This window comes from Kogia breviceps, chromosome 10 (genome assembly GCF_026419965.1).
Source record: "Kogia breviceps isolate mKogBre1 chromosome 10, mKogBre1 haplotype 1, whole genome shotgun sequence".
Taxonomy (NCBI): domain Eukaryota; kingdom Metazoa; phylum Chordata; class Mammalia; order Artiodactyla; family Physeteridae; genus Kogia; species Kogia breviceps.
Genome location: NC_081319.1, coordinates 60,694,952 through 60,766,705, shown reverse-complemented (window position 1 = coordinate 60,766,705; position 71,754 = coordinate 60,694,952). Strand labels below are relative to the sequence as shown.

The window sequence follows — 71,754 nt, the reverse complement described above, 5'->3', positions numbered from 1 at the left end:
CCTTGATTTCTTTCCTCAGTGTCTTATAGTTCGTTGAGTAAACATCTTTTGTCTCCTTAGGTAAGTTTATTACTAGGTATTTTATTCTTTTTTTGTGTGTGTGTGGTACTCGGGCCTCTCACTGCCATGTCCCCTCCCGTTGTGGAGCACAGGCTCCGGACACGCAGGCTCAGTGGCCATGGCTCACGGGCCCAGCCACTCCGCGGCATGTGGGATCTTCCTGGACCAGGGCACGAACCTGTGTCCCCTGCATCGGCAGGCGGATTCTCAACCACTGCGCCACCAGGGAAACCCTATTTTATTCTTTTTGTTGCAGTGGTAAATGGGAGTGTTTCCTTAATTTCTCTTTCAGATTTTTCATCTTTAGTGTGTTGGAATGAAAGAGATATGTGTACATTAATTTTGTATGCTGCCACGTTACCAGATTCATTGATTCACTCTAGTAGGTTTCTGGTAGCATCTTTAGGATTCTGTATGTATAGTATCATGTCATCTGCAAACAGTGAGAGCTCAACGTCTTATTTTCCGATTTGGATTCCTTTTATTTCTTTTTCTTCTCTGGTTGCTGTAGCTAAAAATTCCAGAAGTGTGTTGAATAATAGTGGTGAGAGTGGGCAACCTTGTCTTGCTCCTGATATTGGTGGAAATGGTTTCACTTTTTCACCATTGAGAATGATGTTGGCTGTGGGTTTCTCATATATGACCTTTATTATGTTGAGGAAAGTTACCTCTATGCCTACTTTCTTGGGTTTTTTCAAATCATAAATGGTTGTTTAATATTGTCAGAAGAATTTTCTGCCTCTATGGAGATGATCATATGGTTTTTATCCTTCAGTTTTTTAGTATGGTGTATCACATTGATTTGCATGTATTGAAGAATCCTTGCATCCCTGGGATAGACCCCACTTGATCTTGGTGTATGATCCTTTGAATGAGCTGTTGGATTCTGTTTGCTAGTATTTTGGTGTGGATTTTCCCGTCTATGTTAATCAGTGATATTGGCCTGTAGTTTTCTTTGTTTGTGACGTCTTTGTCTGGTTTTGGTATCAGGGAGATGGTGGTCTCATAGAATAAGTTTGGGAGAGTTCCTCCCTCTTCTCTGTTTTGGAAGAGTTTGAGAAGGATAGGTGTTAACTCCTCTCTAAATGTTTGATAGAATTTGCCTGTGAAGCCATCTGGTACTGGGTTTTTGTTTGTTGGAATATTTATAATCACAGTCTCAATTTCAGTGCTTGGGATTGGTTTGTTTATAGTTTCTATTTCTTCCTGGTTCAGTCTTGGAAGGCTGTGCTTTTCTAAGAATTTGTCCATTTCTTCCAGGTTGTCCATTTTATTGGCATATAGTTGCTTGCAGTAATCTCTCATGATCCTTTGTAGTTCTGCAGTGTCAGTTGTTACTTCTCCTTTTTCATTTGCAATTCTATTGATTTGAGTCTTCTCCCTTCTTTTCTTGATGAGTCTGGCTAATGGTTTATCAATTTTGTCTATCTTCTCAGAGAACCAGCTTTTAGTTTGTTTGATCTTTGCTGTTGTTTCCTTCATTTCTTTTTCATTTATTTCTGATCTGATCTTTATGATTTCTTTGCTCTGCTGACTTTGTTTTTTTTTCTTTCTTTCCCGAATTGTATTAGGTGTAAGGTTAGCTTGTTTATTTGAGATGTGTCTTTTTTCTTGAGGTAGGATTGTATTGCTATGAACTTCCCTGTTAGAACTGCTTTTGCTGCATCCCATAGGTTTTGGGTCTTCATGTTTTCATTGCCAGTTGTTTCTAGGTATTTTAAAATTTCCTGTTTGATTTCATCAGTGTTGTCCTGGTTATTAAGTAGAGTGTTGTTTAGTGTGCATGTGTTTGTAATTTTTTACAGATTTTTTTTCCTGTAATTGACATCTAGTCTGATAGCATTGTGGTTGGAAAAGATGCTTGATAATGATTTCAATGTTCAGAAATTTACCAAGGCTTGATTTGTGACCCAAGATATGATCTATCCTGGAGAATGTTCCACGAGCCCTTGAGAAAACGTGTATTCTGTTGTTTTTGGATGGAATGTCCTGTGAATATCAAGTAAGTCCATCTTGTTTAATGTATCATTTAAAACTTGTGTTTCCTTATTTATTTTCATTTTGGGTGATCTGTTCATTGGTGACAGAGGGGTGCTAAAGTCCCCTACTATGATTGTGTTACTGTCAATTTCCCCTTTTATGGCTGTTAGCATTTGCCTTATGTATTGAGTTGCTCCTGTGTTGGGTGCATAAGTATATAGAATTGTTATATCTTTTTCTTGGATTGATCCGTTGATCATTATGTAGTGTCCTTCTTTGTTTTCTGGAATAGTCTTTATTTTAAATTCTTTTTTGTCTGATATGAGAATTGCTACCCTAGCTTTCTTTTGATTGCCATTTGCATGGATTATCTTATTGCATCCCCTAACTCTCAGTCTGCATGTGTCCCTAGGTCTAAAGTCGGTCTCTTGTACACCACATATATACCAGTCATGTTTTCGGTTCCACTCAGCCAGTCTATGTCTTTTGGTTGGAGCATTTAATCCACTTACATTTAAGGTAATTATTGATATGTATGTTCTTTTTACCATTTTCTCAATTGTTTTGGGTTTGTTATTGTAGGTCTTTTCCTTCTCTTGTTTTTCCTGCCTAGAGAAGTTCCTTTAGCATTTGTTGTAAAGGTGGTTTGGTAGTGCTAAATTCTCTTAGCTTTTGCTTGTCTGTAAAGATTTTAATTTCTCTGTCAAATCTGAATGAGATCTTTGCTGGGTCGAGTAATCTTGTTTGTAGCTTTTCCCCTTTCATCACTTTAAATATGTCCTGCCACTCCCTTCTGGCTTGCAGAGTTTCTGCTGAAAGATCATCTGTTCACCTTTTAGGGATTCCCTTGTATGTTATGTGTTGTTTTTCCCTTGCTGCTTTTAATATATTTTCTTTGTATTTAATTTTGATAGTTTGATTAATATATATTTTGGCATGTTTCTCCTTGGGTTTATCTTGTATGGGACTCTCTGGCACTTCCTGGACTTGATTAATGATTTCCTTTCCCATATTAGGGAACTTTTCAACTATAATCTCGTGAAATATTTTCTCAGTCTCTTTCTATTTCTCTTCTACTTCCGGGAGCCTGATATTCGAATGTTGGTGTGTTTAATGTTGTCCCAGAAGTGTCTCAGATTGTCCTCAATTCTTTTCATCCTTTTTCCTTTATTCTGCTCTGCAGTAGTTATTTCCACTATTTCATCTTCCAGGTCATTTATCCATTCTTCTGCCTCAGTTATTCTGCTATTGTTTCCTTCTAGAGAATTTTAAATTCCATTTATTGTGTTGTTCATCATTGTTTGTTTGCTCTTTAGTTCTTCTAGATCCTTGTTAAACGTTTCTTGTATATTCTTCATTCCAGGTCCAAGATTTGGGATCTTTACTATCATTACTCTGAATTCTTTTTCAGGTAGACTGCCTGTTTTCTGTACACTTGTTTGGTCCAGTGGGTTTTTACCTTGCTCCTTCATCTGCTGTGTTTTCTTTGTCTTCTCATTTGGCTTTGGGGACTGTGTTTGGGGTCACCGTTTTGCAGACTGCAGATTCGTAATTCCCATTGTTTTGGTGTCTGCCCCCAGTGGCTAAGGTTGGTTCAGTGGGTTGTGTAGGCTTTCTGGTGGAGGGGACTGGTGCCTGTGTTCTGGTGGGTGTGTCTGGATCTTGTCTTTCTGGTGGACAGGTCCGCATCTGGTGGTGTGTTTTGGGGGTGTCTGTGGCCTTATTATGATTTTAGGCAGCCCCTCTGCTAATGGGTGGGCCTGCATTCCTGTCTTGCTAGTTGTTTGGCACGGGATGTCCAGCACTGTATCTTGCTGGTCTCTGACTGGAGCTGGGTCTTAGCATTGAGACGGATATCTCTGGGAGAGTTTTCATCATTTGATATTATAAGGTGCTGGAGGTCTCTGGTAGACAGATGTCCTGAACTTGGCTCTCTCACCTCAGAGGCACAGGCCTGACACCTGGCCGGAGCAGCAAGATGGCTGCTGTCAGCCACACGGCTGGGGGTGAGAGCAAGAGGTAGCTTTGGTACATCTCAAAGACCACCAATGGGATTCACCGACCATTTTCTCTCCAGAAGTGAAGAAAACAAAATGCAGTCTTCGGCTAGTCAGCCAGTTTGGTAGCCAGCCTCCAAGATGGCCCTAATTATCCCCTAATTATCTCCCAGTCTTCATCTACCTGTGTGGCTCCTCGCAGTTGAAAAGGGCTCACTGTTTAACTAATAAGAAATTGCAGAAATGACAAAGTGCAGCTTCCAAGGTTATCAAAGATATTGCAGCTTCTGCTTTGGTTTCTGCTAGATCACTCATCCTGGGGTAAGCCAGCTTCCATGTCATGAGGACACTCAAGCAGCCCTAAGGAGAGATCCATGTGTCAAGGGACTGAGGCCTCTTACCTACAGCCATGTGAGTGAGTCATCTCAGAATTCAAAAGATTTAATTTTATGTATTTTTCTTTGTTGCTGCACAGGGTTTCTCTAGTTGTGTCAAACAGGGATTATTCATCATTGCGGTGCACGGGCTTCTCCTTGTGGTGGTTTCTCTTGTTGTGGAGTATGGGCTGTAGGTGCATGGGCTTCAGTAGTTGCATCTTGCAGGCTCCATAGTTATTGCTTGCAGGCTCTAGAGTGCAGGCTCAGTAGTTGTGGCACATGGGCTTAGTTGCTCTGCGGCATGTGGGATCTTCCCAGACCAGGGATTGAACCCGTGTCCCCTGCATTGGCAGGCAAATTCTTACCCACTGTGCCACCAGGGAATTCCAGTGTGCTCTTTTGTAAACCTAGTCTGTTTTCATTATTTTTCTATCTTAATGATTCTGTAGTAAATAGAAAAAATAATAGTCCTTTCTACCCCTCCTCTTTGAGGATTATATATGAAGAAGTATGTCTTATTTATTAATCTCAAATTTTCAGCTTACTTTTAAGAAGTAATCACAATGTCAAGTATTTAATACCTTTCACTTCTGCCTTGAAAAGCATGGATATTAATGTGCTAATATAATTAGCTTCCCTAGTCTATCTTTTTTACTTTTTGTTATGTATAAAAAACATGCACGGTTTGTAAGGAAATGACAAATTTCAGAAAATTCAGAATCTGAATACACTCTATACATAGCTTCTAGATAAAGACACAGAAAATTGCCAGATACTCAGAGGCCCCCGGTCCCATGCTAGTGACTCCCCTTAAGGTTTAATATTGTTCTTGTATCTAACAAAAAGATCACGTTACCTGTATTTTGTATTTTACATAAATGTTATGGCACAGTGAAATCACTTTTGGATTGGGCTTTTTTCTTTTATGTTGCTTGTGAATATGCCTATATGGTTGCCTGTTGTAGTGATCATGCATTGCCACTGTTGCAAAGGATGCCATAGAGTAAATATTTAACTATTAATGAATTTATTCCAATGTGTATTACAATATGAGTGATTTTCAGGTTGTGTCTATTGAGAATAGCACTGGTATATAAATTCTAGAACTTGAGCTTTGGTGGTGGGTGTATAAATTATTGTTCAGTATGCATGTAGTAGTAAAATTTTAGAGTCATAGCTTTCATGTGTTTATCTTTTTAGGTATTTCTAAATATTTTCAAAACACTTGTATGATTTTTCATCCTCAGCAACAGTGAATGAGATTCAAGGATTATACACATTCTTGTCAAACTTGATAATACCTGTCGTTTTCATCTGGACTTTCTGGTTGGTGAGTGATAATATCAGGTATCAGTTTTTTGCATTTAATTGACTACTAAAAAGCCAAGCATCTTTTGATATGTTTACTTAACATTCTGTACTCTCTTATTTGAAATACCTTTTGGTATATTTTCTGCATTTTTGCTATTGCACTGTCTTCTTATTGAAGACTTCTTTTTTTTAACATCTGAAGACTTCTTATTTAGGAGTTTTTAATATATGCTTGCTATGAGTTCTTCTCCCTTTCTGTCTCTCCTTCTCTTTCTTTAGATGAGTGTCAGTTTTTAATGTTAATAACATGTAATTTGTTATTTTCCTCTTTATTTATTTAGTCTTATTTCTATTTTTATGTAGTCTTCTTATCTGTAACAGAAGACATTATTCATTCTAAACCACAAAGATGTTTTCATTTCTTCAGTAAATCTAATTATTAAGCTTTAAAATTACGTTAACTTTCTAAGCTAAATATGTTGTATCATAGTATTAATTTTTCTATGACAGCTGAAAGGTTACATTTATTCAGAAAATGTTGTATTCAGCTTTCTTTTCATTTGCTCCTACTTCTTATTGATTCACAGATGTAAACATCTCTTCATCCATGGATCTGACTTTTCTCTGATTTCTCATGGCCATTCTCACGCATTAGTCTTGCCTCCTGAAATCTTTAGCAATCCCATTATTCCACAGAAGCAAAAATCTTCCTTGGGCCTTTTTCCTCAGAAGATTGATTATCCCACATGTTAAATGGGAGATTGCAATAACTTAGGAGTAAATGCCACAAGGGTCTGTCTTTTTTTTCACATCTTGTATCAGCCTCTGCTTGCACTCTGTGTTCAAAGATTTTTGTCCAACACATTGATGGAAGATGCCAGTTGTTTGTCTCCTTGGGGCAAAAGACAGATTAATTCCCTGACCAATAAAATAAAGACAGTGTCTTGCTCTGTTCAAATATTGGACAGGATTGCTTGCATCTCAATTTAAAAGTTTCAGGTGACTGAAGCTTAAGATTCCTAAGCTTTAATGCATACTTGCACCATGCACAGCACCGAACAGGACTGCTTTACATAACCCCATGAGACTTTTGTGCACAAGTGGAACAGATAAAAATATAAAATTATTGCTGTCATTTTGTGTCATAAAAATGATTTTTTGTCTCATTAAAAATTTTTTTTCTAAAATCCAAAAACGTGTCAGGCTAAAATATTGGAATTTCAAATATGGTAAAATCTAAGACCCTTCAAATTTCTTTCCAGTTTTGTTGATGATGGGATCCCATCAGAGATATGAGTTCTTTAAACACAATAGGTAAGATTCCTTCATAGGCCTGATTGGGGAATATGAAAATAATCCCCGGAAAAATCTGGACATTTTCTAGTTCTCAGGTATTGGTTAAGATGGTAGAAATTGCCCTTCATTGTGCTATATGTGCATGCAGATCAGTTGTGAGAGGTGGGGATAAAACAAGCAGCCTAAATATCCTTTCTGTTTGTTGTACTGCTAGTAGAAAGAGGAAGGGTCAACATGTCACCATGGTTGATATAGCAAACAATCTGCTTGAAACTATACAGAAATGTACCTGCTTGTATTTTCTGTGCAGTTACCCTCTCTTTTGGTGTGCCCTGATACCTCCCACAACTTATGTACCACCTCCAGAAGCATTAAGCAGAAATCCAAAGAAATGTATTCTTTGGAATTATGAGGAAGGGAAGAGTCGAAAATTTTATAGCATGCTCTATACAAGTATACACGTCACTATCCTTACCTGTGTCATGCCATGCATGGAGGGTCAGTAGGTTCAGGGGATTCTGGAAGCACCAAGGTCTGTGGGGTTAATCACAGCTGCATTCATGGGCAGTAAAAGCGAAGGGCCTTATCTTGGTCACGTTCTCAATGCTAGTAACCACAAAAAGAAGAGGACAGCAGACAGCTTAGGGAGAAGAGCCAACATTAAATGAAATGTCCTAGTTACTCTAGGCAAGCTCTCATGATAGCCTCCCATATAGCTCCTTGAATCCCTACATACTGGCACAAGGGATAGTGTAATATTCCTGGAGCATGTGACTGCAGATTGACATGATTTTTGTTGAAAAAAATAAAAGTTGGGTCAAGTGATAGCATTTGCAAAGGGTTCACAGTGCGAGGAAAACTACTGTAACAATGTGGACAGAACCCTTTGGATGGATTCATTGTGTGTGTGTGTGTGTGTGTGTGTGTGTGTGTGTGTGTGTGTGCTGCTTCTGAATCTGTGATAGAGATTGGTGTGTTCCATGATGCATTCCCGCTTCTTATAAGTTTTAGATGGAATACCCCATTAGGAGGAAGTGCACGTAAACAGATGAGTGAGTCAATCTCCTCTGCCCTCTGTCAGCAGTGGGTGCAGAGGTATTTAGACCAAGTACTTTGATCCTTTGATGTGCAAAGTTTTCACTATATGAATGATGTTTTGTTTGTTTGCAGGTCAGGACCCTTGGTCTCAATATCCCTGTTTAAAAAGTGTTATCACATGTCTGCCAGAAAGAATTGCTGATGGTACTGGAAAAAATTGAGAGTTATCCTTAACAATTAAGGGTTTTGTAGCAACATGGATGAACCTAGAGATTGTTATACTGAGTGAAGAAATTCAGACACAGAAAGACAGATATATGATATTGCTTATATCAGGAATCTAAAAAAGAAAAAAGATACAAATGAACTTATTCACAGAACAGAAATAGAGTCATGGAGATAGAAAACCAACTTATGGTTACCAGGGGATAAGTGGGGAAGGGATACACTGGGAGATTGGGACTGACATATACACACTAGTATATACAAAATACATAAGTATTGATAAGGACCTGCTTTATAGCACAGGGAACTCTACTCAATGATGTGTACTGGCGTATATGGGAAAAGAATCTTTTAAAAAACCAAGGGTTTTGGGATTATATAATAAATATAAATGTGCAAACCTTTAATATGAAAGGAAAAATCAGTTAACTCTGGTCCCTGTTATGGTGTAAACATTTTATACCTCTAATTTAAAAATTTTGAAACCCAGCTCCCATATTGATGGTATTAGGGGGTGAGGCTTTTGGGAGGTGCTTAGGTCATGAGGCCAGAGACCCCAAACATGGGAGTAATGACCTAATAAATGTAGCACACAGAAGATCTCATGCCCGTTACATGATTTCATTGCCGAGCAAGAAGACCCAAATTATGAACCAGATATTTGTCCCTCACCAGACAGTAAGTCAGCTGTCAACTTGTTCTTTTTTTAAAAATAATTAATTAATTTTTTGGCTGTGTTGGCTCTTTGTTGCGGTGCGCCGGCTTCTCACTGGGTGGCCTCTCTTGTTGCGGAGCATGGTCTCTAGCCGTGCGGGTTTCAGTTGTTGTGGCACACGGGCTCAGTAGTTCTGGCCTGTGGGCTCTAGAGCACAGGCTCAGTATTTGTGGTGCACGGGCTTAGTTGTTCCATGGCATGTGGGATCTTCCCAGACCAGGGCTCAAACCTGTGTCCCCTTTATTGGTAGGCAGATTCTTAACCACTGTGCCACCAGGGAAGCCCCTGGTAACTTGTTCTTGAGCTTTTCAGCCTCAGCAATTATGAGAAAACAGAAATATTCTGTTGTTTATAAAATACCAAGTCTCTTGTATTTTGTTTTAGCAGTCAAAGAGCCGGCTGAGGAGAAATATCTGTGAGCTTGAAGACATATCAAGAGAAACCTTTAAATCTCAAAAGAAAAGAGAAAATGGGCAGGAAAGAAATCAACAGAACAGAGTAGTCCATAATTGTGGAACAATGAAAATGCTGTGAACTCTACATAATGGGTATAGCAGGAGGAAAATAAAGATAACAGAACAGAAAGTATTGTTTTAAATGACTGAGAATCTCCCCAAATGAATGTCTCACACTAAATCCATAACATCGAAACTTAGAGGAACATATGAATAGTAAAGAAAGCTGACCAATAACTCTCAGGAACATCAATGCAAAAATCGTCAACAAAATATTAAGTCAAATCCAACAATATTTTGAGAGAATTTTATATCATGAATGAGAGGGAATAATCCCACTTATGCAAGGCTGGTTCCACATTCTAAAATCAAATAATTATATCCATCATATCAACACCCTAAGACAACCATTAGCATATCACTAGATTCAGAAGACCTTTGAAAAAACCTAAAACCCATTTTTCATAAAAACTCTCAGTTAAAGAAATAGACTGGAGGTTTCTCAAGTTGATAATAAAGATCTACAGGAAACTTTTATCTTACATCATGATTAATGGTGAGAAACATGAAGCTTTTTCACTAAGTTCAGGTAAAAGCAAGGATGTCCCCTTTCATGACTCCTTTTCCATATTTTACTCCAAGTCCTTACTAATGCAATAAGGTATGAAAATAAATAAAACAATACAGATTGGTTAGAAAAAAATGAAGGCAGCCTAAATAAAATGTAGACCAATATACTTTATGGGCACCTCACCAAAGAAAATAGACACTATGCATATAAGTATACAGAAGAGTAATCCAGGTTACATGCTGCCATAAAAAAGCAAATTAAAAATACAATTACATACCACTATGTAACACTTAGAATGGCTAAAATGTGAACAATGACAAGAACAAATTCCATAGGGGATGTGGATCATTAGGAAATGTCATTTGTTATTGGTGGAAATGAAAAATAATATAGCTAGTTTGATAGTCTGATTGACACTTGCTATAATATTGAACATTCCCTTACTGTACACTCCAGCAAGTGTTCTCATGGATATGAACTGAAAGTCGTTTGAAGCATACTTCCAGATGAAAACCTGCATATGGATATTTATAGCACCTAATTCAATATTGCCAAAATGTGAATGAAACTGAGGTGTCCTCCAATAGGTGAGTGAAATGATATAGTATTAGTATATTCTGGGAGTGGGATAATATTGAGCACGAAGAAAGTAAGCTATCAAGCCATAAAAATACATGGGAATTCTTTTTTTCTTTTGAAATATAGGTGATTTTCTTTATTTTGTAATTTAAATTTTATTGGAGTATAGTTGATTTACAATGTTGTGTTCATTCCAGCTGCACAGCAAGTGATTTAGTTACACATATGCATATATTCATTCTTTTTCAGTCTTTTCTGATAAAGATATTCCCAGAATATTGAATAGAGTTCCCTGTGCTATACAGTAGGTCCTTGTTGCTTATCTATATTATATATAGTAGTATTCATATGTTTACCCCAAGTTCCTGATTTATCCCTACCCCCCACCTTTCCCCTTTGGTAACCATAAGTCTGTTTTCCAAGTCTGTGCGTCTGCCTCTGTTTCGTAAGTTAGTTCACTTGCATCAATTTTTAGTTTCCACCTAGAAGTGATATCATACAATATTTGTCTTACTCTGTCTGACTGACTTCACTTAGTACAGTCATATCGAGGTCCATCCATGTTACTGTAATTGGCATTGTTTTCTTCTGTTTATTTTTTCTTTTGCAGTACGCAGGCCTCTCACTGTCGTGGCCTCTCCCATTGTGGAGCACAGGCTCAGGATGCGCGGGCTCCGGACGCGCAGGTTCAGTGGCCATGGCTCACAGGCCTAATCGCTCCATGGCATGTGGGATCTTCCGGGACCCGGGCACGAACCCGTATCCCCTGCATCGGCAGGCAGACTCTCAACCACTGCGCCACCAGGGAAGCCCCTATTTTCTTCTATTTTATGGCTGAGTCATATGCCATTATATATATATGTATCACGTATTCTTTACCTATATTCGTATGTTGATGGACATTTTGGTTGCTTCCATGTCTTCGCTTTTGTAAAGAGTGTTGCAGTGAACATTGGGGAAGATGTGTCTTTTCGATTTATGCTTCCCTCCAGATATGCGCACAGGAGTGAACTTGCTGGATCATCTGGTAGCTCTATTTTATTTTATTTTATTTCAATTTCAATTTTCTTGGAGTATAGTTGATTTTACAATGTTGTGTTACTTTCTGCTGCACAGCAGAGTGAAGCAGTTATACATATATCCAATCCTTTTTGGATTCCTTTCCCATACAAGTCATTACAGAGTATTGAGTAGAGTTCCTCAAGTGCTATACAGTAGGTCCTTATTTGTTGTCTTTTTTTAATATATAGTGGTGTGTATATGTCAATCCCGATTTATCCCTCCCACCTCCCCTTACTCTGGTAACCTCCATTCTGTGCTCCATAGTGGCTGTTACCAATTGGCATTGCCACCAATAGTGTGTAGTATTGGTTGCGCAGTGGTTAAGAATCTGCCGGCCAGTGCAGGGGACACAGGTTCGAGCCCTGGCCCAGGAGGATCCCACACTCCTCAGAGCAACTAAGCCTGTGCGCCACCACTACTGAGTCTGCACTCTAGAGCCCACGAGCCACAACTACTGAGCTCACGTGCCACAACTACTGAAGCCTGTGTGCCTAGAGCCTGTGCTCCACAACAAGAGAAGCCACTGCAAAGAGAAAGCTGCGTACCACAACGATGAGTAGCGCCCACTTGCTGCAACTATAGAAAAGCTGCATGCAGCAACGGGGACCCAAAGCAGGTTAAAAAATAAGAATAATAAGTAGTAGATTTCTCTTTTTTCCACACCTTCTGAAAAATTTCTTGTTTCTAGACATTGTGAGGATGGGTATTCAGAGTGGTTCTAGGTGATACTTCTTTGTACATCTGATTTGCATTTGTCTAACATAAAGCAATGGTGAGCATCTTCATATGTGCTTTTTGTTTGAACAGTGTGAGTAAAATTTACCCCTTGAAAAAGGGTTATTGTAAGGTTGCCTTGTTTTGAAGTCTATTTCGATGACCTACCCCAAGACTTTTTTTTTTTTTTTTGCGGTACACGTGCCTCTCACTGCCATGGCCTATCCCATTGCAGAGCACAGGCTCTGGACGCGCAGGCTCAGCGGCCATGGCCCACAGGCCCAGCCGCTCCACGGCATGTGGGATCCTCCCGGACCGGGGCACGAACCCATGTCCGCTGCATTGGCAGGCGTACTCTCAACCACTGCGCCACCAGGGAAGCCCCCCAAGACATTTTTTGAGGGCTGTTGTCACAGCTCCCCAGGCATTGTGAATATGAAGTGCCTGTAGGGTCCAGTTTCAGAGTTTCTGTTATGGGAAAGAGAAGGTGGCAGGATTTCTCCTGTCCCTCTCTGGTTACTGACACAAACTTAGCTGTAGGGAAAGTCCTGTTCCTGGGTTTTAACTTAGAGTGGGATGTGCCTGACCAAACACGTAAGGGCTTCCGTCCCATTCCTCCTTCCCCCTTACCCTTCATCCCCCAGACAAGCATAAACCCCTGCAAAGTCACCTGTTGAGGGAGCTGTCTTGTAGAGTGCGATGACCCTAACAAAGGAGTCGGGAGGTCGGAACCCAAACACCAGGATATGTTGAGACCAGGTGCATTTCCAAATGTCATCCAGCCCAGAACGTTCCACCATGCTTTGGGTGTCAGAGGGTTGGTTTAGTAGTATGAGGGCACACTTAGGTCTGGAGATTGTGATCCCAGGCAGAGGGGACCAGGTACTACATTTTCAAGGGGGGTGAATTAGCTGGCATATCCTCCCGAGGTCCTCAGGCCCACAGCAGTCCAGCCTTGGGACCAAATTGGGTCTGTGTCCAGGGATGTGACACTAGCACTTTCACCGTGACTAAACGAATTTAGTGATCATTTCTCTTTTCTATAATTTTAAATTTAGAATGGAGTATAGTGGATTTACCATGTTGTGTTCGTTTTTGCTATACACCAACATGATTCATTTATACAGAGATGACTATATATTCTTTTTGGAATTATTTTCCCATTGAGGTTACTAAAGGGTGTTGAGAAGAGTTCCAAGTGCTCTACAGCATGTCCAGTTTGATTACAAGTTTCCTGTCTGTAAATATGTATATACTAACTCCAACCTCATGATTTATGCCTCCAACACACCTTTCCAGCTTGGTAAGCATAAGTTTGTGTTCTAAGTCTGGGACTCTGTTTCTGTGTTGTAAGATAGTACCTTTGTATCAATTTTTAGATTCCACCGATAAGTAATATCATATGATAGTTATCATTGTCTGATTTATGCCACTTAGTATGAATGTATCTAGGTCTTTCCGAGTGGCTGCAAGTGGCCTTATTTCATTCATTGTATGGCTGAGTAATATTCCATTGTACATATCTACCATAATTTCTTTATCCAGTCTTCTTTCCAAGGATGTTTAGGTACCTTCCAAGTAGAGGCTCTTGTAAACAGGGCTGCATAAATTTCGGAGTGCCCGGGTACTGTCAATTTACCTTTTTTTTTTCCAAGATACAGGCCCAGGAGTGGAAGCACAATATGCTCTGAAGCTGTTGTTTAGATTTGTAAGGAATCCCCACCCACTTCTCCAGAGTGCCTATTAGCAATTTACATTCCCACCATCAGCTTGTCAGGGTTCCCTTTTATCCACGCCCTGTCCTGCCTTTCAGGTTTTACACTTTGTGAGGTTGGCCATTCTGACTGGTGCGAAGCGATACCTCTTCCAAACTCTTCCCGAACAGACGGTGTACCATCCTCTGGATGTCCCATTCATGTTTTAGCTGTAGGAAGGGTCCTCTGCACCTGGAGGTATGGGACCCATGGAACGGGGGCCAGGCAGTGTTACTCTAAAAGTGCTGCATTTGCTGTCCCATCCTCAGCAAGCCTCTCAGACCCACGAGTGTAGAGCCTTAGGTCCCATCCAGCTGTGTGTCTAGATGTGATCAGCCCAGGTTGCATCACAGCCCTTGAACACATGTGGTAAGAATTTCTCTCCCTCTCACTGTCTTTTTTTTGGTTCTTGTTATTTAATTTTATAATGGGGTATAGCTGATTTTCAATGCTATGATTCTTCCTGCACTACATCTATCCACTTGATTCACTTAAGGAGAGACATCAATAAATTCTTTTACAGATTCTTACAGTCTTATATACGCTTTTCCGGTGACAGCAGTGTGCTGAGTCCAGCTGTTTGAGCTATACAGCAAGTCCTGTTGATTACGTATTTTGTTTATGGAACCGTATCTATGCTAATTCCAACCTCCTGGTTTATGCATCACCCCACCCCACCTTTCTCTTTTAGCAGTCATAAGTGTGTTTTCTAAATGTGTGACTGTGTTCCTGTTTTGTAATTGAGTTCATGTGTAGTCATTTTTACATACCACCTATAAGTGATACCTTATGATAAGTCTCTAGAATGTCTGACTTATGTCACTTAGAATGATCGTACCTCAGTCTCCACGAGTTGCTGCAACTGGCCTTATTTCACTGATTTAATTGCTCAGGAATATTCCAGTGTACATAAGTACCACATCTTCTTTATCCATTTCTTCCTTCCAAGGACATGTATGTTGTACCCAAGTCGAGGCATTTCTAAGCAGAGCAGCACTAAACGTAGGGGTGCCTGTGTCCTGTAGATTTTTGGTTTTACCAAGATATACGCCCAAGATTGGAAGTGCCGTATGGTCTGTAGCTCTAGTTTTTAGAACTTTTAGGAAACACCACACACTTCTCCAGAGTGGCCGTTGGCTATTTACATCCCCCCCCCATCAGGGTAACAAGGCTTTCTTTTCTCCATGCCCTGAGCTGCATTTCTGGTTTTACACTTTTCCAAGATGGCCCTTTGGACGAATGCGAAGTCAGAATTCTTTGTAGCACTGATTTTCATTTCGCAGTTGTTTGGTTCGCCAAAGGGCCTATGTGTTTTTCCTCAATATATTTATTTTTATAATGGGGTTTAGCTGATTTTAACTGCTGTGGTTATGTCGCTTTACACTAACGTGATTCACTTCCACAGGGATATCAATAAATACTTTTTACTATTCGTACTACTCAGATATATTCTTCTGCAGTGAATAGGGTGCGTTGAGTCCAGATCATTGACCAATGAGTAGGTCTTGACGATTCCATATTTGGTTTATGGAACGGCATCTGTGCTAATTTGAAACTCTTGTTTTATGCATCATCCCACCTCACCTTTCCCCTTAAGCAAGCATCAGTGTGTTTTCTAAATGTGTGACTCTCTTCTGTTTTGTAATTCAGTTGATCTGTAGCGATTTTTACAGCGATGTTTCCTGCAATTGTGCCTTGCTTTCAAATCCTCTTCGTTGCCTAACATCAATATATTTTTGGACGATAGTTATCATTTAGAACGCTGCAGGTATGTGAAGTGCAGGCTCTGACGCTGCCCCTACCTGAAGCCCTGACACAGGTCCTAAATTAGGCCCTGATTCTCTAAGTAACTAAGGATTTGACACTAATCCTAGGTCATTACTTGACACTAGCACTAGACCTTAACCTAAGGTTTCGTGGTATTCTTAGGTCTGCTTAGGAAATGGAGCCGTTTTCAGCTGACAGGGCATTTGCACTTAGAAATGTGAAGATATAAAAGTATCTCTTGGGCAGCTCTGTGCCCAACTCTGGAGCTCCTTTAAGCAGCGCACTTAATCCCCTCTCCTGGCGCACCCCAAAGCAATGGTCTCTTGCCTCTTCCAGGGCTACAGACTTCTCCCAGACTCCCTCCCAGCTAGCCGTGGTGCACTCACCCCTTCAGGCTCTGTTCACTCTGCCAACCTGAATCCTCTCCCTGGGATCCCATTGAAGCCCTAGGCTCAGCTCCCAGCCCCCGCCCGCCCTGGCAGGTGAGCAGACAAGCCTCTGGGGCTGGTGACTGCAGGTCAGCACCGATACTCTGTGCGGCAGTCTCACCGCTTTGCCCACTGCACCCGTTTGGCTGCGCTCTCCTCCGCGGCTCCGAAGCTTCCCCTCTCCGCTGCCGTCAGTCTCCACCTGCGAAGGGGATCCTAGTGTGTGGAAACCTTTGCTCCTTCACAGCTCCCTCCCACTGGTGCAGGTCCCGTCCCTATTCTTTTGTCTCTGTTTATTCTTTTTTCTTTTGCCCTACCCAGGTACGTGGGGTGTTTCTTGCCTTTTGGGAGGTCTGAGGTCTTCTGCCAGCGTTCAGTGGGTGTTCTATAGGAGCAGTTCCACGTGTAGATATATTTCGGATGTATCTGTGGGGAGCGAGGTGATCTCCGCGTATTACACTTCTGCCATCTTCCAAACTGAGTCGAGACCCACGTTTAATCGGGTGTCCTAGGTGTTGTTTCACAACCTTGCCCGCGGAGCCTAGGCATGGGCGCCCTCTCAGCAGAGGCAGCAGTGGAATCCTCTCTCTCCTGGAGGCTCAGTTCCATTTTCAGGGTTTTCAGTTGATGAAGTTGGACCCCTTGGACTAAACCAGAGTCCTCTCACTTGGGATGTTAATTTCGTTGGTAAAGTCCCTGCCCATTTGCCCCATAAGGGAACCTGCTTGAGGTGTGAAATCCCATTGTGTTCAGAAGTGTGCAGCGTGCGTCCCGGGGTCCCCTTAGAGTTCTGCCTATCATGCGTGGCATGAAGGGCAGTTAAGAACTTGAGTGCCTTACTCAGGGGAGGTAGATTTGTGTGTTTTGGATAAAGAAAGGTACATTTTTATTCATAATTTTTCATACATGATTAAAAGCAGTAATCTTGGTACTCTAAATAGTTAGGTTACAAAGTGTCATATGCACCAAAGTGGGTGAGTACACTGAAGCCGTGTGTGATCCTGCAGGTCGTAGAGGCACTGGTGCCGCCAGATGCATCGACCCCGGGCGCTCGAGTGTGGCGCAGCCCGCCTCTGTCTACTGCCGCAGCGACCGTATCGTGAAACACGCCGTGGCCACCAAGCGCTTCCAGAGCGCAGGGAAAGGGCAGAAAGCAAAACCTAAAGAAAAACCCAAGACAAAGGCGGAAAAAATCATTCTTTGGAAATGTAGCGTTCAGGTAAGTTGACTGAGACCAACCATTTGTGTAGTTGAAACCAAAAGTGCCTGGAGGTTACAGCGTCAGTGGGTTGATGTGGAGTGTAGGGCACACAGGCCCAGACGGGATGCAGGCACCTTCACACTGCCCTCCGCCTTGCCCACCAGTGTTCTCGTCAGAATTACAAGCAGGCACGTGTTCTCATGTTTTCCTTCTCTGCCTCTAGCCATGGGATTAATTGCTAGGAACATGGGAACTGGCTGCTGCATGGAATATCTCTCCACCCACACACCAGCCCCGCTGGGAGGAGAGCCGTCCCCGTTGGAGTCTGTGTGGGGAGTTGACGCACAGGCAGCGGGTGGCTAGTGGGTTCTGGCGGTGCCGCACTGAGGACTTGGTGGGGTTCAGGGATGTCATTTGTATGCCTGTCCTTTCTCCACGCGCTGCTGTGTCTGCAGTTCCTGCCTGTCAGTGTTGCTTGGGCGTGTTCTCACACGGGGCCCCAGCGCACCGTGCTCTCCACCTTGCTTCACTGCCTTACTCCATGGCCCCTTGGTTATTCTGGCGGCCTAGCACCTCATCAGGATGCTAGGATGACGGGTGATTCTGTCAGGGACCTTCTCATTGCTCGGATGTTGATGCATGCCTGCTGGATGTGGGGGAGTAGCCAAGGCCTCTGCCGAGCAGATGCAGTGTATTGGGCTTAGGGTGGGCCAGGAGCTGATTGCGTCGTGACCCTCACTGCAGAGTGAAATGAGCAAATGAATTAATGAAATACATATCCCACTTGAGCAAGTGTTCTTTGGGGTCCTCAATTTTTAAGGGTATAAAGGGACCTCGACAGCAAAAAGTTGGAGAGCTGCCTGGGAGGTGGTGGGCTGCTTCCTGTCCTTGGGTGGCCTGGGGGAACCTAAGGTTTCAAGGTATTCAGAGGTCTGCTTAGGAACTGGAACCGTTTTCAGCTGAGAGGGCATTTGCACTTAGAAATGTAAAGATATAAAACTATGTCAGTGCATCATGTTCTCCTCCAGGTTTTCTTTTCCCCAGTTTCACGGTTGCCCACCCACCGTTCTTTCCCTCTGGGGAAAAGTTGTTACCAGTACGGTGTGACCACCGTTTGGTGACCTGCTGTTGTGTGTGGACGCACATTTTAAGTTGTGTTAGGAACATAACACAATTTTTCTTTTTTAACTTTTCCCTTGATCTTAGGGGTTTGTTTTTGTTTCATGACCTGAAATTTTACGTTAGAATTTCTGGAAAGAAATTATGAAAGCGATTTTGGAAATGTAAAGTCAAAAAAAAGAACCAAAATGAACCAGATTATCTAAAATGATACGATCTATTCTGAATAAAGTACTTCATTCCACCTAACAGAAATAACTGGATTTTCCCTTTCTGATTATTCAGAACTCACATCCAGAGGCATGGGGTTTTGCAGGGGCCGGGGTTCAGAGTAACATAAATTTTAAAAACTTTTTAATTCCTGAGAACGTCATAATTTCTTTGCTTTTATGAATGTTCACTGGGCTTCCCTGGTGGCACAGTGGTTGATAGTCCGCCTGCCATTGCAGGGGACGCGGGTTCCTGCCCCGGTCTGGGAGGATCCCACATGCCCTGGAGCGGCTGGGCCCATGAGCCATGGCCACTGCGCCTGCGTGTCCGGAGCCCGCGCTCCACAAAGGGAGAGGCCACAGTGGTGAGAGGCCCGCATATCGCAAAAAAAAAAAATGTTCACTGTTGTGAACAGGTTCTCCTTAGATGTTTATCGTTTTGAGATGGGTTGACTACATGTGAGAGAGGTGGAGGCCATGGGGTGGGGGGCGGGGGTGACCAGAGTGAGATGGTGGCTGTCTCTTTAAAAGGAGGTGGGACAGAATGTTTGCTCTGAGGTCACCAAGGAGACCACAATTACAGGGGAGGCAGTTGGTGTGAGGTGAGGAAGAGGTAAGGTGCCGGTAGGGAGTCTTGGGTCTAGAAAGTGAAATGTGTTAAACTGTTAACACCGAGAACTTACCTAGAAACAGAGACACTTTGTGGAACAAACTAGGTATCATGATTGAATGAGGGCACAGGAAGAGAAATGTTGTTTAAATGTGTAAATACACTTAGATGAGCTGTACCACGGTGATGGTCAATAGTGATAACGTTAGTCCTCTGAAATATTTCCTAGATTTTTTAACATCTTTATTTGAGTGTAACTGTTTTACAATAACGTGTTAGTTTCTCCTTTACAACAAAGTGAATCAGTTATACATTAACATATGTTCCCATATCTCTTCCCTTTTGCATCACCCTCCCTCCCACCCTCCCTATCCCACCCCTCTAGGTGGTCACAAAGCACAGAGGTGAACTCCATGTGCTATGAGGCAGCTTCCCACTAGCTATCTAATTTACATTTGGTAGTGTGTATATGTCCCTGCCACTCTCTCACATCGTCACCGCTTACCCTTCCCCCTTCCCATATCCTCAAGTCCATGCTCTAATAGGTCTGTGTTTTATTCCCGTCCTACCACTAATCTCTTCATGACATTTTTTTCCTTAGATTCCATATATATGTGTTAGCATATGGTATTTATATTTCTCCTTCTGACTTACTTCACTCTGTATAACAGACTGCAGGTCTATCCACCTCATTACAAATAACTCAGTTTCATTTCTTTTTATGGCTGAGTAATACTCCATTGTATATATGTGCCACATCTTCTTTATCCATTCATATGTTGATGGATATTTAGGTTGCTTCCATGTCCTGGCTATCGTAAATAGAGCTGCAATGAACATTTTGGTACATGACTCTTTGAATTATGGTTTTCTCAGGGTATATGCCTACTAGTGGGATTGTGGGGTCACATGGTAGTTCTAGCTGTAGTTTTTTAAGGAACCTCCATACTGTTCTCATAGTGCCTGTATCAATTTACATTCCCACCAGCAGTGCAAGAGGGTTCCCTTTTCTCCCCACCCTCTCCAGCATTTATTGTCTCTAGAGTTTTTGATGATGGCCAATCTGACCAGTGTGAGGTGATATCTCATTGTAGTTTTGATTTGCATTTCTCTAGTGATTAATGATGTTGAGCATTCTTTCATGTGTTTGTTGGCAATCTGTATATCTTCTTTGGAGAAATGTCTATTTAGTTCTTCTGCCCATTTTCGGACTGGGTTTTTTGTTTTTTGTTATTGAGCTGCCTGAGTTGCTTATAAATTTTGGATATTAATCCTTTGTCAGTTGCTTCATTTGCAAATATTTTCTCCCATTCTGAGGGTTGTCTTTTGGTCTTGTTTATGGTATCCTTTGCTGTGCAAAAGCTTTTAAGTTTCATTAGATCCCACTTGTTTATTTTTTTTAAATTTCCATTTCTCTAGGAGATGGGTCAAAAAGGATCTTGCTGTGATTGATGTCATAGAGTGTTCTGCCTATGTTTTCCTCTAAGAGTTTGATAGTGTCTGGCCTTACATTTACGTCTTTAACCCATTTTGAGTTTATTTTTGTGTGTGATATTAGAGAGTGTTCTAATTTCATACTTTTACAGGTAGCTGTCCAGTTTTCCCAGCACCACTTATTGAAGAGGCTGTCTTTTCTCCACTATATATCCTTCCCTCCTTTATCAAAGATAAGGTGACCATATGTGTGTGGGTTTATCTCTGGGCTTTCTGTCCTGTTCCATTGATCTATATTTCTGTTTTTGTGCCAGTACCATACTGTCTTGATTACTGTAGCCTTGTAGTAGATTCTGAAGTCAGGGAGCCTGATTCCTCCAGCTGCATTTTTCGTTCTCAAGATTGCTTTGGCTATTCGGGGTCTTTTGTGTTTCCATACAAATTGTGAAATTTTTTGTTCTAGTTCTGTAAAAAAATTCCAGTGGTAATTTGATAGGGATTGCATTGATTCTGTAGATTGCTTTGGGTAATTGGGACATTTTCACAATGTTGATTCTTCCAATCCAAGAACATGGTATATCTCTCCACCTATTTGTATCATCTTTAATTTCTTTCATCAGTGTCTTATGGTTTTCTGCATACCAGTCTTTTGTCTCCTTAGGTAGGTTTATTCCTAGATACTTTATTCTTTTTGTTGCAATGGTAAATGGGAGTGTTTTCTTAATTTCACTCTCAGATTTTTCATCATTAGTGTATAAGAATGCCAGAGATTTCTGTGCATTAATTTTGTGTCCTGCTACTTTACCAAATTCATTGATTAGCTCTAGTAGTTTTCTGGTAGCATCCTTAGGATTCTCTATGTATAGTATCATGTCATCTGCAAACAGTGACAGCTTTACTTCTTTTCCTATTTGGATTCCTTTTATTTCTTTTCCTTCTCTGATTGCTGTGGCTGGAACTTCCAAAACTAGGTTGAATAAGAGTGGTGAGAGTGGGCAACCTTGTCTTGTTCCTGATCTTAGTGGAAATGGTTTCAGTTTTTCACGATTGAGAACAATGCTGTCTGTGGGTTTGTCATATATGGCCTTTATTGTGTTGAGGAAAGTTCCCTCTATGCCTACTTTCTGCAGGGTTTTTATCATAAATGGGTGTTGAATTTTGTCAAAAGCTTTCTCTGCATCTATTGAGATGATCATATGGTTTTTCTCCTTCAGTTTGTTGATATGGTGTATCACGTTGATTGATTTGCGTATATTGAAGAATCCTTGCATTCCTGGAATAAACCCCACTTGATCATGGTGTATGATGCTTTTAATGTACCGTTGGATTCTGTTTGCTAGTATTTTGTTGAGGAGTTTTGCATCTATGTTCATCAGTGGTTTTGGCCTGTTGTTTTCTTTGTTTGTGACATCTTTTTCTGGTTTTGGTATCCGGGTGATGGTGGCCTCATAGAATGAGTTTGGGAGTGTTCCTCCCTCTGCTATCTTTTGGAAGAGTTTGAGAAGGATAGGTTTTAGCTCTTCTCTAAATGTTTGTTAGAATGCTCCTGTGAAGCCATCTGGTCCTGGGCTTTTGTTTGTTGGAAGATTTTGAATCACAGTTTCCATTTCAGTGCTTGTGATTGGTCTGTTCATATTTTCTATTTCTTCCTGGTTCAGTCTCGGCAGCTTGTGCATTTCTAAGAATTTGTTCATTTCTTCCAGGTTGTCCATTTTATTGGCATAGAGTTGCTTGTAGTAATCTCTAATAATCTTTTGAATTTCTGCAGTGTCAGTAGTTACATCTCCTTTTTCATTTCTAATTCTATTGATTTGAGTCTTCTCCCTTGTTTTCTTGATGAGTCTGGCTAACGGTTTATCAATTTTATTTATCTTCTCAAAGAACCAGCTTTTAGTTTTATTGATCTTTGCTATTGTTTCCTTCATTTCTTTTTCATTTATTTCTGATCTCTGATCTTTATGATTTCTTTCCTTCTGCTAAATTTGGGGGTTTTTTGTTCTTCCTTTTCTAATTGCTTTAGGTGCAAAGTTAGGTTGTTTTTTCGAAATGTTTCCTGTTTCTTAAGGTGGGATTGTATTGCTATAAACTTCCCTCTTAGAACTGCTTTTGCTGTATCCCATAGGTTTTGGGTCGTTGTGTCTCCATTGTCATTTGTTTCTAAGTACTTTTTGATTTCCTCTTTGATTTCTTCAGTGATCAGGTCATTGTTAAGTAGTGTATTGTTTAGCCTCCATGTGTTTGTATTTTTTACAGATCTTTTCCTGTAATTGATATCTAGTCTCATATTGTTGTGGTCAGAAAAGATACTTGATACGATTTCAATTTTCTTAATTTTGCCAAGGCTACATTTGTGACCCAAGATATGATCTCTCCTGTTGAATATTCCATGAGCACTTGAGAAAAATGTGTATTCTGTTGTTTTTGGGTGGAATGCCCTATAAATATCAAGTAAATCCATCTTTTGCAATGTATCATTTAAAGCTTGTGTTTCCTTATTTATTTTCATTTTGGATGATCTGTCCATTGGTGACAGTGGGGTGTTAAAATCACCTACTGTGATTGTGTTACTGTCGATTTCTCCTTTTATGGCTGTTAGTATTTGCCTTATGTATTGAGGTGCTCCTATGTTGGGTGCATAAGTATTTACAATTGTTATATCTTTTTCATGGATCGATCCCTTGATCATTAGGTAGTGTCCTTCTTTGTCTCTTGTAATAGTTTTTATTTTAAAGTCTATTTTGTCTGATATGAGAATTGCTAGTCCAGCTTTCTTTTGATTTCCATTTGCATGGAATATCTTTTTCCATCCCCTCACTTTCAGCCTGTAAGTGTCCCTAGGTCTGAAGTGGGTCTCTTGTAGACAGCATATATATGAGTCTTGTTTTTGTATCCATTCAGCCAGTCTGTGTCTTTTGGTGGGAGCATTTAATCCATTTACATTTAAGGTAATTATCGACATGTACGCTCCTGTTACCATTTAGTTAATTGTTTGGGGTTTGTTCTTGTAGGTCTTTTCCTTCTCTTGTGTTTCTTGCCTAGAGAAGTTCCTTTATCATTTGTTGTAAAGCTGGTTTGGTGGTGCTGAACTGTCTCAGCTTTTGCTTGTCTGTAAAGGTTTTAATTTCTCCATCAAATCTGAATGAGATCCTTGCTGGGTAGAGTCATCTTGGTTGTGGGTTTTTTTCCTTCATCCCTTTAAATATGCCCTGCCACTCCCTTCTGGCTTGTAGAGTTTCTGCTGAAAGATCAGATGTTAACCTTATGGGGATTCCCTTGTGTGTTATTTGTTGTTTTTCCCTTGCTGCTTTTAATATGTTTCCTTTGTATTTAATTTTTGACATTTTGATTATTATGTGTCTTGGCGTATCTATCCTTGGATTTATCCTGTATGGGACTCTCTGCGCTTCCTGGATTTGATTGACTATTTCCTTTCCTATATTAAGGAAGTTTTCAACTATAATCTCTTCAAATATTTTCTCAGTCCCTTTCTTTTTCTCTTCTTCTTCTGGGACCCCTTTAATTCAAATGTTGGTGCGTTTAATGTTATCCCAGAGGTCTCTGAGACTGTCCTCAGTTCTTTTCATTCTTTTTTCTTTCTTCTGCTCTGCAGTAGTTATTGCCACTCTTTTATCTTCCAGGTCACTTATCCGTCCTTCTGCCTCAGTTATTCTGCTATTGATCCCATCTAGAGTATTTTTCATTTCATTTATTGTGTTGCTCATCGTTACTTGCTTCCTATTTATTTCTTCTAGGTCCTTGTTAACTGTTTCTTGCAATTTGTCTATTCTATTTCCAAGATTTTGAATCATCTTTACTATCATTATTCTGAATTCTTTTTCAGGTAGACTGGCTATTACCTCTTCATTTGTTAGGTCTGGTGTGTTTTTATCTTGCTCCTTCATCAGTGTGTTTTTCTGTCTTCTCATTTTGCTTATCTTACTGTGTTTGGGGTCTCCTTTTTGCAGGCTGCAGGTTCATAGTTCCCTCTGTTTCTGGTGGCTGTCCCCAGTGGCTGAGGTTGTTTCAGTGGTTTGAACAGGTTTCCTGGTTGGGAGGACTAGTGCCTCTGTTCTGGTGGATGAGGCTGGATCTTGTCTTTCTGGTGGGCAGGTCCACGTCTAGTGGTGTGTATTGGGATGTTGGTAGGCTTATTATGATTTTAGGCAGCCTCTCTGCTAATGGATGGGGCTGTGGACGTGTCTTGCTCTTTGTTGGGCATAGGGTGTCCAGCACTGTTCGTTGCTGTCCTTGAGTGAAGCTGGGTCTTGGTGTTGAGATGGAGGTCTCTGGGAGATTGTTGCCGTTTGATATTACGTGGAGCTGGGAGGTCTGTTGTGGACCAGTGTCCTGAGGTTGGTTCTCCCACCTCAGAGACACAGCCTTGACACCTGGCTGGAGTGCCAAGAGCCTTTAATCCACACAGCTCAGAATAAAAGGGAGAAAAAAACAGAAAGGAAAGAAAGGAAGGAAGGAAGGAGGGAAGTAGTAAAGAAAGGAGGGAAGAAAGGAAGAAAGAAAGGGAGAAGACAAAATAAAGTAGGATAAAATATAGTTATTAAAATAAAAATAATTATTAAGAAGAAAAATTTCTATTAAAGAACCCCCCCCCCAAAAAAATGGGTCAGTCTAACCCTAGGACAAATGGTGAAAGCAAAGCTATACAGACAAAATCTCACACAGCAGCACCCACATACACACTCACAAAAAGAAAAAAGGGGAAAATAATAGTATATCTTGCTCCCAAAGTCCACCTCCTCAACTTGGGATATTTCTCTGTCTATTCAGGTTTTCCACAGATGCAGGGCACTTCAAGTTGACTGTGGAGCTTTAATCTGCTGCTTCTGAGGCTGCTGGAAGAGACCTCCCCCTCTCTTTGTTCGCACAGCTCCTGGGGTTCAGCTTTAGACTTGGCCCCGCCTCTGCGTGTAGGTCGTCGGAGGACGTCTGCCCTTTGCTCAGACAGGACGGGGTTAAAGGAGCAGCTGATTCGGGGGCTGTAGCTCACTCAGGCCAGGGGAGGGAGGGGCCCGGACGCGTGGCGAGCCTACGACGTCAGAGGCTGGCGTGACGCAGCACCGGCCCGAGGCGCACCGTGCGTTTTCCCGGGGAAGCTGTCCCTGGATCCCGGGACCCCGGCAGTGTTGGGCTGCACAGGCTTCCAGGAGGGGCAGTGTGGAGAGTGACCTGTGCTCGCACACAGGCCTCTTGGTGGCGGCAGTAGCAACCCTAGCGTCCCACACCCGTCTCTGTTGTCCGTGCCGACAGCCGCGGCTCGCGCCCCTTTCTGGAGCTCCTTTACACGGTGCCCTTAATCCCGTCTCCTCGCACCCCAGGAAGCGAAAAGGCAAGAAAACGTCTCTTGTCTCTTCGGTAGCTCCGCGCCCGTTTCTGGAGCTCCTTTAAGTGGCTCTCTTAAACCCCTCTCCTCCCGCACCAGGAGGCAAAGAGTGAAGAAAAGGTCTCTTGCCTCTTTGGCAGCTCCAGACTTCAACTGGATTCCCTCCCGGCCAGCCGTGGTGCACTAATCCCTTCAGGCTGTTTTCACTCTGCCAACTCCAGACCTTTCCCTGGGATCCACCCGAGGCTCAATTCCCAGCCCCGCCCCCCCGGCGGGTGAGCAGACAAGCCTCTCGGGCTGGTGAGTGCTGGTCGGCACGGATCCTCTGCGGAATCTCTCCGCTTTGCCCTCTGCACCCTGTTGCTGCGCTCTCCTCCGTGGCTTTGAAGCTTCCCCTTCTGCCACCGGCAGTCTCCGCCTGCGAAGGGGCTCCTAGTGTGTGGAAACCTTTCCTCCTTCACGACTCCCTCCCACTGGTGCAGGTCCCGTCCCTATTCTTTTGTCTCTGTTTATTCTTTTTTCTTTTGCCCTACCCAGGTATGTGGGCAGTTTCTTGCCTTTGGGGAGGTCTGAGGTGTTCTGCCAGCGTTCGGTGGGTGTTCTATAGGAGAAGTTCCACGTGTAGATGTATTTCTGATGTATCTGTGAGGAGGAAGTTGATCCCCGCATCTTACTCTTCTGCCATCTTCCTAGATTCTATTTCCTAGATTTTTAACTAAAAGGATGACATAGGTATAGTGTTCTAGGGCTTCCCTTGTGGCACAGAGGTGAAGAATCCGCCTGCCAAGGCAGGGGACACGGGTTCGATCCCTGGTCAGGGAACGTAAGATCCCACATGCAGCGGAGCAACTAAACCCATGTGCGACAACTACTGAGCCTGTGCTCTAGGGCCCATGAGCCACAGCTACTGAGCCCGCGTGCCACAACTACTGAAGCCATGTGCCTAGAGCCCGTGCTCCACAACAAGAGAAGCCACCACAATGGGAAGCCCCCTGCTCGCTGCAACTAGAGAAAACCCATGCACAGCAACAAAGACCAACGCAGCCAAAAATTAAATAGATTTAAAAAAAAAGAGTTTCTAAATAATGACTTTCATGTGTAATATTTTTGTTCATCTTTTCATGGTTTGTTCCTTTCTCTCTGTGTCTGGTGTTTTATTGACCTGGGTCCATCTCAAGAGTAGGATTGTAATTGGAAAGCAGCTGGTACCAGTGATCAGTTTAGAAACCCTCCTTCCCACTGAGGCCTCTGCCCACCGCCCACCAGCTTCCTCCCCACCAGTGCACCAGGCGTGGCCTGTGCAGCCCCCTGCTTTCAGAGTGTAGTGGAAGTATCTTCCCTTCTTTCAAAGTCCTTCAGGAAGCGGGGCACTTTTTTTGTGGATTTTGTTTGTCGAGTCGCCGAATAGTCTTTGTAGGTCACGTAATGGACATTCAAATAAGAGGCTGTTTGGAAAGCTTCATGCCTTTTTTCTCTTAAACATGATTTTAGTTATAGTTGCTTTAAATCTTTAAACTGTTTTGTTGTTTTCTTTTAGGAGCTTACTCCGTGGTGACAGTCTCGAGATAATCTGCATTGTCATCTGTGAATAGTGACCAGCAGCAGCAGAGTGGTTCGGGGCTTGGTGCTTCCCTTGGACCCGCAGTTGCATCGGCCAGGTTTTGGTTGTTTTTAGGAAGTTGGAAGAAGCGCCCAAGATTCTGTGTGGGGCAGGTAACATGGCAACAGTGTTAAAGGCCAGCAACACAAGTTTAAGTTTTGATGTCATGTTTTCTATTTCAAAAGCGGCATTATATGTAAAGAAACTGATGTAATGTTAGTATTTGTTTGAAATGGTTTAAGCTTTAGCCCAAGATTTCTTGAAGAATGTCTAATTGTGTGTTAAGAATTTGATTCAGAACACTCGTTTATTGTTACATGGTTGGGTTTTTGAGTGCATTTACGATGACGTTGTATATTCTCTCTGGTGAGAACTGTATTTTGTAGAGGAGAGTCCTTCCTGCAGAAAGCCTTGGGTGACCAGGACAGTGGCGTGGTCCTTTGTGGCACAGGTGCTGATGTCACAGCTACTCCTGCAAGCTTCCAAGTGGCCTGGGAGAGTGTGGGCCTAGGCCCAGGGTCGGGGAGTTGCAGAGCTGGACATGGAAATGGGAGGTGGGAACCAAACTTAGTGGGAACCAAAAAGAGAATTCAGTTGTGTGTGATTTTGAATTTTGTGTATTTTCTGTTTGAAGGTTCTCATTCTGTACTAGTCCTTCCCCTGGGATGGAACATGGCATAAAACCTGAGTCATCGTTAGCATTTAAATGTAATTGAAGCCTGCACAGCTTGGAAACAAATTCTCAACATATATACTACCTTTTTCAGGCTTTTTCATTTTAAACAGGAGTGAAGTTTTCACAAACACGACCCTTTAAACAGTCTGTTAGAAAGAGGAGAGAAGAAATATACACCAAAGGTGCTGTGTGGTCAGTATTTTCTCAGTGTCCCAATCGTCTGCTGCTGCAGACCCTGCACGCAGAGCTGGATGGGCCCATCTTGTGTCAACACGGTCGTGGCTTGGGAATCTGGGCAGGGTTCAGCGGGGGCTGGGTGTGGGTGTTCAGGGTCCGAACCCCCCATCTCCACATGATCCCTGCAGGAGCGTGGTCAGACGTCTCACACGCAGCTCGGGGCTTCCAAGCACTAGGCCCAGAGCCAGCACGGCGCTCTGTCCACCGAGCTCTGCGGGGAGAGCCCAAGGCCCCCGCCACCCTGTCCTGTCCTGTCCACGCTGCCGCTCACTTCCTCTTTCCACGCTACCTCTTGTACAAATCCTTGTCCTCAGCAGTTGACAAATTCACAGATTTGGTTTGCTAGCTGTGTTTTCCTACTGAACGTTAGATACAAAACTGTTACAGTTTTCTTCAAGAATCCCTTTGAATCCTGTCAGCGCACTTTAGGAAACACCTTCAGTTTTTGTAGGTGGAGAATTGTTGCAACTCACCGTGTCTGGGTTTCCTCCATGCGGGTGGTGGCCCTTCTCGTGCGCTCTCGTGGCTGGTGGGTGCCGGTCGTGGGCCTGGACCGTGGCCCTGGCTGATGCCTGGCGTGGTTTGGTTGCATTTCCCTGTTAGGTATGGACGAGAAGGGTGACCCGAGTGGTGAGGACGCACCCAAGGCCATCAAGCCCACCAGGAAAGAGTTCAGGAAGACGCAGGTGTTGCAGAGGACCACCATCGCGAAGCGCGAGGGCGCCGGGGATGTGGAGGTGGATGCCCTGGAGCCGCTGCCCCGGCAGCAGCAGAGCCCGTCGCGAAGGCAGCCGAAGCGGACTGAGTGGGTGGAGGAGTCCCTGACCACGGTACGGTGCCGGGGCCGGAGGGGTATCCCCGTGTCCCTAGAGGACTGGGCGGAGCCGGCGTCCTGTCCGGTGACAGATGAGGGGAGCGTGGAAAGCACCTCAGACGGGACGAGCGGTCCCGGGTCTGGTTCCACGGGTGCTAAGGAACGAACGGCCTCCTGGGCAAAGGCCAGAGGGCGTGGTGACGAGGATGACACCTCCGATAGTGACAGTGACGGGTCAGCGGTAGAGGTGAGTGTGGAGCCGTCATCGGCCGTTGGCAGAAACCTCAAGACAGAAGCGTTTGTCTTCTGAGATAAGTGAGCTTTTCCCAGGAGTGGCATTGTGCGTGGGGCTGGGCTCCGCCAGCTCCCAGGTCCATGCGCCTGCTCGAGGCTGGCAGGCCTATCTCTTCTTTCTCTGTGTTTGTTAATCATATCTATCTCTTATGCTGTTATTATTGACTTAACATTTTCCATCAGTGGGCTCACTTTTTAAAGTCTTCCCGTAAGTTTTCTCATGAATGGATCCTGAGTTTGAAGTACATATGTGAGCAAACAAAATTATTTTTGAGTCACGGGGGCACGCGTGCACCTATATTATCCGTCACTGCCTTGAGAGAACCCGTGGTCTTGTCCCTGCCTCGCAGTAAGGTGCCAAGGCCAGCGGTGGTGACCGCACAGCTCCCCAGGGTGACAAGACAGCTGCGGCTGGCGTGCCCTCTGTGATGGTGTTCTCCCGCTCACCAGTGCTCATGCAGCTCGATTTTCTCCTTTCCCAGCTCTGGTCACTCGTGTCCCCTGCCCAAGGGCCATGATTCTTTGTCATGGTTTCCGTGCATCTTGAGAGCTGCCTCAGGCTCTCATGATTGTCCTACTCAGAGCACGTTTTCACCCCAGGCCTTCCTTGAATTGGGGCCCATGCTGCCCCCACAGCCCGTTCTCTAGCCAGTGTTGGGCATGCAGATGGCTTTGCCGTGGCCGTGTCATAGCTCCCCACCATCTCTCCCTTGCACTGAGGTAGCCTCGCGGGCTGGACCGTTTAAATTTTACCTGCCGTGGGGGTATGAGGAGGCACTGAGTGGAAGTATGATAACTGGTAAGGAAGAAGAATTAATGGAAATGTAAGTCAGTAGGAAACGTCATGTTATTGATGATGGATTTGAGACTACACATAAACTTAAGTATTTCTCTGAGTAAACCTTGGATTCTGCGGAGGAAATACAATTAAGTGCATAATTATATGTATATGTGTATATATATATATATATATATATATATATTTTTTTTTTTTTTTTTTTTTTTTTTTTTTTGCGGTACACGGGCCTCTCACTGCTGTGGTCTCTCCCGTTGCGGAGCGCAGGCTCAGTGGCCATGGCTCATGGGCCTAGACGCTCCGCGTCATGTGGGATCTTCCCGGGCCAGGGCACGAACCCGTGTCCCCTGCATCGGCAGGCGGACTCTCAACCACTGTGCCACCAGGGAAGCCCTTAAGTGCATAATTTGAGATATAAGATTTTGCTTAAGTACATTCGAGGGGTATGTTCACATATGTTATTAGTCTCGACCATCAAAACATTCTCTAGAGATCATGGACAGCTGTGTGTAGCCCTTGTAGTGAACCAGGTTCTTACTGCATGGCAGGCAACCACAGACTTGTTTAGCAGCTTAAACAACACACACTTATTAGCTCAGAAATCCGGGCCTGGCTTAGCTGGGCACTCTCTGTTCTGGGTCTTACAAGACTGCCCTCTAGGTGTTGGTGGGGGCTGAGGTCCCATCAGAGGCTCAGCTGGGGAAAGATCCACTTCCAAAAGCTCTAATTTGATTTAGCATGTAAAATATGTCCCGGGCAATTTTTGTGGCATGGTAATACCAAAATGTTACCTGTTGTTTCTGAGACCCACGTTTTTTTTGTTTTCTTTTTGTTGTGTTTTGTTTTGTTTTTAACATCTTTACTGGAGTAAAACTGTTTTACAATGGTGTGTTAGTTTCTGCTTTACCACAAAGTGAATCAGTCATACATATACATATGTTCCCATATCTCTTCCCTCTTGCATCACCCTCCCTCCCACCCTCCCTATCCCACCCCTCTAGGTGGTCACAAAGCACAGAAGTGAACTCCCTGTGCTATGCAGCTGCTTCCCACTAGCCATCTATTTTACATGTGGTAGTGTATATATGTCCATGCCACTCCCTTACTTCATCACACCTTACCCTTCCCCCTCCCCATATCCTCAAGTCCATGCTCTAGTAGATCTGTGTTTTATTCCCATCCTACCACTAATCTCTTCATGACATTTTTTTCTTAGATTCCATATATATGTGTTAGCATACGGTATTTGTTTTTCACCTTCTGACTTACTTCACTTTGTATGACAGACTGCAGGTCTATCCAACTCATTACAAATAACTCAGTTTCATTTCTTTTTTATGGCTGAGTAATATTCCATTGTATATATGTGCCACATCTTCTTTATCCATTCATCTGTTGATGGATATTTAGGTTGCTTCCATGTCCTGGCTATTGTAAATAGAGCTGCAATGAACATTTTGGTACATGACTCTTTTTGAATTATGGTTTTTTCAGGGTGTATGCCCAGTAGTGGGACTGCGGGGTCGTAAGGTAGTTCTAGCTGTAGTTTTTTAAGGAACCTCCATACTGTTCTCATAGTGGCTCTATCAATTTACATTCCCACCAGCAGTGCAAGAGTGTTCCCCTTTCTCCACACCCTCTCCAGCATTTATTGTCTCTAGAGTTTTTGATGATGACCATTCTGACCGGTGTGAGATGATATCTCATTGTAGTTTTGATTTGCATCTCTCTAATGATTAATGATGTTGAGCATTCTTTCATGTGTTTGTTAGCAATCTGTATATCTTCTTTGGAGAAATGTCTATTTAGTTCGTCTGCCCATTTTTGGATTGGGTTGTTTGGGTTTTTTTGTTATTGAGCTGCCTGAGTTGCTTACAAATTTTGGAGATTAATCCTTTGTCAGTTGCTTCATTAGCAAATATTTTCTCCCATTCTGAGGGTTGTCTTTTGGTCATGTTTATGGTATCCGTTGCTGTGCAAAAGCTTTTAAGTTTCATTAGGTCCCATTTGTTTATTTTTGTTTTTATTTCCATTTCTCTAGGAGGTGGGTCAAAAAGGATCTTACTGTGATTTATGTCATAGAGTGTTCTGCCTATGTTTTCCTCTAAGAGTTTGATAGTGTCTGGCCTTACATTTACGTCTTTAACCCATTTTGAGTTTATTTTTTGTGTGTGGTGTTAGGGAGTGTTCTAATTTCATACTTTTACATGTACCTGTCCAGGTTTCCCAGTACCACTTATTGAAGAGGCTGTCTTTTCTCCACTGTATATCCTTCCCCTCCTTTATCAAAGATAATGTGACCATATGTGTGTGGGTTTATCTCTGGGCTTTCTATCCTGTTCCATTGATCTATATTTCTGTTTTTGTGCCAGTACCATACTGTCTTGATTACTGTAGCCTTGTAGTAGATTCTGAAGTCAGGGAGCCTGATTCCTCCAGCTCCATTTTTCGTTCTCAATATTGCTTTGGCTATTCGGGGACTTTTGTATTTCCATACAAATTGTGAAATTTTTTGTTCTAGTTCTGTGAAAAGTGCCAGTGGTAATTTGATAGGGATTGCATTGAATCTGTAGATTGCTTTGGGTAGTAGAGTCATTTTCACAATGTTGATTCTTCCAATCCAAGAACATGGTATATTTCTCCACCTATTTGTATCATCTTTAATGTCTTTCATCAGTGTCTTACAGTTTTCTGCATACAAGTCTCCTGTCTCCTTAGGTAGGTTTATTCCTAGATATTTTATGCTTTTTGTTGCAATGGTAAATGGGAGTGTTTTTTAAATTTCACTCTCAGATTTTTCATCATTAGTGTATAAGAATGCCAGAGATTTCTGTGCATTAATTTTGTGTCCTGCTACTTTACCAAATTCATTGATTAGCTCTAGTAATTTTCTGGTAGCATCCTTAGGATTCTCTATGTATAGTATCATGTCATCTGCAGACAGTGACAGCTTTACTTCTTCTTTTCCTATTTGGATTCCTTTTATTTCTTTTCCTTCTCTGATTGCTGTGGCTGGAACTTCCAAAACTAGGTTGAATAAGAGTGGTGAGAGTGGGCAACCTTGTCTTGTTCCTGATCTTAGTGGAAATGGTTTCAGTTTTTCACAATTGAGAACAATGCTGGCTGTGGGTTTGTCATATATGGCCTTTATTATGTTGAGGAAAGTTCCCTCTATGCCTACTTTCTGCAGGGCTTTTATCATAAATGGGTGTTGAACCTTGTCAAAAACTTTCTCTGCATCTATTGAGATGATCATATGGTTTTTCTCCTTCAGTTTGTTGATATGGTGTATCACGTTGATTGATTTTGCGTATATTGAAGAATCCTTGCATTCCTGGAATAAACCCCACTTGATCATGGTGTATGATGCTTTTAATGTGCTGTTGGATTCTGTTTGCTAGTATTTTGTTGAGGATTTTTGCATCTATGTTCATCAGTGATACTGGCCTGTAGTTTTCTTTCTTTGTGACGGCTTTGTCTGGTTTTGGTATCAGGGTGATGTTGGCCTCATAGAATGAGTTTGGGAGTGTTCCTCCCTCTGCTATCTTTTGGAAGAGTTTGAGAAGGATAGGTTTTAGCTCTTTTCTAAATGTTTGTTAGAATGCTCCTGTGAAGCCATCTGGTCCTGGGCTTTTGTTTGTTGGAAGATTTTTAATCACAGTTTCTATTTCAGTGCTTGTGATTGGTCTGTTCATATTTTCTATTTCTTCCTGGTTCAGTCTCGGCAGCTTGTGCATTTCTAAGAATTTGTCTGTTTCTTCCAGGTTGTCCTTTTTATTGGCATAGAGTTGCTTGTAGTAATCTCTAATAATCTTTCGTATTTCTGCAGTGTCAGTTGTTATGTCTCCTTCTTCATTTCTGATTCTATTGATTTGAGTCTTCTCCCTTTTTTTTCTTGATGAGTCTGGCTAATGGTTTATCAATTTTATTTATCTTCTCAAAGAACCAGCTTTTAGTTTGATTGATCTTTGCTATTGTTTCCTTCATTTCTTTTTCTTTTGTTTCTGATCTGATCTTTATGATTTCTTTCCTTCTGCTAACTTTGGGTTTTTTTTGTTCTTCTTTCTCTAACTGGTTTAGGTGCAAAGTTAGGTTGTTTATTCGAGATGTTTCCTGTTTCTTAAGGTGGGATTGTATTGCTATAAACTTCCCTCTTAGAACTGTTTTTGCTATATCCCATAGGTTTTGGGTCGTCGTGGTTCCATTGTCATTTGTTTCTAAGTATTTTTTGATAACCTCTTGGATTTCTTCAGTGATCACTTTGTTATTAAGTAGTGTATTGTTTAGCCTCCATGTGTCTGTATTTTTTACAGATCTTTTCCTGTAATTGATATGTAGTCTCATAGCGTTGTGGTCAGAAAAGATACTTGATACGATTTCAATTTTCTTAAATTTGCCAAGGCTAGATTTGTGACCCAAGATATGATCTATCCTGGAGAACGTTCCATGAGCACTTGAGAAAAATGTGTATTCTGTTGTTTTTGGATGGAATGTCCTATAAATATCAATTAAGTGCATCTTGTGTAATGTATCAGTTAAAGCTTGTGTTTCCTTATTTATTTTCATTTCGGATGATCTGTCCATTGGTGAAAGTGGGGTGTTAACGTCCCCTACTCTGATTGTGTTACTGTCGCTTTCCCCTTTTATGACTGTTAGTATTTGCCTTATGTATTGAGGTGCTCCTATGTTGGGTGCATAAGTATTTACAATTGTTATATCTTCTTCATGGATCGATCCCTTGATCATTATGTAGTGTCCTTCTTTGTCTTTTGTAATAGTTTTTATTTTAAGGTCTATTTTGTCTGATATGAGAATTGCTAGTCCAGCTTTCTTCTGATTTCCATTTGCATGGAATATCTTTTTCCATCCCCTCACTTTCAGCCTGTAAGTGTCCCTAGGTCTGAAGTGGGTCTCTTGTAGACAGCATATATATGAGTCCTGTTTTTGTATCCATTCAGCCAGTCTGTGTCTTTTGGTGGGAGCATTTAATCCATTTACATTTAAGGTAATTATCAACATGTACGCTCCTGTTACCATTTAGTTAATTGTTTGGGGTTTGTTCTTGTAGTTCTTTTCCTTCTTTTGTGTTTCTTGCCTAGAGAAGTTCCTTTAGCATTTGTTGTAAAGCTGGTTTGGTGGTGCTGAACTGTCTCAGCTTTTGCTTGTCTGTAAAGGTTTTAATTTCTCCATCAAATCTGAATGAGATCCTTGCTGGGTAGAGTCATCTTGGTTGTAGGTTTTTTTCCTTCATCCCTTTAAATTTGTCCTGCCACTCCCTTCTGGCTTGTAGAGTTTCTGCTGAAAGATCAGATGTTAACCTTATGGGGATTCCCTTGTGTGTTATTTGTTGTTTTTCCCTTGCTGCTTTTAATATGTTTTCTTTGTATTAATTTTTGACAGTGTGATTATTATGTGTCTTGGCGTGTTTATCCTTGGGTTTATCCTATATGGGACTCTCTGTGCTTCCTGGACTTGATTGACTATTTCCTTTCCTATATTAGGGAAGTTTTCAGCTATAATCTCTTCAAATATTTTCTCAGTCCCTTTCTTTTTCTCTTCTTCTGGGACCCCTATAATTCGAATGTTGGTGCGTTTAATGTTGTCCCGGAGGTCTCTGAGACTGTCCTCAGTTCTTTTCATTCTTTTTTCTTTCTTCTGCTCTGCAGTAGTTATTGCCACTCTTTTATCTTCCAGGTCACTTATCCGTCCTTCTGCCTCAGTTATTCTGCTATTGATCCCATCTAGAGTATTTTTCATTTCATTTATTGTGTTGGTCATTGTTGCTTGCTTCCTCTTTATTTCTTCTACATCCTTGTTAAATGTTTCTTGCAATTTGTCTATTCTATTTCCAAGATTTTGGATCATCTTTACTATGATTACTCTGAATTCATTTTCAGGTAGCCTGTCTATTTCCTCTTCATTTGTTAGGTCTGGTGGGTTTTTATCTTGCTCCTTCATCTGCTGTGTGCTTTTCTGTCTTCTCATTTTGCTTATCTTACTGTGTTTGGGGTCTCCTTTCTGCAGGTTGCAGGTTCGTTGTTGCCGTTGTTTTTGGCAGATGTCCCCAGTGGCTAAGGTTGGTTCAGTGGGTTGTGTAGGCTTTCTGGTTGGGAGGACTTGTGCCTATGTTCTGGTGGATGAGGTTGGATCTTGTCTTTCTAGTGGGCAGGTCCATGTCTGGTGGTGTGTTTGGGGATGTTAGTAGCCTTATTATGATTTTTGGCAGGCTCTCTTCTAATGGATGGCGCTGTAGTCCTGTCTTGCTAGTTGTTGGGCATAGGGTGTCCAGCACTGTAGCTTGCTGGCCGTTGAGTGAAGCTGGGTCTTGGTGTTGAGATGGAGATCTCTGGGAGATTTTCACCATTTGATGATATTGCATGGAGCTGGGAGGTCTCTTGTGGACCAGTGTCCCGAGGTTGGTTCTCCCACCTCAGAGACACAGCCCTGATGCCTGGCTGGAGAGGCAAGAGCCTTTAATCCACACAGCTCAGAATAAAAGGGAGAAAAAATAGAAAGGAAAGGAAAGGAAGGAAGGAGGGAAGGAAGGAAGAAATGAAGGACAGAAGAAGGCAAGGAAGAAAGGAAGAGAGGAAGCAAGGGAGGAAGGAAGGAAGGAAGGGAGGGAGGGAGGAAAGAAGGAAGGGAGGAAGGAATGGAGGAAAGGGAGGAAAGAAGGGAGGAAGGAAGGAAGGAAGGGAGAAAGGAAGGGTAGAAGGAAGAGAGGAAGAAGGAGGGAAGAAAGGAAGGAAGAAGACAAAATAAAGTAGGATAATATATAGTTATTAAAATAAAAAATAATTATTAGGAAGAAAAATGTTATTTAAAAAAACAAAAAAAATGGGTCAGTCTAACCCTAGGACAAATGGTGAAAGCAAAGCTATACAGACAAAATCTCACACAGCAGCACACACATACACACTCCCAAAAAGAAAAAAAAGGGGGGAAAGAATAGTATATCTTGCTCCCAAAGTCCACCTCCTGAGCTTGGGATATTTCGCTGTCTATTCAGGTATTCCACCAATGCAGGGCACATCAGGTTGATTGTGGAGCTTTAATCCGCTGCTTCTGAGGCTGCTGGGAGAGACCTCCCCCTTTCCTCTTTGTTCACACAGCTCCTGGGGTTCAGCTTTGGAGTTGGCCCCGCTTCTGCACGTAGGTCGCCCGAGGGTCTCTGCTCTTCACTCAACAGGACGGGGTTAAAGGAGCATCTGATTCGGGGGCTCTGGCACAGGCCGGGGGGAGGGAGGGGCACGGATGCGTGGCGAGCCTGCGGCGGCAGAGGCCGGCTTCATGCTGTCCCGGCCCGAGGCGCGCCGCACGTTCTCCCGGGAAAGCTGTCCCTGGATCCCGGGACCCCGGCAGTGGCGGGCTGCACAGGCTCCCGGAAGGAGCGGTGTGGAGAGTGACCTGTGCTCGCACACAGGCCTCATGGTGGCGGCAGCAGCACCCATAGTTTCCCACGCCCATCTCTGGTGTCCGCGCCGACAGCCCCAGCTCACGCCCTTCTCTGGAGCTCCTTTAAACGGCATGCTTAATCCCCTCTCCTCTTGCACCAGGAACCAAAGAGGCAAGAAAAAGTCTCCTGTCTCTTCGGCAGCTCCGTGCCCATCTCTGGAGCTCCTTTAATCGGTGCGCTTAAACCCCTCTCCTTGCGCACCCCAAAGCAATGGTCTCTTGCCTCTTCGGCAGCTGCAGACTTCTCCCGGACACCCTCCCGGCTAGCGGTGGTGCACTCACCCCTTCAGGCTGTGTTCACTCTGCCAACCCCAGTCCTCTCCCTGGGATCCCATTGAAGCCCTAGGCTCAGCTCCCAGCCCGTGCCCGCCCCGGCGGGTGAGCAGACGAGCCTCTCGGGCTGCTGAGTGCAGGTGGGCACCGATCCTCTGTGGGAATCTCTCTGCTTTGCCCTCCGCACCCCTGTGTCTGCGCTCTCCTCCATGGCTCTGAAGCTTCCCCCATTCGCCACCCGCAATCTACACCAGCGAAGGGGCTCCTGGTGTGTGGAAACCTTTCCTCCTTCACAGCTCCCTCCCACTGGTGCAGGTCCCGTCCCTATTCTTTTGTCTCTGTTTATTCTTTTTTCTTTTGCCCTACCCAGGTACGTGGGGTGTTTCTTGCCTTTTGGGAGGTCTGAGGTCTTCTGCCAGCGTTCAGTGGGTGTTCTATAGGAGCAGTTCCACGTGTAGATATATTTCGGATGTATCTGTGGGGAGCGAGGTGATCTCCACGTCTTACACTTCTGCCATCTTCCAAACTGAGTCGAGACCCACGTTTAATCGGGTGTCCTAGGTGTCGTTTCACAACCTTGCCAGCGGAGCCTAGGCATGGGTGCCCTCTCAGCAGAGGCAGCAGTGGAATCCTCTCTCTCCTGGAGGCTCAGTTCCATTTTCAGGGTTTTCAGTTGATGAAGTTGGACCCCTTGGACTAAACCAGAGTCCTCTCACTTGGGATGTTAATTTCGTTGGTAAAGTCCCTGCCCATTTGCCCCATAAGGGAACCTGCTTGTGGTGTGAAATCCCATTGTGTTCAGAAGTGTGCAGCGTGCGTCCCGGGGTCCCCTTAGAGTTCTGCCTATCATGCGTGGCATGAAGGGCAGTTAAGAACTTGAGTGCCTTACTCAGGGGAGGTAGATTTGTGTGTTTTGGATAAAGAAAGGGACATTTTTATTCATAATTTTTCATACATGATTAAAAGCAGTAATCTCAGAACTCTAAAGAGTTAGGTTACAAAGTGTCATGTGCACCAAAGTGGGTGAGTACATTGAAGCTGTGTGTGATCCTGCAGGTCATAGAGGCGCCTGGTGCCGCCAGATGCATCGGCCCCGGGCGCTCGAGCGTGACGCAGCCCGCCTCTGTCTACTGCCGCAGCGACCGTATCCTGAAACACGCCGTGGCCACCAAGCGCTTCCAGAGCGCAGGGAAAGAGAAGAAACCACCTAAAGAGAAACCCAAGACAAATCCGGAAAACATCGTTCTTCAGAAATGTAGCGTTCAGGTAAGTTGACTGAGACCAACCATTTGTGTAGTTGTAACCAAAAGTGCCTGGAGGTTACAGCGTCAGTGGGTTGATGTGGAGTGTAGGGCACACAGGCCCAGACGGGATGCAGGCACCTTCACACTGCCCTCCGCCTTGCCCACCAGTGTTCTCGTCAGAATTACAAGCAGGCACGTGTTCTCATGTTTTCCTTCTCTGCCTCTAGCTGAGGGATTAATTGCTAGAAACATGGGAACCAGCTGCTGCATGGAATATCTCTCCACCCACACACCAGCCCCGCTGGGAGGAGAGCGGTCCCTGTTGGAGTCTGTGTGGGGAGTTGACGCACAGGCAGTGGGTGGCAAGTGGGTTCTGGGGGTGCCGCACTGAGGGCCTGGTGAGGTACAGGGATGTCATTTGTATGCCTGTCCTTTCTCTACGTGCTGTTGTGTCTGCAGTTCCTGCCTGTCCGTGTTGCTTGGACATGTTCTCACACGGGGCCCCAGTGCACTGTGCTCTCCTCCTTGCTTCACTGCCTCACTCCATGGCCCCTCGGTTATGCTGGCGGCCTAGCACCTCATCAGGATGCTAGGATGGCGGATGATTCTGTCAGGGACCTTCTCATCGCTTGGATGTTGATGCGTGCCTGCTGGGTGTGGGGGAGTAGCCAAGGCCTCTGCCGAGCAGATGCAGTGTATTGGGCTTAGGATGGGCCAGGGGCTGATTGCGTTGTGACCCTCACTACAGAGTGAAATGAGCAAACGTTAATTTCTGACCTTGTTAATGATTGGGGCTTTACTGATTATCCAGGCAGGCGTTAAAATCTCTTCTGTGCACAAGAGACTGGCTCCAGAGAAGAAGAAGAACACAGTGAAGAAGATGGCCGTGGTCCTTGCTAAGGAGCTGACCTGTGAGAGCAGCACGCCATCCTGGGCCAGCGACCCCAATTACAATGCAGTAAAGCCAGAAAAGACTGCTGCCCCCTGGCCACCACTGTTGTATAAATGTATGTATCACCCGGGGGGAGCTCTGGATGCTTCCCGGTCTTTCCGGAAGGAAAGAAATCGTGAGGTCGGAGAGACATCTTTTATCAGCTCCATGTCGGAGAGACATGTTTTATCAGCTCCATGAACTGTTTTTATCTGTCTCTTCCAGATCTTTAGTGGCAAAACAATGTGGGTGGGACAAAGCAGCCTTGTACATCTCAACATTCTCCTCCCCCCATTTGGAGAGAGAACCAAAACTTGTCCTGATAAGGATTTACCTTGACAGCTCTTTTTAAAGTTATCCACATAGCTGGAATTTTCTTGGTCATTCGACATTCTCTCGTAGTTTTAAGTGTTTTACTTTTTACAGGTTTTTAAAAAATAGCCAACTGTTCAGAAAATTAGTGCAGGGGTGGTTTCGCATGTACATGTACTTTTTCTGACAGAGACCCTCAGATGTACCCTGGCTGCCGCCCTTAGTTCTTGTGCTTTAGCGGGGCTGGGGTGGGTAGAAGTTTCTAGCAGGATTGGTCCTGCTCACCTCACCTGCACTTTGGCCTTTGTGTGGCCTCTGGGGCTCTGCATCTCCTATGGCACTGTTCACAGACGGTCCCGCGGCAGAGTCCCTTAGGTGACATCGAGTCCCAAGGGTTCTTTCTGAAGGTGCAGCTGTAAGCCTCCCACACGGTGGAGGAGTCTCAGGTGTATTTGAAGCTGTAAAGTAATGTTTTTGATTTTGTGCGCGTTGCACATGACCGTGCACGTAGTCAGTCTCACCTTCTGAAAGCTAATGAAGTAAACCTGGAAGATCGGTAAGAAGGGTTTCCACTTTGATTTCTGTCAAAGAAGGTCGGGGCGTTGCCGTGCACCTGGAGGCGTCCACAAGACAGCACAAAGGTAATGGCCGCTTAACCCGCCGGGGTCAGCAGGTGCCGCAGGCTATGAGCCCCAGAGTCTTAACACACCCCCGGCCCCCTCATGTTGCTTGAAGTAGCAGATGATGCAGGCACAGACAACTGTTAAAGTTGAACCTAGTCAAAGTGGTGAAAGTGCCTGTTGGTGGGTTTTGGAGGTGAGGGAAAGCAGCAGCTCTACTTCCAGCTGAGTCTCAGGTCTGGTGGCCAGTCCCCGCCAGTCCAGTTGGCGTAGACAGGAGATTGGAACGCCTGCCTCACACACAGCCTCGGCCCCGTTTCCTTCTCGTGGTTCATGCTGAGGGATGATGTGACCATTTTTTTCATATATTACCAGTCCAACATGAATTGGGTTTTGGTTTTCAGAAGCTGAAACTCAAAACAAGGAAGGGTCCATTTGCCTCCAGAGGTGTACTTGGTTTTTTGCAAGCTTGTTATGGCCAGTTCTATGCACCTCTCTCTTGAGGTGTAAGTCGCTCAAATACTGCACATCAGTAAGAAAAAAGTCAGTCTGGACAAGCTTTGTGTAGCCCCAGATCATGGCAGTTTGGCTTTGGACCCACATACAGACCCCTAGCGATGGAGAGCAGCTGGCGCAAGGGCCCCAGAGATGGAGATCAGGCCTCCCGAGTCTTTGGTGGGGATTCTCTCTGTTTCTGTGTAAGCATAACTTTACATGTATAGGAATAATTCAGTGCAGAATATTGAAGCAAAGGCACAAAAGCAAAATGGTTCTCTCTTGCTACTTGAATTTTCACACTAGGACAAGTCTTGACAGCCAAGAAACAAAGTTGAAACGAGAAACGTCCTCGTACACGTGTCAGGCTAAGCTGAAAATAGAGCTGATGTCACAATGAGCAGAGCCCACTCCCCCCAACCCCTGCTGCTGCTCCACTGTGTCCTCTGAGCCCTCGATGGTCCCCTTAACGTGACCCGGTCCTTGTGGCGGTAGCTGCCTCGGCCTCACCCCTGAGCCTGGGTGGATCTGGGGCCCTGTGGGAATGGTGGGGGAGGGGACGCTCCGACCTGCACCACGTGGCCTTACTTGGCGCCTGGTCACATGGGAAGCTCTTTGATTCCATTGGCATTTACAGCCAATCATTCTGAGTAGTGTCTCCCCCCATAGCCCCTACTGTGTCAGTGTGACAAAGCCCCATATCTGGGGCTTTTCAGGGTAAATTGGCACCTCTTTGGCACAGGACAAAAGGTATAAAGCAGTGACCGTCCCTCAGGGTTTCTCACTGGTCCCTGTGAGGGGCCGCCCCGGCAATGGCTGTCACTCAGCTGTCACTGGGCTGGGGCCACGCAATGCCCTGCTACTGGGCTTCTGGCCTGGCGCTGGTTCCTCTTCCTGCTGCACAGCACTGTCTGCTCCGAGTAACCCAGCTTCCACTCCCCTTTCCTCCTGTCCCCACCAAGGCCCACCAGTGCCACCCAGTGGCCTGCGATGCCATAACACCACGGCCCACCTTGCCATATGACAAGGCCCCCACTTTCATGCTTATTGGGAAGTTAGCCAATTAGAGTGTTGCCGGTCCCTGAGCACACCAGCCTGCCTGGTTCCTACCGGGCTTCACCACAAACAACTCCTTTCCAGTATAAACCAATGGGCAGAGCCAGCAGAAAGGACGTCATCTGGGGCGGTGGCTTGGCTACCGGCCAGCCTTTCCTCCTGTATCTGCTCCCCAAGACAGCACCTGGCCTGGAACATGGGCCACTCTTTTCCCCATAGGCAGCCCCCGGGATGGCCCAGACTGGGTGTACACCCCCACGAGGCCGTCTGTGTCCAGCACATGGGCAGGTGGTCACCCTGCCTCGAGCTGGCAGCACTGGGGGCCTGCCACTGCTGGAGCCACTCTACCGTGGGGGTGTGCTGCTTTCCTGATCTAGAACTGGTGCTTCGTGGTTGGTTACGCCTTGCTCTTCTGTGAATGTATACACACAATACAGTTAAAAGGGAATTTGGATGAAGAATTTTGCAAATCTGAGTTTAGCTCGACTCAGAAGTAATGCTTCTGTCACTGTCAGACACTTGAGCACTACACAGTGTCACTGCCATTCCAGCAGCAGCTAACCCACATCCAGCTGATGGTGGGTCCAGACGCAACTGTTTTCTGTTTTGAGCATTTTTCCTCAAAGAAGTGGAGGGATAGAGCTGACTTGATGTTGAGGGCCACCAGTTTCCACATCTTACCAACTTTTTATTTCCGTGATTATACTTACATATGCTCTGAGACGTGGGTGAGGGATAATGAAAGTTGACTTTTAAAAGCCAGAAGCAGCTAATTGTATAGAAGAGCAGCATAATGGTTAAGGAAAGCCATCCCCTGCTTTTTAAATAGATGACGTTCATTTACCGTTACCACTCTTGGATAGCAGGTCACTTTAATCACCTGTACTGTGAGTGTCCTAAAAATAAGCTCCTGTCTTCTGTTTTCCCTGAACGAGAGAAAACCCCGGTTAGACCTGTAGAAGCGTTGATTTTAGGGAGTGAATGTTTTCGAAGTCAACAGGAATTGTCACTTGAAACAATGTAAATGTCACATGATAAGATTTGATTGAGGCCCCATCATGGGCGCCTCATTGAGAATTCTGGAAGCACCTTAGGCCAGCTTTTTAGAGTTGCTTAAAAGTGTGCTACTAAAATAATCTCAGCAAAGTTTATAAAAAGTCAGTGACTGAGCTGGTTTTAGGACTCGATTTTAATCCTGACAGGTTTGTTCTTTCATCCCCTGCTGGCAGTCACAGCTGGCACCGGGTCCTGCCCCACTCCGCTCTCGTTCCTTCCCCCAAGAAGAGGGGCCTCTGTCCATTTCATTTAACCTAAGCTCTAGCAGCCCCCTCCCCCCAGATTAGGTGCTGTGGACCCTGTTAGCCAAGGCTGAGCTGGTAAAGATAACTTTCCATGTACTGAGGTCTGGTAGCGCCTTAGGAATATGGATTTGAGCTGATGAAATAATATACGTAGAAACGTAGTTCTTAGCTTTCGTTCCTATGATGTTCCCAGTACCTACATTGTTAGACAGTTAGCTGTGACTTGCTGATGGGACATGGGTGACAGCAGGATGGATGTAGAGCACAAGCGGGCTGCCCAGCGGGGAGCGGGTTGTCTTGGGAAAGCCTGGACAGCCTAGCCCGGGGGTGCTGGCACACGTGGGGCCAGTGATTGGGACACCGTGGACAAGGGGACGTGAGGTTGGGGGGACTCTGTGAGTTGAAAATAGGAGATTTGCAGTCAGGGCTGTTGCTTGATGACAGTGAAGCACTTCTAACACGGTTCTAAGTTTTGGATGTGTGTAGCGCTGTTGCAAACTTTGTAAAATTAAGTAATTTCACCTGTACTATGAAATGGAAAAATCTTGCGGTCCCTGTCCCCGGGCTTTTAACACCTGTGGCTGAACTGGCCTGACGAGTGCTGGAGGAAGGCAGTCCTGGGAGCAGCGCTCTGGCCCTTCGCCAGGATGGTCACGCAGGGTGTAGGCTGTGAACACCTTGGGGGGCTCTTGTGGGGTCAGGCCTTATTTGTAGACAGGGTCCCACCTCTCTCCCAGGACTTCACATTTTTCCCTGCTTCACTAGGACAGTTGCAAGAAGCTCCGGCAGCTGACTGGAATTGGTGGGTCTTCAAGCCCTGCGTCAAATCGGAAGGCTGCTAGAGCATCTCGAAGTGTCCCGTTTAGAATCTGGGGTTCACTGCGCTGTGGGTAGTTTGAGAAAAGCCTGCGCCTGGGGAGGTGGCTTCTCCGTCGGTCCTGTGTGACGTGGCCCTAGGTGGTGTCCCTGTGCTCTCCTGGCTTGCTCCCTGGACCTGCCTGCCCCCCACCCCCCAACCCGTTCTGCCCTGGGTCCCAGACATTCTGGGCGGTGGGCCTGAGCAGGGCCATCTGGGAACACGCCCCTGCTCTCAGTCACGGCTGCCCATGTACCTCTGCTGGGCCACACGCCCCTAAGACCGAGGGACTGGCCTTAGGATGAACCTGCTTGCTTGCCTCTGACTGTAATTCTGATGGTCCGATACAGGCTTAAATGTCATCAGTCCATGCGAAGTACTGGCATAGAGACTCTCATTTTAGCTTTTGGCTGTAATCCTTGTTTGGGTTAAAAGTGCTAACCTACTGTCTTCCCCAATAGCGAGCTGCAGCTAGAGGGGCGCGAATGGGAACGTGAATGACAGCAGGTGGCATTCCTGCCACCCAGCTCCTAGTGTAAAAACAACTGGTCTCCCCCCGTGTTGCAGTTTTCTGCCAACATTCTGTCTTTTATTAACGTCACCGTGTCTGGTTGACATTTGTCCAAGAGGACAATGAGCACCTCTAAGCCCCGCCCCAGGATGGGCTCCTGCTGGCCCTTCAGTGCCCCAAGGGCCCCCGGGGTGGGGCTTGGGTGTGCCTTCGAAGAGAAGTGTCTGATCCACCCTGGAAGGATTTTCTCAGCTCCTGTTGACCAGAAACTGTCCTGGACCTCTCCACGAGAGTGGTCTTTGAAATCTGTACCTTTCTTGATAACAGCGAAATTTGCCCTTCCAGTTCCAAGCTAAGCTAACGGTTTAAATCAAGCCTTTGATAGCTTACTGGTTTATCGGTTGAAGTAAAAGTTTTAATAATGAAGCATTCCTTTCTAAAACAAAGTATATTCACTATCATAAATGTTGCTGGTAGCCCTTTTGACACCCCTTTTCTGAATTTAACAGTTACTTTAAAAATGCTCTTTAAATCTGTCTCACAGTGATGCCTGGTTATTAGCTTTGCTGGTTTCGGGTGCACATGCTGTGTGGGGTCCCCTGCACCCCTGCCTCACTAAGCGGGCCCCTCTCCTTTGCAGCCGTGAAGGAGGACAGACGCGCAGAGGCCAAGGCGGCAGTGGCGGTGGTGGCGAAGAAGGTGGCTCTTCCAGGCTCTTCTGGGGGTGGCAAGCAGCCCTCGCCCAGGAACCTCCTTCCGAAGAAGTGCCCTCCTTTGGCAAACACGGCAGCAGCCAAACCGGCCATCAAAAAGTCGCCACCGGGTTTCAAGGGCACAATCCCCAAGAGGCCGTGGCTCTCGGCCGCCCCCTCCCCCTTGGGCAGCACTCCCTCAGCCAAGCAGGCAAGGCTGGCACCTGTTGCTGCCACGTCTGCTTCCAGAAAGTTCCCCGGCTCCGCTGCTTCGGTGGGCGCCGTCAGGAAGCCTGGGACCACCTCGCTTCCCCTGGCCTCTCCAGCCCCGGGACGCCTGGGCCCCGCGAGCCCCGCCTCGTCACAGCCAGGTTGTCAAATGCGGCTAAACATAAGACGCTCCTTGAAGGAGATCTTGTGGAAAAGGTGGGCTGTTCCACTTTGTGTCTTACCTGTTAAAGTAGAAAGTTTTCCACGTAAAGGGTGGTTGTTTCACAGTGGCCCCGCTGTTTAAGAAAAATGTCACATGTGGGACTTCTCTGGCGGCCCAGTGGTTAAGACTCCGTGCTTCCGCTGAAGGGGGCACCGGGGTTCCATGCCTGGTTGGGGAGCTGAGATCCCACATGGCATGTCAGTGCAGCAGTTACCGTGTCTCTTTTTTCATTCCATGTAGAGTCACTGACAGCGATGACTTATTCATGACACAAAATGAAGTCGGAAAAATTGCACTGCACATCGAGGAGGAGATGTTTAACTTGTTCCGAGCCACAGACAGTCGGTACAAGAGCAAGTACCGCAGCCTCATGTTCAACCTCAGGGACCGCAGGAACCAGGTGCGTGTCCCACCGTCAGGAGTGGGGGCTGTCCCGGCCTGGGTTAGGGCACCGGGTCCCCCTGCGGCCGTGGGGGAGTGGCACGCTGTTCCCGTGGGGCCAGGTGCTCGCCTGCTGAGGTTCTTGCCTCCTGCACGCCTGTGTGCCTGCCAGGGCCCACGCTGTCTGGGTAGGCCTCTTGACCTCTTACCTGTGTTTAGAAGCAGGGCATGTACTCTGACTTTCCATTTCACCTTGTTAACCCCCTGGCAGAAGGGCTTTCTTCTACCTTTGTCCCTAACACTGTACCTTCTTCGGTCGATTGTGTTTTCCCTGAGGTGGTCTTTGTAGCAGGGTCAGTGCGGTGGGATTCTCAAGATGAGCTGCCCGACCTCGGGGCCCTTGTTCTCCGAGCATCGATGGGACGATCCGGGCCCTCATCACGCCACGGGGCAGGGGCTTGCCTTGCTGCCCTTCTCTACATCCTCTCTAGTATCTTAGAGGGTTTTGAACGAGTGAACTAGAGATGTTTGTTTACAGGGTCTCTTCCGTTGTGTTCTGCATGAAGAAATCTCTTTGGCAAAACTTGTGAGAATGAAGCCAGAAGAACTTGTCTCCAAAGAGCTTCCCATGTGGAAAGAGAGATCATCAAAGCCTGTGAGTGCCGACGGGAGAGGCGGCTGCGGGTGCCAGAAGCCAAACACCAGCACCGCCCCCCCGACCCCGGAGTGAATGAATAGCCTGTTGGCATGAGAGAGTCCCCTTGCGAAAGAAGGGCTAAGGCTTCACGTTTGTATGTCTTTTTCATCTTACGTGAGGGAGTCCAGAACTAAATTGCATAAGGAGACTAAGAAGCCTACCGTTAAACAGGAAAGTATTTCCAATATGGAAGATTCTACGCCAGTATCAGATTGTGATGTAAGCATTTAGGATTTCCAGTGACTAAGATGATCCCATTCCAGACGTTGTTAGGTGCCTGAATTACTGGGCAAGACACTGAGCTGACACAAGTGTGTGTAGTTGTATTGCTTCTCAAGTACTTGTATTCAGTAGTCCTTTTTCTCTTTTTTCAGTGCTTCTCAGTCACGTAAGAAGTTTTTTCCATGGGTACTGCTAATTTGGAGAGGGGGTGGAAAAGAAATGATCTCCTCCTTGTGCTTTAGGAACAGCAAGAATCGGTGCGGGCGGCCCCCGAGAGGAATGCAGCACCCCTGCTTGACCTTGTCGGCAGCGTGCTGCAGGACACGACCCGGCAGCACCGGGTGCACCTCTTTGACCTGAATTGTAAGATCTGCACAGGTGAGCAGATCTGGGGGGAGACTGTGGAGACCCTTGTCAGGACAGCTGCATTCAAAGCAAGTGACACAGTGGAAAGGCTAGAATCGTTTCTTCAAGCTTAGGAAGTGAGCCCCTACCTTTATAGTGTTGTCATTTTAAAGCGGTGATCGTCCGTCCACCCGTGGGCAGGCTTTGCTCTCGAACGTGTGGGATTTCTCACGAAGGCCTTCCTTCTGTTCTCCAGGTCAGGTTCCATCGTCGGAAGATGAGCCAGTGCCGCAAACACGAAAGTGGTCAACTTCTGCCAAGAAGGAGGACTCAAAGTCCAAGCATGACAACTCTGCCTCTGAGCCCGCTCTCAGCTCAGCCGATGATGTGGCAGCAGAAACCCTGCCTGAAAACGCCTCGGAGCCAGACCTGGAAAGCGCTGCTCATGCCCATTTCGAGGGAAAGTCCCTCCCGGTGCCTCCAGAGGATGGCCACCCCGAGCCCTCTGCCCTGGAAGGTGCCCCCTGCCCAGCCCCAGGTGGCGGCGGAGTGCTCACCACAGTCACGGTGTCTGGCCGAGACCCCAGGACTGCAACAGGCGGGCCGAGCACGGGTACGGCTCCCTCGGCAGCCCGCCCAGGCAGCGCCCACCCAGCGGAACCCCGACAGGGCGTCCCGAAGCCTGTGCCGACTTCCGTGACGGTGCCTAAGTCTATCCTGGTCAAGCCGTCCACGTCGCCCGAGCCCAGATACCTCCTGTCGGTCCCGCAGTCACTGAGCATCAGGTGCGGCCCCCGTGTGTTGTCTGAGGAGCCGAGCTGTGGCCTTTCTTTCAGATGGACAGAGGAGCAGTAATGAGCGATTCAGTCATTCGGCCCTGAAATCCACCCAGAAATACAACTCTCCTCAGTTTTCTATTTTAAAAAGGCGTTCTTTAAAGCTTCAGTTTTAGGATGACTAATTATCACCTTAGAAATATAGTTCTTGAAAACTGGAATTTGAATGTACAGCCATCCAGTTTGTTGCCTAAATAGTGTATATTTCTTTGACCAGAATGTGTTTATATCATTATGATTAAGGTAATTAATTTGAAAAAGTAAGCTATCAAAACTTGCAGGAATTCACTTTGCTTTTATAAACATGTTAAATAAATAAATAAATGTTGGGGATTCTTTGGGCACAGAGAAAGATTCATGTATTTTCTGTGGTTTTGTTTTGCAGCATCTCAGAGTCCCGGTCCCCTCCAGAAGGAGATACCACCCTCTTTTTGTCTACACTCAGCACCATTTGGAAAGGATTTATGAACATGCAGAGTGTAGCAAAGTTTGTCACTAAGGCGTATCCTGTCTCTGGATGTTTTGATTATCTCAGTGAGGTTAGGAGCAGGAGGGAGAGAATTGTGTGTGTGCGTGTGCGTGCGCGCATTTTCCACAGGCGCTCTGAGCCCACACTGGAGTCAGGCGTGTGACCACCTTCCTGCTGAGTATCTGGACGCACAAGCAGCTCTGCAGGCAAAATAGGGGTTGCTGGGCCAAGTCAGCAGGTTATGCAGTTTGGACAGTGGCGAAAATTCAAATGAGAAATCAGACCCTCCATCTTTTCTGAAAAAGCTGAAGCTTGTCTTCCTTCTCCCTCTGTCCCGCTAGAGCTTGTGCAAAACCAAACCTGGGTGTGCATGTGCCCGCTGCAGGTGTGGCCAGACACACGTGACCTGCCTTGGTGTGGAGGGGCACACATGAAAGGTCTCTTATTTTTCAAAATGAACAAAAACAGCACTAGCATGTCAGACTTGACAACGAGTGCTCAGTCACTTCTGAGACATACCTGGATCTTTACCATGTGTGTATGTTCATAAAAGACAACAGTAAAAGATTGTGCTAAATGTCATCCTATTTAGCAGAAGCTTATCCTCCTACCACCCTTGGGTTTGGTCACTCATGATCCGGGATGTTAGTCAACTAAGCAACATTCGACACAGTTATTGCCGTTTTGTTTGGGATAGTTGCAGTTTTCTTAGTTGTGAATCTCGGGTAGTTTAGGGTCTCTCTGTGACCGCCACGGTTCCACCGGCCATTTAATCAGAGTTCATTTCACTTAGGTCCTGCCCAACACGATTCACATCGGCGGAAGGATTGCCCCAAAGACAGTCTGGGATTACGTCGGCAAACTCAGATCTTCAGTGTCTAAGGTACCTACCTGCCCACAGTCTGACCTCTGCACCCAAGGAAGAAGGGGTTTGTTTACACATGGCTCGCTCTGTGACGTCTCGTCTGGCGTGTTAATACCTGAAACGTCTCTAGTTCATGAGATATTTGCAGCTGAACGTTTAAGTTGATAGCTGGCTAACCTGTGAAGGGGTGTCTGAGCAGCACGACGGTGGAAGCTTTGTGAAAGCGCATGTGTAGTTCGGAGTTAGAAATACGGATGCTCTGTCCCTTCTTGTCTGAGCTGATGGAGTAGAGGTCGGGGGAGGCGGCTGGGCTGGAGTCTGTGAACCGCTGAGATGCGGATGCAGCTGTGTGTCTGCGTGTGCAGTGCTCTCTGGGGGAGGGGCTCTTGTTTTCACTGGGCTCACAGAAGGGTTACGACCCTGGTCTAGTTCAGCCCTCCCATTTCGGAGCTGCGGGCAGCTCATCGCACGCTTTGTGGTCACTTAGCTCTGTGTCAGACACTGCCCCAGGCTGCCGCTGCACACAGAGTACCCCATTAGTACGAGAGCCCCAGGAGGTGGGCTCTGTGTGGAGGACAGTGGGGCGAAGTAGTTTTAAAGCAGTTCCTCTGAAAGCAAGACCCAACCCAGCAGTCTTGAGACTCGGGCCTGTGTCCTCTTCACCAGCTCATTGTCCTGATGTGTTGGGCAGCAGGGCTGTGACAGTCAGAATCAGAGCTGGTCGCTTCTCTCCTCGCTTCCCTCCTGCTTTGGGGGCTTAGGTGCCAGGTGAAGCAGCTGCCTTCCCGAGTGGCCGCGGGTCAATGCTCCCCGCCCTCAGTTTGTTGCAGGAGCTGTGTCTGATCCGCTTCCACCCTGCGACGGAGAAGGAGGATGTGGCCTATATCTCTCTCTACTCCTATTTCAGCAGCCGCGGCCGCTTCGGCGTCGTGGTAAACAGCAGACACGTCAAGAACCTCTACCTGATCCCGCTGAGCGCCACGGACCCCGTCCCCTCCAAGCTCCTGCCCTTTGAGGGACCAGGTAGGCCCTAGCCTTTGGCCCACATGTCCCGCCCATGCCCTGCGGAGTCTGTCACAGCAAGCTGCATGCCTCACTCAGACCTGGCCTTTGGCAGCAGAACTTGGGAGCAGGGGTGAAGCAGCGTCAAGCTGTGGGGCTTCCCGGATAGTGGAGGGTGGCACCGGAGGTCCCCTGAGGAAGGTGCGAATTGTCTTAGAAAAGTCCTGTGAAGAGGGACGAACCCGTCCGGAGCCCACCCGCCTCGTGTGAGCAGGGTGTTGGCGGCAGGAGCTGGGCAGTGCCGGGAGGCCGGGGCCTGGGCGCCTGGCCTGCGGGCTTGCCTCTTGCAGGCGTCAGGCCGAGCCTCTGTGCTACAGGCATTCAGTTTGAGGAGAAACGAGAAATAGCGTTGAGACAGGAACTAGTTTTAGAAATAGTCACTTTGAAATCTGCTGCTCCAATTCTTCTCTTTGGCAGACCACTTTCTGTTCACTCATTCCTTAGAAAGTGCTGCTTCTAAAGAATGACTTACATACAGGCTGACCGGAAAGAAAGTTCAGGCTTGTCAAGGGAGCTAAGTAAGGGTGATTCCAAGGGAGACGTGGTCTCTGGGGACCCAACTCGTCTTAACCCTGAGAAGGTGACGGAACTTAAGTCTTGCAGAAAGATGCCTAAATGGGAGTGTCTCCTTGGCCGTGGCGCCCCCCAAAACGGCTAAGCCTAAAAGATGCTGAGGGTAACCCGCAGTCAGCGCTCTTGAAGCGCTTGCTTCTACAGGCGGTGGCTACGCCCACGCCCGGCGCCTCCGTGTCTACGGCCAGCGCCCCTGCGGCAGCCAGGCACTTACACGGCCCGGCGGCCCTGCGGCTGGACCTGGCATCCTGCTCGGTCCCCATGCCCGCGGGACTCATGTTCCCTGACAAAACACATGGAGCTGTGTGCAGCCTCCGGTCAGTCACAAGGGCGGAAGCCTGTGCGGGGCCTAGTGTGAGCGTAGATCCTGTGACACGTACCCTCTGTGCGTCTGTGGCAGTGGGACCTGGGAGGGGACAAAGCCCTGTTTCCCCCGTGTTTGAGGGCCTCTCACGGCTCCACCTGCAGAGCCTGCGGTGGGGTCTTGCCCCACTCCACCCCGGTGCACCTTGTCACACGAGCAGGGGGCTGCCAGGTTCAGGGCCACAGACAGACCCTGAGGGGGCAGAGGTGGACGAGGTCCGGCGTGCTGAGGAGGCAGGGGGGTGGGGGCCACTGAGGAGACCCCCAGTTGGAGCCGCGGCGGGAGCCGGTGCAGTGCTGGGTTGGGGCCCGGCTGGCGGAGGGAGGGGCCCACGCTGGGTGTTCCGGGGTGACACGGGGACAAGGAAGGCTGGGCAGGAACTCACCTCGTCTGCTGAGTGACCACACTTGATGAGCAGCGGAGTGGACGTCACTCCTCCGCCTGCATTCCCAAGGCTGTCACTTCCTGAAGGGGTTGCTCAAAGCCTGCAGGTTTTCACCCACGATAGAGAATGAATGTTTCATTAAAATAAAGTAGTAAGGGGGTTTTTGCAAACGTAATTGTGTGGGAAATTTTACCATAAACTTTTAAGACTTAATTTTTTAATCGGAGGGCTTCTAAATCTCAGCTTGTTTAATTTAGTATATATATTTTACACTTGCACATCAGTCAGACTCCCTTGGCCCCAGGCCACGTTACCTGCCTGAGCTGCTTCGCACGTTTGTCTCGTGACTCGGCGCTCCCTGGGTACAGACGTCCGTGTGTCCTAGGCTCGTGGTGTGTGCGTCACGTGCGTGTTGTGTGTGTGTGTGAGTGTCGGGAAGGTGGGCTGGGGGTGTTCCTCCTGTCTCTGCACAGCATCCTTTGACGGCACAGGTCCAGTCCGAGGGGCTGCTGTGTCCCTCGATGGAGCAGGCAGCGGGCTTGAGCACATGCTGCCCGGCAGCGCTGGCCCCGCAACCTGATGGGAGCGCCCTTGACCCCCCACGTCAGCCCCTCAGCGGGGAGCGCCCGCACTGCCCAGGGTTGTCGCTGCCTGAGGTTGCAGGGCCCGTAAGCGTGGAGACAGGGTCCGCCCCAGCCGCATCACCATCCCAAGGCCTCGGTGGGGCACAGGCCTCCCACTTTGGGCAGCCCGCCAGTGGGCGGGCCTCTGGGAAGAGGAGGCCAGGTCTGTGGGGGTGGAGAGTGCCTGACTCGGCACATCAGTCTCTGGACTTGGGAGCCCCGTAGATTTTGACAGTATGGCTCACACTCGAGAAGCAGGCGAGGACGCAAGATGTTGAACCCATGTGCGGAGCCGGGGAGGCCTGCACGGCCTGCTCGTGGTCAGGCTGTGGTCCCCCGCAGCCCTGTTGCTGACACACCTGAACACAGATCCTGGTTTGGGTCTTGGCTCAGGAAATCCACACACACATTTCTTAAGGTGTCCCTCGTCCCTGGGTTTGTCCACTTCTCTCTCTGCACGGGTGGTCTGGTGCTGCCCCTTTCACAGTGAAGACTCGGGGACCTACATGCATCTAAGAAATCTTGTTTAATCCACACGGGGCATTGTGGACAGGTTTGCTCCCGCAATTTGGAGGGGGTCGGGCGGGGTGCTGACACCCCGGTGCTCAGTCTGATCAGTACCCCTTGTCTGGAAATGATAGTTCAGTGGCCCCCCACCTAGTTCTCATCTACTTGATGAGTCATAAGCCTCACCACTACCCTCAAAGGGAGGTTGGTAAGTAAGCACCCCGCTTGTAACCGTGGGACAGAGACCCTGTGCCGAGCCGGGGAGGCATTCCGGGCCCTGGCGGGAGCCCTGTCCCTGCATGCAGCCGGCGTGCTCACTGCTGCTGCACCTTCTCGGGGGGTGGCGCCCTTTCCTCTCTAGGAGTCACACTCAACAGTGGGCGCGCCCGCAGGGGCCCCAGGCAGAAAATGGGGCCTTCGGGGGAAAGCTGCCCCTGCCACCGCCCCTGTGGTAGTAGCCCTTCGACTGTGTCCAGCGTGCCCTTGCCAGGCGCCTGTCGTGAGGGAGCGGAGCGGGGTGGAGCCAGACGTTGCCCTCGTCTCCCTAACAGTCACTGCCGAGGCTCCGGTAGCACAGTGATTCTTGTTCTTCCACGAGTAAGTCATCTCCACAGTGCCAGTTACATTTCAAGTCTCCATGCAGCCATAACGTGCACAGGCGAAGCAGATAAGATTTGACTGCTTCAAAAACAGCCCAATTTAAATGTAAAATCCTGCGGATGATTAGTGGGGAAATTCAAAACTAACACTCCTCCGACTCTGGAGCTTTGTTAGATCGCTTACGGTTGTGTGTAGATGAAGTAGTTGAGAGCTGAAAACATTAAAAAATATGACTAGCTGCTTAGTTAGAAGCTGGTCTCCAGGGAGTTTTACTGTTTTCAAAACAAATGTAAATGTTAAGTAACTTAATCATAACCTCCCCCGTGATGCCTGTGACCACAGAGGGTAGAGGCTAGAGAATTGCGCCGAGTCTGGGATATATCACTTTTGTTAGGAAGCATGTAAAGCCGTTGCAAGTTGTACGGCTGGCACACCTCCCGAGGACAGGACCCCATCCGTCTCCCTGGATTTAGCGCAGTGGCTGACCCTCCACAGAGAGCGTCTTTGACCTGAAGCGTGATTCACGCCGCAGGCCCTAGTGTTGGCACCTTAGAAGTTTAGCTCTTCAGAGGTAGCATAGCCCATGTGCACTGAGGACAGTCGAGGGCCCTGGGCTGCTGCAAGGATGCCCCTGGCCAGGACTCCCCAGCCCTCCCCACCCCCGCGCACGTGGCCGAGCACATTCCTCCTCTGCTGCTGCTGCCTGCCGAGCTGGCCAAGGCTCCAGCTTGTGGCTCGGCCTGGGGACCTGTTCTGCCAGCTCTGGGGCCGGGTCAGTGACAGTCGGTCCAGGAAGGGCCACGAGAGCCAGTTGAGCTATTGACTGTGCCCCAGACTGGATATCAGTTAGCTGTAAATTATCCAGTAAGTGGCTGGTAACAGTGAGTGAGAGATTTACTATTTTAAGTTAAAAGAATTCATTTTGATTAGAAAGCGAACCTGCTAGAGTATCTTTTCACATCTGAGCAGAACCATCTGGGTGCCATGCCCAGTGCAGCGGCCTGGCCTTCCTGCCTCCACACCCTCCTTTGCCGGCTCCTCCTTCCCCTGAGTCACCACTGTCGTCCGAAGGGCAGGCAGAGGACATTCTGGCAGCCGTTCCTCTGATCACGAGTGGGTGTCTTCATGGGCACCTCAGCCCTTGAATGTCAGCCTGTGAAACGAGGCGCTGAGCACAGTGGGGAGGGGGGCCGGCAGTGCGTCGCCGATCCATGCGGATGCTGGGCCAGCCCAGCTCACTGTGCCAGGCCTGGTCTTCCTCCTCCTTGCGGGTGGGATGGGACATCCACCACCCTTGTGCTCGGCATGTCAACCCATCTCTGTTGGAATTTAGGAAGGGTGACAGGCGCTCAGAACTACACAGGGGGTGTCCAGAGACAACTATTTGATCTGTGATCAACTTACAGTCACACAAAGAACAGGAAAAACAGTGCTGCTTTTCTTTTTTAGTGAGTAAACAAAAAATATATAGCATGAGTATCTTTTACACAGTAGTGATTTATGTGTAAATCGAGTTTATACAATTTGATTCATTTTAAATATGCTGTTGAAACAAAATTTTGGTCCCATGTTTATCATTTCTCCCTAACTGACCGATCTGTGACTTGGGCTTTTCTGTTCCCCTGTTGGTATTCCGGGTTTGTTATTAGTGTGAGGGTGGAGGAGCCGTACAGAAACAGTAGCATCCCTGGTACAGTGCACCACAGTCCAGAATGTTGGGACGAATAATTTTTTAAGAAATAATTATTTTTGAAGAACTGTGCGATGTTCTGAAATTCCCAGCATGTTCTCCAGGTGGTGTGTCCTTTGTCGCCCCTCTCCTGAACACCTTTGGGCTTTAAGCCGCACGTCCTGTGTTGACAGAGACCTGAGCGTTCGGTAGCTTTCGATAAATTACTGGTCATTGAGTGTCTTTCTAAACCTGCAAGAACATTTGTTTTAGGCATTTTGGTCAGCTCCCTTTTCCCATCAATTGTAATTTTGACACCAGTGACTAATGAACTTATCGAATGGCGTGTGCTATATCGATCAGTATAATTTTGTTGATCATTATAATTGAGTTGTAGAATTGGTCCTTAATTGAACCTTTAATTTTCGTATGACTAGCTTAATTGACACATTGCAGCTCATAAGTTAAAGTCGAAAGGGGGCGTTGCCTTCCTGATTTGTAGCAAGAGGCAAAATAAAGGAGCACAGCTAAGAGTTTGTTTAGAAACCATCCTGGTACATACAGGCTTCATTCCCAGTAGTTGAACGGCCTGGAGTGTGTGCGTGCTGCCCTTCCCCACCTCCTCCGGCACGCCTCTACCCTAGCGTCGTGTATAATTGAAAATCTGTAATAATTTTAGCACTGGGCGAACGCGCGTGTGCATTGGGCCCTTGGTTTTGTGGTTTGTGGGCCCGTCAGGCTGGGCAGGTGCGCAGTGCAGTCTGCATCTTTTGCAGCAGGTCTTCAAACACTTGCTTCTGTTCTGCCACAGAATTTCCTCCTCCTCCCTCTGGAAACCATCCCCCCTGCTGCCCTTCACACCCAGAGCTTACCCCTGAAGGACAAAGGCTACAATTCGATTCTAAAATTTGCACAACTTTTTTTGTTTTTTAGGTCTTGAGTCCCCGCGTCCGAACATAATCCTGGGGTTAGTAATCTGTCAAAAACGAAAGCGTCCTTCAAATGCGGACAAATTAGACAAGACAGAGGAGAAGCGGCCCCGGCCTCAAACCCAAGAAGAAATGGATCCCATCCACCCCAGAGTGCCAGCAGCCCTGCTTCCTGAGAAGAAGTCCCCCAAGTACCCGCTGTGCCCAGGGGACGCGGCTGTTAGCACCACAGCCCCGGGGTCGCCCCCACACCCACCCCCTCCTCCAGAAGCACCGGGTGCACCGGCCTCATCTTCCGTGTTACACATACTGTCCTCGCTCAAACCAGGAGCCTCGAACACTGTCACAGCATCACCCGCATCAGTGACGGCTGCAGTGGCCACTTCCTCTGTCACTGCCTCTTCAAAAACAGCTTCGCCCCTAGAATATATCCTGCAGAGTCTCTTTGGGAAGAGGAAGGCGTTTGACCCCCCACCAAAGAGCCTGCCGAGTCGGCCCCAGCCCCCCACCAGGACTCGAGAGCCAAAGCCGGCGGCGGGCTGCCGGCGGCGCTTCTGCTGGACCCAATTGTCCAGCAGTTTGGTCAGTTCTCAGAAGACAAAGCTCTGGAGGAGGAGGAATACGACAGGCCATATGACCCCGAGGAAGAGTATTGTCCTGAGAGAGCCTTCGACACTCAGCTCGGAGATCACGGGAGCCACCAGGACACGGAGAAGGCTGCGGTGGCAGCTGAGAGGGAGGAGGTGGCCTATGACCCAGAGGACGAGACAATCCTAGAAGAAGCCAAAGTGAGGGTCGAGGACCTGCCCGGCAGAATGTGTGCGGCGGCGCACGGGGCGCCTGGCCTGCCGGCCCCCTCCTTGGCCGAGCAGCAGCAGATGATAGAGGAGCTCAACAAGGAGATCGAAGAGCAGAAGAGGCAGGTGGAGGTGCAAGAGGAGGCACTCAGGCAGCAGAGGGCCGCTGTCGGAGCCTCCACGGCCCTCTTCCCCGTGTCGGATGCGCTCACGTCGCCGCCGCCGCACAAGCCTGGACCGTTGCCGCAGGAGCCGCCTGCCCCGGGCCCCAGCACCGAGGCCGAATTCCGCGAGGGCAGGGGCCACGAGGACAGAGGCCCAAGCTTCAAGGGGCGGGCCCGGGACAAGGCCCCGGAGGAGCCCGAGGCCCCGCCGGCTGAGAGCCGCCCGGTGCAGGACCTCGAGGACCGGCGGCGCGAGCGGGAGCGTGGGAAGCCCTGGGAGTGGGAATGCGGCCGGACCGGGAGCCGCGAGTGGGACTGGGACCGAGGCCACGAGTGGGATCGGCACCGTGACAAGGCCCGTGAGCGGGAGCGCCGCAGGGACTGCAGTCGGAGCCCGGAGCGACCCCAGGATCCCAAGGCCGAGGCCCCGCGGGCCGCCGCCCCCGCTGCCCAGACCTAGGGCCGCTCGTGAAGCCACCCTCACATGCTAAGCAGGTGCTCCTGGAAAGAGCTGGGAGCTCACGCACAGGACTGAACCTTCTGGACTGGAGAAATTACTGTAATTTTATGTAGGATGGTTTCCTGCAAAATTTCACACCGTTACAATTCTGATGCTTTTTCAATAAAAACAAAACACTAAGAACTCTTGAACATTTCCATTTAAATGTACTGAAATGGGAAAGTACCTACAAAAGCATATTGCTTTTTCAGATTATGAAGTTATCTTTTCTAGTAACTTGACTATTGTACATTTTAAGGGAGTTTAGTGGACCTCGGGGCCATACCTTTCCTGACATCTCATCTGTGATATCTGTTTCCAGAAGCTGACTTCACAGGGTTTGTTCGGGGCAGGCTGCCCCGTGTTTCTGTGTATGGCTGTGTCAGCTTGTCTGTGGAATGTTGAGAAACACCAAAATTTACAGGTGCATCTTACTCTTGTCATGAAGAAATTTGAATTACAAATTTCAACCAGGAAACAAAAACACGTTTCTTGTTTTTTCTGGACCCTCCCCACCCCCGCACCAGCAGGTCCAGGGCCAGGGAGACAGCAGGGCGAGGGCACGGCGACGGGGACCAACTGGCTGTGCCCTTGAAGGGGCCTGAGCAAGGGTTGGGGAGGCAGGTGCCCCAGGGTATGAGCCCCAGCCTCCGACCCAGGCCCCTCAGGGCGGGGATGGGAGCTGCTGGCTTGGGATGGCTCTGACGCCTGCTTCCCATCAGACATTTAGGAAAGCGGAGGCCCTCCAACACCACCCACACTATCTACCCAGCGGTCACCATGGGCAGCCGTCTGTATCTTTTCCCTTAATCTTTCTTTCCCTCTCTTTTTCTTTTACAAAGTTGGGATTCTGTACATTCTTGTATCTTTTCTTCACTACTTATAACCTGGGCAATTCCCTAAGGTATCAAGTACTCATCAAAAGCATCATGTAGAACTTCCCTGGTGGTTCAGTGGTTAAGAATCTGCCTGCCAATGCAGGGAATACAGGTTCGAGCCACATGCTGTGGAGCAACAAAGTCCGCGTGCCACAACTACTGAGCCTGCGCTCTAGAGCCCTGGAGCTCGTGCTCTGCAACGAGAAGCCACCGCAATGAGAAGCCCGTGCACCGCAACGAAGAGCAGCCCCCACTCGCCACAACTAGAGAAAGCCTGCGTGCATCAATGAAGACCCAACGCAGCCAAAAATTTTAAAATATAAATATATTTATTTTAGAAAAAAGCATCATTTACATTTTTCACATTGTTTAAAAGTTTCTAACTTCTGCTTTCCAGAGAATGTGGGCTCCCTGGAGATTTGTGGGGTCCTGTGTGTTCCCAGAATGTGGGAAATGAAAGAGGTGTACCAAGAAAATCAAGACCTCCCAAATGCCGCCATCTGGAGACAAGTGTTCTTAATGGTGTTTCTGGCCCACTTTTCCTGCACCCATGTTGCTGGTGTTCAGGTGGGGGGGTCACCAAGGAAGCAGAGACTTTTTCCATCTTCGAGCTTCACACGAGGGTGGGGCAGGCAGCCCTGGTGGCTGGAGCGGCTTGCCAAGTCACTGAGGGTCCCCCGTGCTCTGCCGTCCTCAGCTCATGACTCTTGTCCTCGTGTTTGCAAGAAGGCTGCCCCTGCAGCCATCACGTCATCACCTCACTGTTCTAGGAGGAAGCCAGCAGGAGCGACAGAGCCTCTGTTCCCCTGTTAAATGGTTGGACCTCATTGGCCAGGTTGGCACGCGGCCACCTCTGGCTGCAAGGCAGCAAATCGGGGTATCATGGTCTGCCAGAGAAAAAGAAGAAGAAATCAGCCACTGTGGATGCCACCCCAGGGTGTCCCTTTCTCCAGGGTGGCACCGTCCTGGAGAAGAGCTGCAGGTTTCCAATCAGTGACTTGTCATTAAATTCCACACAAGCCAGCCACCCACGGCTAGACATTCACCCCAAAGCACACAGCACCAGTGAGGGCAATGTCACCCCAAGGGGATGAGAACTCAGGTACATAATAGTGATTTATTCACATTTGTCTAAAGCAGGAAACCATCCAGGTGCCCTTCAGTCAACATGGAGGTGGATCGTGGCCCAGCCACGGGGAGACTGACAATTCGAAGCAGGGAGAAGTCAGATAAATGTGTTTCACGTTTTGCACACAAATGCAGAATTTGTATAATCACGAATTCACAGTTGTGATCTCAAAAAAGAAGGAATTTCTCCTTTATATTTTTCTTGCAATTAATATAAGAACAGTCTGAATCTCTAAGCTTCTGAAGTGTTAGAAGTAGAGATGGTCTAGGAAAGATGTAGTTGTAATGTTTTACCCATTCAGCATGTGTTTATTTTTCCTTATGTACTCAAAGATGACATATTTGTTCAGCTCAGTGATACTACAGCTAAAAAAAATCATTCATTAGTAAAAGGAGAAGCAATCACAACCTAACAAATCATAAGTGTTTCTTATTATTTTATATTGAGTTGAATATTTGACTCTTAACACTTTTCTACATACAAAACACAAGTCTCTTGAAGGGTTCTTCATAGTGCATTATACAAGAATTCAGTATGTCATAAGAACTTAAAGATTTGACATTTCACTGTAGTAGTATGCATGTTGGTTAATTTTCTTACGACCCCATGATGAGTTTGAGGAAAAACTGAAAGAATTAGAGTATCTGGTTCTATTAAATTGTTACATGTATCTTGCTTAAGTTTTTGTTCATTAATTTATATCCACATACATAAAGAAAATTTGGAGGGAAAAAATAATAATAGGAAGATGTCCACCATATATTAAATTATAACCCAAAATGTCTGAATACTATACCATTCAATCACATGTATAGTCAGTTCTGTATATCCAACGGTTCCATATCCTACAGATACGGAAGGCCGATCCTCCTACACCATTTTACATATGGGACTTGAGCATCCGAGGATTTTGGTATCCATGGGGAGTCCTAAAACCAATCCCCCTGCAGATACCAAGGGACCATCGTATATGCTTATATCTGCATTTTTACGTCTGAAAACATATGTGCTAAATTATGACTGGTGGCAACCTCTGAGTAGGGGGCAAAATTGCCTTCCACTTCATACATTTCTCTGACTGCATTTTTTTGCATTCAGCTTACCTTAGCTTACATTACTATGGTAAACAGAACAATTTAAACATGGTCTGCCTCTTGGGGTTGGCAACTCCCCTCCACATGGGGTAGCCAGTCCTGTTTAAACCATGGGTACAATGGACACCAATAAGTCTGTCTATACATCAGGTGTCCCTGATCACCTACCACATTCCTCACCTCTTCATCATGTTTTGCTATTTTCCAATGAATTAGCACCACTTGACACTCCATATATTTACTTATTTATTGATCTCTCTCCCCCACTAGCACATAAAGTACATAAGGGAAAGAACTTTGTTCTTTTCCTACTTCCTAGAACAGTGCCTTCAACTAAGAAGGTGTTATACAAATATTTGCTGAAAATGAATGTATGAATTATTTGCCCTTTCACACTACCCTCTAGTCACACCAGAGGCTGCCCCTCCAGAGCACAAGTTCAAGCCCTGTGCCTTTAGTACCTTTTCCCAATACCTGGGCTGTCCTTTCCTCATTCCGGCAAAATCCTCTTCCCCCAAGCCCAGCTCAAATGATGTCTCCTCGGTCAGGCCTTCCTCGACTTTTCCTCTATATTCCTGCTGCACTTGATTCTTTTATTATAAATAACCCACTTATAGTCACTACATGTTTACCTTCCTAGATAACTCTAAGTGGCTACTGAACAAAGACTTCTAGTCACCTCTGTATTCCCGTGCCCTAACAACAAACCTATAAGGCTCTCGGTGTTTACTAAAACAATTTATTTTCTGAGTCTCTACCAATTCTAGGCAGTGGATAGTAGAGTCTCCTCCTCTTTATCAGTGAGCCTGGCATCTGTGGGAGGGGCTTAGAGGAGAGGAAGCCACCAGCGGATCATAACTAAGGTCCTTAGACTGCAATGGCAGAGAGCATGGTGAAGTTAGCCCACTGCATGCAGAAGACCCACAGACGAGTCAGCATATGCAATGGACTACACTTGGAATAACATGTGAACAATCAAGGTTTACAAACGTGTTCTCATGCACTCGTAAGGATCTTCTAGCCCATGCGGAACAGACAGAAGACACACAAAAGAGCCTGCAGGAAGTTAGTAGGCCGGCAGCTGCACCCTGACATCCTAAGAGTAACAGTTCTGTGACTACAGTTAACACAAATCAGATAATTTGCCTCCTTTCTTGACACCCTGGTTATCACAGGCAAGGACAAGCCTCTCCAGTTTTAAAGCTCAAGTACAGGGAAGATCTGTGAATAGGGCTTAAGATATTTAAGAGCTAGTACCTGCATTAAGCAACCAGGTTACAGAATGAAAATTCATCTTGAAATTCCAGTCTCTCCCTCTCTCTCTCACCTCCTATCCCCTATCTTCCCACCTCCATCTCTATTCCTTCTCCCCTACTCCCTGTTTTAGGTATATATGTGCATCATTTTATAAATACACGGAATACTTACTGTCTGTTAGATTTATTTAATAAAGTGCACACTCCTCAGGCTAAATTTAGAAAGAGGACAAAATGAACACTTTCTCATGTGGGTCAGTGGTGTTCCAAAGACGAAAGATTCCTTAGTCTTCAAACACGGCAAATACCATGTTCCTTCTGATAATTAGAGGCTAGAAAAAGGCAAGTGGGTCCTTAACATTCAGATGCTATTAAGACCTACTAGCAACAGAGTAGATCTTAAAGTTGAAACAAGAAAACACCAGCCTTTTCAGTTCTTTCTGTCTGAAGATAAGTATAAGAGGTGGCAGTATTCTTCCTCACTTGCACCCAAAGATTTTTAAAAGCAGCAAAAATATCTTAAACGCATATGATGAGGAAGCCACTCTTCTGGTCCGCTCTGTTTTGTTTTGCTTCTAGGGATCTGTCCCACTCTGAACCTTTGCTTTTTGTTTTCTCTTTAATATACGCTGAGAACCTGAGAGTCTTAACCTTTTCTTCCACCTCTCAACCCCAATAAATAGGACAAAAGAACATTTTTATCTTTTTTATGTATTTGCCATTCAAATGGAAAATACATACTTATCTCAAATGGGAGATATATACTTGTCTCTTTTTTTAAAAAAAAAAAGAGATAAGGAAGCTAGTTCAGTTCATATTTCTCACAAAAATCACTTTCCAAACTAAACTAAATTGTTTGTCACCATAAACAGGAAAAACACCATCCTCTATTAGCACCATCAGACATTTCCACCTTAATGTTACCAAACACAACAGGCCTAATGCCAGAACTATTAAAAATGTTAAAAATCCCCCACTCAAAAGGCATACCAAAGTTCAGGGAAAGGAAAAAATACAGAAACAACTCACCATTATCGTTATTTTTCTTTCAAAAACCCATTAACAGCACATTGGAATTTAAAAATAGTGTCATCATTTGGCACATGATGCCCAATGGCACAAATTCTTAAATAAGGACTAGTTTCTGGTAAGTCCTACAAGGCAAAACCATGCAAATATGTATTACATCATTTGTAATGAAAGAATAAATCATTAATTAGAGAAGGCAGAATATAAACCAAGAGAGTACATTAAACTTAGTATGTCAGTCATTCTGATGAGAGCCATTTTTTCCAAAGCTGCTTTAACCAGTAAGTATCACCTGATTTTCATTAAAACTGCAGAATGGACAGTTACTAGGCATGCAAAAGGAAAAGCAAATCTATGTGAATGAATGCACATGTAACTCAAAATGATATAAACAGTTCTACCCACATTTATGTTCTTTCTTACATTTCAAGGGCCATAAAGTGGCTGCCATTTAAGTAGAATAGAGTCAGAAGAACTTGGATTCAAATTGGGAAATAGACCAAATTTCAGGCATTGTTGAGAACTGGTATTCTCAGGGTGGGAGAAAGTAGACTATCAATAGAAGACAGAAAAGGATAAGTGAAAATTCTGTAGTTCTGAATTTAAATGGAAAGTAGCAGTATGAAACTATGACATATTTTATATTAAAAACAAACATACATATCTTCCAGCTCTGACCACTGAAAAAGTCTAGAAACAACTGATGTCATATCAAAAGGACTCAGGAGTCACTGAGAAGCTCCAACTGGCCAAAGATAGGACCTCAATTAGAATAATAACTGTGACGGAGTCCACAGGGATATGAATAAATACATTTTAAAAAATTGGTCACCACTGTAGGATATTTGTGAATCAATTCTTTTGAAAACTCTTAAATAAAAGAAGAGGGCTTCCCTGGCGGCACAGTGGTTGAGAGTCTGCCTGCCGATGCAGGGGACACGGGTTCGTGCCCCTGTCCGGGAAGATCCCACATGTCGCAGAGCGGCTAGGCCCGTGAGCCATGGCCGCTGAGCCTGCGTGTCCGGAGCCTGTGCTCCGCAACAGGAGGGACCACAAGTGAGAGGCCCACGTACCGGAAAAAAAAAAAAAAAAAGAAGAGAATCATGCCTCTACAACTGGGCAACCAAGTAGTTGATGAGGGGAATCTTCTCCTGATAGAAATATACCCAGCTAATAAGTGAAAAAAGAACAACAGAATTCACCAGCTTTTGAAGCCTCAACTGAATTAATGGATGTAGGTATGAATCATCTGTGACTGCTAATATCACAGAAAGAGACAATTATATGTCTCCATGGAAGAACACATCATCACCTATGAAACTGTCTTGCCAAAACAAAACATGCAAGCTTCATTCTGATCAACTACCAATTTACAGGAAATAAAAGGATTGAAGAATATGTTAACAACACATGGAGTGTAATCATCAAAATCTAGATGGGACAGATTACCTGGTTTCTTTAAAAATAAAATTCAAGGAGGAAAAAAAAAGTGAGAGACATGGAGGGAGAACCTATAGATTAAGTAAGACTTCAGAGAGCTAAAAATCAACCGCAAAGTGTGGACCTTATTTGGATCTAATTCAAAATTCTTAAAAACGTTTTTTGTGACATTTAGGAGACAACTGCAAATTTGAGCACTCACTGGGTATTTAATACTAAAAAATTATATTAAGGAATACAAGTCCTATATTTTAAATATACATACCAAAAATGTATAGGTGTATTTACATGTTGTCTTGGAGCTGCTTCAAGATAATATGGAATAAGGTGAAACAGGTGGGGGTATAGATAAAATGTGACAGCCATCAGTTGGTAAAAATTAAAGCTGGATGAGCTCATGGGTATACAAGGAACACTCAAAGTATTTTGTATACTTTCGTATATGTTTAAAATTTGTGATAATTGTTTAAAAACAAGACGGCACTGTAGAAAAGTTTGGCAGTTTCTCAAAGGTTAAATGTACAGCTACCATATGATCCAACAACTCTGCTACTACCTACACTGCACATCTAGGAGAACTGAAAGCAGGGATTTGAACAAATATTTGTACACCAATGATCACAGCAGCATGATTCACAATAGCTACAAGGTGGAAACAACCCAAGTGTCAATCAACCAATGAATAACAAACTACGTTATATACACAGTGGGATTTATTAAGCCCCAAAAGGAATGGCATTTTGTTCCATGCTATAACATGGATAAACCTTGAAAACACTAGGTTTAGTGAAATAAGCCAGACATAGAAGGGCAAATAGTGTAGATTCCACTTACACGAGGTACCGAGAATAGGCAAATTCATAGAGACAGAAAATAGAATAGAGGTTACTAAAGGCTGGTGGGAGGGAAAATGAGGTTGTTACTGTTTGGTGGTTGCAGAGTTCTTGTTGAGGATGATGAACAAGTTTTGGTTGTAGACAGTGGCGATGGTTACACAACACTGTGACTGTATTTAATGCCACTGAACTGCATATTTATAAATGGTTAAAATAAATAGGATGTATGTATATTTTACCATAATAAAAAAGAGGAATAACTGAGTTGAAATTTCAATTCTTCCTTTTCCAAGAGTCAGTTTCATCGTCTGCAAAATTAGTAATTGTAGTTGTCTATCCTCTGAGCTTAGTGCAGAGTAAGCACTCAGTAGGAGATATCAGTACTACTTCCACTTCAACAGCAAAGGATTCTTATGAAGATTAACTAAGTCAATGGATATGAAACAACTTTCTAAATGGCAAACTGCTATACAAATATTAAGAAACATTAGGTGTTACTGTCTTCCAAGGCTATGGAACAGGTCAGAAGAAGGATCATTCTTTTGCACTGGTATGTCCTACATGGGCCAAGAGAATAGATGGGTTTCTGTACTATATCAGAAGGTATTAGGAAAAGAAAGCATAAAACGTAGAGAACAGTTGTCTTTTACTGTGATGCTTAAACATGCTCAGGCAACTGCTTAAAATAAGTGCTAAAGACATAATGGACATACCATTCTTTCCTTTCAGCCTACTACTATTCTTACTAAAAGTTTACTTCATTTTCAAAATAGAGAACATGGAAGCTTATAGAATTTCTTAAGCATATCTAGAGCCTACTGCCAAATACTATAGTTCAATTCATATCTTTCATGTCATTTTGAAACAGCAATTAGAAATGTGTATTTAAGGAAACCACTAGCTTCCCTTTTTGAACCCATGAAAGAAGGCCAGGATTCACCTTACCATAAGATGATAAGCACTGAATTACTATGAATTACTACAGTATCAGAAAGAAGGTCACTTTCAATTGCGGGTTCCATTTACCTCTGGCTTATAATAGCGGCCAGTATATGTTTAGTCCATAATCAGCCCAAGTTCTTCATTCTATTCTTGGAGTTTGTTAAAAAAAAGATCCAAGGGGGGAAAACATTCTTCTGGAGCAAGATTCTTTTCAAAACTCTGTCAGAAAGAATAAAGTAAGAAAGAACATGTGTTTAAAATCCTTTATTATATTATCCATTTATTCAAACCGTGTGATGCTAACATATGAGATTCAAAGTAAAGTTTCCTCCTCTGGAATTTACAAGCGGTATTTCAATCCTTTCCCCCAGAGAGATTGGGCACAAGAAAATAAGCTCACTTCTATATATTTATTTCTATGTTTGTTTATTTCATGTTGGGCTCCTAACCAGACTGTAAACTCCCAGAAGGCAGGGACCACATCAATTTTGCCTACCACTGTATTGCCAGCTCCAAGCAGACTGCCTGTAAATAGACACATAAATAAATACTTCTGGACTATCTACCTATAGGAAGGATGGCTTTCACTGCTAAGTATTCCTTTATGTATTTGGCTTATTAATGTATTCTGTTCCATTGATCTGTTTGGTTATTCAAGTGCCAGCAAGACACTTTTCTTTTTAAATTAGAAGACTAGTTTTAGAGCAGTTTGAGATTCACAGCAAAACTGAACAAAGTGTACACAGCTCCCACTTATACCCTCTCTCCTTCATCCCACACAGCCTTCCCCATGATCGACGTGCCATACCAGTGTGCTTCATTTGTTAGAATTCATGAACCAACACTGACACATCCTTATCAATCAAAGTCCATAGTTTATTGCATTCATGGTACAAGTAACTGACTATTTCTTTATTTCTAGTATAGTCATCCCCAAACATTTACATACTGAGCTACATAAGAGTTTCTTATAAATTACTTTATTCTTTACTTATAGTTGGTTTTTTTAATTAAGTACAAAAGTAGGTTGTATTTATCTATGAATTCCATTTCCGGATAGTAAAGGAGGTATTAAAAAGTATTTGCTATAAAAAGGGAAAATGGAGTACGACGGGGTTGAGAGCCAGGGCTCTATATGGTGAATTCAGATCTCTGGAAGCATAGGGTATTAACTTTCGCTTACCTTTTTTAAAGGAACTTTGAAAGCAATGAAATGAGTGCCAGGCATCCGCTGTCCCACTGGGAGATAGTCTTTCCACATATCAATATATTTTTTGTTAGGCAAATTTTATGTTAGGCTGTCTCCCTGCATAGGATGAATGCGCCTTGAAAATGGAAATCATATCCCTCTATAGTAGGTCCCTCTTCTTTCTGCTTTGCATTTTGCTGCTCCACTTATTCAACAACCCCCCCCCCGCAGTAATAACCTATACTTTCCTTGTTCCTGTTTTCCCATCTTGAAAACAGATAAAAGGCAGCTAAACAATGCAAAGGTCTCAACAAATAAGGGATAGCTAAAACCAGAGATGCCCAGAACTTCTGTATCCCTGATAAAACCTAGCCCAGTGTTGACTACTAAGGTATCGTTAATACATGCGTGTTGACTGAAATAGTTTAAACTCAATTCTTCCACTTCACAGTTTATTTTTCGTCCTCATACAAAACGTGATAATAAAATCCCTTAATGCTAGGAGTCACAGTGAAAAATAATATCTGAACTGACTTCTGTAAGATGAGTTAGAACTAAGGTTAATTCAGTGTATCTGAAGCATAGAAAGTGAGGGTAAAAGTGGCACAAGATGGGGCTAGAGAAGCAGAGAGGATTCTAAACCACGCAGAGTCTTAAAGGCCAACAATTTGTTTTCTATTCTCTAAACAATGTTTTGGAGCGATGTTTATGAGCAATGTTCCAACTTGCTTTTAAGCTTTCTTGTGTGCAGAATGGATTGGAAGGAAACAAGAAATATGGACGCTAGTTAGGACCTAATTGCAACCGACAGGCAAGTTCAGTATTAGATGTTGAGGAAGAGTTGACAGATTCAAAAGAAATTCAGGAGATCAACTGAAGCGGGCTTAATGGGGTATGAGATGGAGGAAAGGAAGGTCTTTGGGAATTAAAGGGTTTACTACACACATGAGCAAAGTCTCAAAATTAATCAATGGATGTACGTTCACTACAGAGGTAGATCTCTCAAATGACACCGGTTAGGAAGCAACAGTACGCCCTTTATAATTCCTAGAGACAACACAAATCAACTGTTTCGATGGAAAATTCGGCGGTACCGGTGCGTTTTTTCACTCAAACTTAGTTCCAGTACCTCTTACTCACATTTTCTGTGCCAAAACAACACAGCTTGAGGAATTGAAGGGGATTCCATTTTGGTAATTAAGTACCGTCCCCAACACTGACAGTCCCATCTTCAAAAGCAGTCCCTCTGCATTTTACCCGAGGAGCAATGGCTACAGCCTCCCTTGTAAAACGATGGGGGGAAATCAGAACATCACACACTGTCGCTTTCAGCTACTGTGAACTGAGCCGCGAGACGACCAAAATCCCCTAGCACAGCGCGGACGCGGACGGGGCAGTGCGCGCGGGGGGCAAGACTGAGAGGAGACAGCCCAAGAGACGAAGCCCAGGCCCAGGGGCTCTGAGCTCCACCCGCAACGCCCAGGAGCCAAGGCGTATTACCTTTCCGGGATGTGCTTTCCGCCCTTCCTCTTGGCCGATGAACGTCCGGCCGGAAAAGCCGCGATCCTCACTCCAGCGCGCACGGGCATGATGCCACTGGTTCATGTGACCCCCCAAGATGCCGCCCACCCAACGCCACGCGTGCCAAAGCCGCCAACCCGGCGACCCGGCTGCCAGAACCAGGCCCTGAACCACAGGCGCCTAGGCACAAACACAAGCAGCTCGCGGACCGCCTTCTACTGCGCATGCGCCAAGGCCAGTCGCGATGACGTCATCACGCCGGCCGACTGAGACGCTTGATTAGCACAGGACTGGGAGGCCTGCAATTCCCTGCTAAGCCGGAGGATGGCAGGAGAGATCTATTAGTTCGTGTGTGTACCCTTCGGAATTCGAGTCATAAGGGACATGGAAAGTTGTCCCACTCTCCCAGTTGCTCCTGTGGTTCTTTCAGATATTTCCCAAGTGCTTACATTCACACTTGTTGTATCTTGTATGTAAGTATTTGTACGTGATGGATATCCTGTATTTTATAGAAGAGCAGCATACTATACATATATACAATCTGTCTTGGATAGTGATTTTCCCAGTCAATTTGTGTGTACATCCATTCTATTCTCTTTAATAGCTGCGTAACATTACATAATTTACATGGCCAGGCCAACATTGATGGGTTTTTAATTGTTTTCAGTTGGGGGTTTTTTGTTTGTTCTTGTCCTCTGTTACAGATAGGTTGCAATGTGAACATCCTTATACATGTATAGAGCTCTATATAAATTTCTAGACATAGAATTTCTGGAATGAAAGAGATGCAAACTTAAAATATTGAAAGATTTTCAATCAATCTAATCTGCCTAATCAACCTTCGAAAATATTCTATCAACTTATACTCCACTCACAGTGAAACATTTATTGGGTTCCTATGATGTGTCTGGTATCACTCAGGAGGTTGACAGTATGTATTTACATTTTACACAATACCAAAAAATGCCTGAGAGACATAAGAGTGGAGCTAACATATAACATTTGCTCACAGTATCAGGCATAGTGATCTGTACCCGTTAGAAAAACTATGAAACCTGCCACAAGTGGAACAGCATGTCCTACAGTAGGGTCTGAAGGTATAATACCATACTAAATTCCATTGTTATTTATAATAATGAATGTTTTCTGTTAGTTTTACTTTTTAGTTTCTCATTTCTCAAAGTATCTTACATACACTGTTAGTAACCTTCACAACCATTTGAGCTGGGTAAACGGAGTCAGGAAGGTAAGAATTATTGAATGAGTGAAGGAATGAGTAAAAAGGTCACTAGCTTTAAGGTATCTGGGACAGTCATAGTCGAACCAAGTTTCAATCCACAAGCATTTATTTACAATTCTGAAAACTCCCACATAATTACAAATCGGACAATATTAGTAAATTACTATTTGGATATAGAAAAAATACATGTTAGCTCAACATAGTTTACAAACTTACAATTAGGCACATTCAATTTGGTGCTAAGTCATATAATATTCTTTTGCAATTTATGAAAACTATCCAATAGACACGTAATGGCCAAAAAGTACAAATGATACAAATATGTATAGACATGACAGTGTACAAATTGTGACATAAATCTACCAGAAACTAGAAAA

General features: G+C 45.5%; 1 protein-coding gene across 1 annotated transcript; it reads left to right on the top strand.

Annotated features, from left to right (window-relative positions):
- The first annotated feature begins 28,646 nt into the window (after positions 1-28,646).
- LOC131764154 (death-inducer obliterator 1-like) lies at positions 28,647-58,784 on the top strand. Its single transcript, XM_067043201.1, is given in 15 exon segments — positions 28,647-28,708; positions 29,357-29,868; positions 39,364-39,651; positions 40,441-40,636; positions 46,352-46,829; positions 47,077-47,236; positions 47,756-47,901; positions 48,034-48,133; positions 48,379-48,514; positions 48,738-49,266; positions 49,703-49,856; positions 50,580-50,669; positions 51,482-51,674; positions 57,368-57,835; positions 57,838-58,784. Coding segments are annotated over 14 exon segments (4,395 nt in total). The 5' UTR covers positions 28,647-28,708; positions 29,357-29,358.
- The last annotated feature ends 12,970 nt before the right edge of the window (positions 58,785-71,754 follow it).